This window comes from Rosa chinensis, chromosome 5 (genome assembly GCF_002994745.2).
Source record: "Rosa chinensis cultivar Old Blush chromosome 5, RchiOBHm-V2, whole genome shotgun sequence".
Classification (NCBI taxonomy): domain Eukaryota; kingdom Viridiplantae; phylum Streptophyta; class Magnoliopsida; order Rosales; family Rosaceae; genus Rosa; species Rosa chinensis.
This window is the reverse complement of record NC_037092.1, coordinates 21,961,185-22,033,273: the sequence shown is the minus strand read 5'-3', so window position 1 is coordinate 22,033,273 and position 72,089 is coordinate 21,961,185. Positions and strand designations below refer to the sequence as shown.

Here is a 72,089-nt window from a genome sequence, read left to right as displayed (position 1 = left end):
ATATATATATATATTTGTGTGTGTGTTTATATAGATATATATATATATATATATATATCAATATATCATTTATGTGTGTGTGTTTATGTGTGTTTATATATATATATATATATATATAGAGATATATATATATGTGTGTGTGTGTGTGTTTATATATATATATATATATATATATGTATATGTGTGTGTGTGTGTTTATATATATATATATATATAGAGAGAGAGAGAGAGATATATAGATATATATAGATATATATATATATATATATATATATCAATATATCATATATGTGTGTGTGTGTTTATATATATATATGTGTGTGTGTGTGTGTGTGTGTTTATATATATATATATATATTAATATATATGTGTGTGTATATATAGAGAGAGAGATATATATATATATATCTATATATATCTATATATATATATAGAGAGAGAGATATATATATATATGTGTGTGTGTGTGTGTGTGTGTGGAAGTTCTTATACTATTATACTTCTATATAAAATATGTGCATATATATATTCTACATATCGGTTGACCAATCCGATCGGATTCGAAAATATGGTGAAATTGGCTAAATTTTTTACCACACTCATAATTTATTGTAATAAACTCATCCAACGATCGGTTTTTCCATTTTCTTTGAATTGATAGGGGTTGCTCTTTGGAGTGTATGAAATATAAATATAGGTTTATAAGAGTAACTACGTTTGACCTAGTTGATCGAATTCGAAACGAGAACCAAATTGGCTGGATTTTCTACAACCACCATAAAACATTACAATCTCTCCATCGAGCGGTTGGTTTCTCCGAATTCATTTTCTACTTCATGGTTGCTTTAGAATGAACCTAAACAATTTAAATGCAATGTATAAGTCATACAACTATAGGAATAAAATTGGTATAGACCAATGTGTTTGTAATTAAAATTAATTTTTTTTTATCTTATGTCCACGCACATGCATTGATGGAATATATACAAACGTGATGTGAAAAAATAAGCACGTTTCGCAGTTGTCACGGCATCGGTCAACCAATAAAACATATAAGTGACTACGGTTGTCCAATCCGATCGGATTCGAAAATATGGTGAAATTGGCTAAATTTTTTACCACACTCAGAATTTATTGTAATAAACTCATCCAACGGTCGGTTTTTCCATTTTCTTTGAATTGATAGGGGTTGCTCTTTGGAGTGTATGATATATAAATATAGATTTATATGAGTAACTACGTTTGATCTAGTTGATCGAATTCGAAACGATAACCAAATTGGCTGGATTTTCTACAATCACCATAAAACATTACAATCTCTCCATCGAGCGGTTGGTTTCTCCGAATTCATTTTCTACTTCATGGTTGCTTTAGAATGAACCTAAACAATTTAAATGCAATGTATAAGTCATACAACTTTAGGAATAAAATTGGTACAGACCAATGAGTTTGTAATTAAAATTAATTTTTTTATCTTATGTCCACGCACATCCATTAATGGAATATATACAAACGTGATGTGAAAAAATAAGCACGTTTCGCGGTTGTCACGACATCGGTCAACCAATAAAACATATAAGTAACTACGGTTGACCAATCCGATCGGATTCAAAAATATGGTGAAATTGGCTAAATTTTTTACCACACTCATAATTTATTGTAATAAATTCATCCAACGGTCGGTTTTTCCATTTTCTTTGAATTGATAGGGGTTGCTCTTTAGAGTGTATGATATATAAATATAGGTTTATAAGAGTAACTACGTTTGACCTAGTTGATCGAATTCGAAACGTGAACCAAATTGGCTGGATTTTCTACAACCACCATAAAACATTACAATCTCTCCATCGAGCGGCTGGTTTCTCCGAATTCATTTTCTACTTCATGGTTGCTTTAGAATGAACCTAAACAATTTAAATGCAATGTATAAGTCATACAACTTTAGGAATAAAATTGGTACAGACCAATGTGTTTGTAATTAAAATTAATTTTTTTTATCTTATGTCCACGCACATCCATTAATGGAATATATACAAACGTGATGTGAAAAAATAAGCACGTTTCGCGGTTGTCACGACATCGGTCTACCAATAAAACATATAAGTAACTACGGTTGACCAATCCGATCGGATTCAAAAATATGGTGAAATTGGCTAAATTTTTTACCACACTCATAATTTATTGTAATAAATTCATCCAACGGTCGGTTTTTCCATTTTCTTTGAATTGATAGGGGTTGCTCTTTAGAGTGTATGATATATAAATATAGGTTTATAAGAGTAACTACGTTTGACCTAGTTGATCGAATTCGAAACGTGAACCAAATTGGCTGGATTTTCTACAACCACCATAAAACATTACAATCTCTCCATCAAGCGGTTGGTTTCTCCGAATTCATTTTCCACTTTATGGTTGCTTTAGAATGAACCTAAACAATTTAAATGCAATGTATAAGTCATATAACTTTAGAAATAAAATTGGTATAGTCCAGTGTGTTTGTAATTAAAATTAATTTTTTTTTATCTTATGTCCACGCACATCCATCGATGGAATATATACAAACGTGATGTGAAAAAATAAGCACGTTTCGCGGTTGCCACGTCATCGGTCAACCAATAAAACATATAAGTGACTACAGTTGACCAATCCGATCGGATTCAAAAATATGGTGAAATTGGCTAAATTTTTTACCACACTCATAATTTATTGTAATAAACTCATCCAACGGTCGGTTTCTCATTTTCTTTGAATTGCTATATGTAGCTCTTTGGAGTGTATGATGTATAAATATAGATTTATAAAAAATTAGTGTCTTTAAAAATTTATTTATCAACAAATTAGTATCTATATATAAATATAGATTTTTTTGGGTAGAATATAGTTATATAGATTGTTATCTTTGGTTGTATTTAATCATTATCTATTGAATTTCCAAAGCTTGATTAAAAAAAAAAAATACTTGTGTCTTTAAATATTTATTTATAAATAAAGCCCGCAAGGCCCGGCCCAAAAAAGCCCTCAAGGCCAAGTCCGGCCCGGCCCGCAATTATTTAAAAATATAGCAAGTCCCGGCCCGGCCCGTTGACGACCCCTACTCTCATCTCTCTGATCACACTCCATCTCTCTTCTCTCTCTCTTACAATCTCAGCCACAGCCTCATCGGTGTGGTTGTTGGTCATTGAAAACTGTAACGTAATCCTTCCAGATTATTCAAGAAGCTCAAGGCATTGAAGGAGCCTTAGATGAGCATTGGCAATTGCACGCCTCCTGCCAACTGTCCTCGGTGGGCTAGGGGGAAAATACGGTGACGATGCTGTCTTCGTCATCAAGTTTCGGCCAGTCCGACTCGGAGGGGGAGGAAGATTCCCCTCAGCAGCATGCTGCATGAGTCCTACGTGGAGAAATTGAGGGCTTTGTTTGGAAGATTTAGAGAAATTGAGACCGGGCCGATGGGTTTCGATTCGCAGACCGAAATCGCGAGGGTTTACTTTGTTCTTGTACAAGATTGTGGAAGGTGCGAAAACTGGTGAATGTGTTTGAAGGGCACTAATTGAACTGCCAGAAGGCCATTGAGGGTTCAAAGAACAAGAATGCAGTGGCGCCTAAATCATTTTTTGGGTGCCCAAATCAGTTTTGTTTTTTTGTTTTTTTGTAAACTGTGGACAAAAAGAAAGAAAAAAAAAGGTTTTATTATCTCGTAATAAAGAGCTATTGGGAGGAAATAGAAGTCTATTAAAGGTCTATTGAGGGGCAATAGACGTCTATTGGGAGGCAATAAATATTTTGAATTGATGTAATTGATCTCCTCGTTTTTTTCCTTAATCAAAGTTTTATTTGTCTAACTTTAGGGAGCTTAATTTCCATTCCGGCAACTGAAATGTCTATTGTGGGACAATAAAGGTTTGTTAGAGGGTAATAAACCTCTCCATCCCCATATGAGATCTCTGACAGCCACTTTGAGGACTTCCGATGAGGTTTCATAAACCTCTATTGCCCTCCAATAAAGGTTTATGAAACCTCACCGGCAATAAAGGTTTATCTCTATTGGGGGCTAATAAAGATTTATTGGGGGGGGCGGGGGGGGGCAATAAAGGACCTTTCCGGCAACCTATAAGATCTCCGACGACCTCTTTGTGGACCTTCAGAGAACGGATTTCGGTGACCGGTAACCGAAATTCGGAGATCGTTGGCCAGAGTCCCGCAACCGATGATCGGACTTCGGCTTCTCTCTCTTCCACTCTCTCTCTCTCTCTCTCTCTCTCTCTATATATATATATATATATATATATAAGAAAGGAGTGAGGGTAAAATAGTTAAAAATAAACAAAAAAGAAAAAGAAAAAAAACTTAGTTGGATATTAGGGGAGACCTTATTAGAGTCTTTATGGACAAGAGAGAATTAAAAAAACTTAATGGGGTATATGGGATAAATGACCCTAGAATTAAGGTAAATGGACAAATACCCTATTATTAATATTAACAAAGAGTTGAGGAAGAGTTAAGGTATGACTTATGAGGCATGAATGCATGCTCACCATTTGCAATTACATTTCTTTGTTGTTTTTATCTTTCTTTAATTTTAGCAAGTTATGATTTTAAATGGAGCATCTGTTACCTAAGCTAGGTAATAACTATTTACATAAGTAAATAAACTTTTCATGCAGAATTGTCATCTTCTCGTCTTTAAATCTTTAATAATTTGAAGATTGAAGCTGGTTACTGATGGTTGGCTGTGCTATTACTGGGAATTTCTAGAAGTACGTGTTGCTCAAGAAAACACCAAATCTAGAAGATCTTGTCAAAGTAGATGTAAGGAAGTCTATTTATTTGTGTTATTTGATAAGAACTGTGTACTCATATATACAGGTTTAAAGGGAAGGCATCTCTTTCATTTTTTTGAATTTTCTTCAGAATAATTTAAATAAAAAACAACCTTCAAAGCAATAATGAAACTCATCGGAACTGGGGGAAATTCTACAATATGTTAACGTATGACATGCATACAATTGCCTTAAAGTGGTAAAATGAGTCCTCAAAAATAGTAATCTTAGTCTTCAAAGTGGTAAATCTTCTTAATTATCACATGAGTCTTCAAATAGTAAAATGAGTCCTTAAAGTGGTAAAATGAGTCTTTAAAGTGATCAAAATAGTTGATGTATGAGAAATATTAACATATCATAGCCTTATCCTCCGAACTGGTGCCTATATGTTTGGTGTTGCATCTCAAGACAATCTCCCTGAGAGGATTCAAGGGATGGCCAATTGAAAAGCAAGTTGCAAAGTATTCGTTAAAGAATGGTAAAGTTCTGGAAAAAATGATTATTTCTACTGAGATGACTATTTCGACAGGTCTAGAGGAGTTGTACAATGAGTTTTTAATGTGTCCAAGAGGCTCAGCAACATGTCAAGTTCAATTTATCAAGAAGTAACTTTAAGTTAAAGGATTTGAATTTTGAACTTTCATTCTGCTGTAGTCCGTTTGTGTTCTATTTATTTATTAAATCTCGAAATACTTTGGCAAATTTTATTATTGTAATATTTCCAATGAGAACTTGAGAATTATTGCATTGGTTATTATTGGAAAAGACTTGTAAAGGCCTTGGGATTAAATATTAACTATAAAAATAATCCAATCCAAATATATATATACATGAAATTGGGGGAGCAATGCCAATATTTAGCTCAGTCATACATGATTGAATCATATGCAGTTTCCTGCCATATTGAGTTGTATCCATTATCTTCTAAGCCAGCTCCATAGCAAATATGAGAATAATCACCAACCCATATTCCAGAGTCATTGAGACAATCCATCTTATATTCACAAGAATCCATATACCAATTCATGTCACCACTTGGTGAGCAAGGGACCTGCTCCATATCAAACCACCCCAACTCACTATCAACTAATGAATCAGAGTAGTCGTTGCCTTCTTCGAAATCTCTGATGGTCAATTCCGAGTCGATATAACCCGAACCATTGTTGTCCATCGCTGAACTTGGACTGGTTATTTCTGCTTCCAGAGATTGGATTAGGCTATTTACTCTTTCCTCATCGTCACTTTCTTCTTCTTGAAATTCTTCCAGTAAAGACATGAGAATGGCACCGTTGGTTTGGAAGGCTTCAAATCCCAACTCATCATCATCGCCCATCATGCTTAACTGTGCGGTGCTAGAACCCATTGTAGTACAGAAATATGAATCTTATTGGAAAGGAGAAGAAACAATGAGAATACCAAACTCAAGAAATGATAGTCCTTGAACTTTGAGGATTGTACACGACTCTTCAAAGTGAGCTGGGGCCTTTATATAGGCACATCTCGAGGGTGATCTCCCATTATGGACCAGTCAATCATGTGCACATGAGCATCAAATTAACAAGTATATATAGATGTGGCATTTGGTACGTGTTAGGGCTATTGATGACCACATTTCTTCTTGTCGGTGTGTAGTTCAATTTGATAATTCGGTAATTTGCATATCTACTGTTTTAATTTTATGGACATTTGGTTGAACTTAAAAAATGTATAGAGTAAGACTCTTTTTTTATAATGCAATTCAAGTTTCGGAATAATTTTCTCTTTTAAGTCCTTAAGCAAGAATCATTCTTGAAATATTAAAAATCCATCAAAACGGTTTGGTGCATAGACTATATCGCCAAGTAGAGTTGGATTTGGTAAACATTTTGCAAGAATCATCTTTACAAATAAACCTAAAATTATTAGGCTTCCTTTCGTTTTTGCAGAGCGACCTCGACGGACGAAACCTAAGTTTCGTGGAGTGGAGACGGCACTCTTTCCTCAGGCAAGGCGACGACTGTGGGAATGACGAGGTACGGCGGCAGTGCGGGGCTGGTTCTCAACAATGATTGTGGAGTGCGGTGAGAGTTTTTTCGATCGGAGGCTTCTCTGATCGTTTTCTGGAATCGATCCACCATTCGGCTACAATTGATTGTTGCTTTGATCTGAGCAGCATCCGGGTGTTGAGGATCAGAATCTGAGGGAGGCGGCGCCTGATTGCGGAGGCCTTCTGGGTGATTTGAGGCGGTGAGCTTGTAGTTGAGGGGTTCAGGTTGCATCGGAAAAGGGAGGCGGCGTCTGCTTGCTAAGGCAGGTCGGGGTCGGGGGCTTCTTTTTCGAATGGCGATGGTGGAGGAGCGAGGCTGGCCGCGGAGTGATAGGTGGACGGCTGTTTCTCGATGGCTGGTGCTAAGCTGATCTGCGGGTTGGAGAGGAGTGGGTGGGTTTGGGCTTTGGGTGTTGGGCCTTGGGCCTTGGGCCTCAACCTGCCTAGGTTGCAGCAGTGCAACCTAGCTGGGCTAGCCCACCTACTTTTCCTCCTCCTTTTGGATTGGGATTGGGATTGGGATGGGTTATTGAGGAGTGGCTTTGTCCTACACTATCTTAGCTTGAAGCGGGTTCTGTGTTGGTTGCTGCGATGTACACCATGGAGGTCTTAGGCGTCAAAAGTTTCCAAGACAGAGCTTTGATCTAAGGTTGTGTAGGCGTAGGTTTTTTGTTTTCTTTTTCGAATAAGCGAGCTGTGCTCACCTGTTTTTTTTTTCCTTACAGTTCCTTTAGGTTTTGTAGTTTGTTGGTTAGGAGTTCTTTGGCTGCTTTGACAGTCTGTATTGTGCTTGAACTTGTATTATGAGTGGTTTCTTGAAACCCTCAAGCTTGACGCAGTGACGTTGTTATTTAATGGAACCTGATTCTGTTCTCTTTTTTAAAAATAAAAAAAAAACCTAAAATTATTGAATAAATGGTTGGAATAATAAAAAGAGATTATTGTTTTTCAGACCTTCTCTTCCATCCCTTCGCTATCCTAATCCACTGCTATTGAGGAAACGACTAGCATCGTCATATAAGAAGATTCGACGATATATTTTTTTTTTAGGGCAACGGAAGACTAATCCATTGATGAAAATCATAACGACCTCACTCGGTCAAGCATGAGGGGTACAAGCACCCTTCATATTACAATGCAAGCTCATCAAGAACTCAAAAACCAAAAGGAAATCCAGAAAACAAAAGTTCAAAACCAAAGAAAAAACTACCAGCAAAAGCAGAAGAAACTAAAAAGCAATAACCCTACAACTATCGAAGTGTGACACCTCCTTGATTCAGTTGACGCCTAAGACCCTTCTGGTGTACGTCGCCCAAAACAAACAAGCAATATCACACCTAGTAGGCATGGGGGATCCTCTCCTAAACAGCCCGGGAATCTGGCGGAGTTGTCGCTCCCTCAAGTCCAGGCACATTACCAACGCCATCCTTAGTAGAGACCATGGACCCCGAACCCTCACTCATAGACATCGCCATCTTGACCTTATTTCTATGTCCTCGAGGCCTGCCCTTCTTCTTGTACACTTTGGGAGGCGACGTTACCTTCACCTTCACCTCCACCAAACCCTCAGATGAAAATTCCAGCCTGAGGTTCTCCGTTGCAGAATGCCCGGAACCAATGCTAAGCTATGTTTAGCTCGTTTTCCACCCTCCTCATCCTCCTCTTCCCAAGGGCGATGCATCCCAACCACAGGGTCAAGAGCAGAGGTATCTTCAGACCCAGGCGAAGATTCTACCTCCGGGAGAGGACGAATCTGCACTGGTTTCTTCTTCAACAGATTTGAGACCTTGAAATTCAAAGGCAAGTGAAGAGATGGCTGTGAATTAGCCCTAAACACGAGCCTGGAAGAGCCAGCCTCGGAACCTGCTACGAACCATCGTCCACCATAGTGCCAGTCGCCTCCACCTCCTCCCTTGAACACCTCTGTCCTCCGTGGTTCAAGAAGGTACACAGTCTGCACCTCCCCAATAGCCACTCATACTGAAACCTCAAAGTGAGAACATCAGTGGGCGAAACCCTAACACGACGATCCAAACGCACCGGATCATTGATGGCCAAAGTAATCCGAACCCGAGCATCACCACGCCGGATAGCCGGTTGATCAACCTCCAAAACCTCACCGATTGTTCCTCCCACCAGCCGGACAGTGAGTTCCGTCAAGATACCCGGTGGAAGACTATGGATCCCAACCCAGATCCAAACAAAGTCAAGCTTCACTGCATCAATCATTGAAAAGCCATCGTAGTCATTGAACAAAATTATAGCCCGCTGAAAACTCCAACGGCCTCCCTTCTTCACCCGGGCGACATCACGTTCAAGAGTGAACGTAAACAGAAAACGATCCCCGCGTGGTTGAACCTCCACAGTCCCCGTCAATCTCCACATTGAACGCACCGCGCTCCTAAAAGAATCCAAAACCACCGCCCTACAAGTGTTGAGTTTCCCCACCAATTAGAAACGGCGAGCGAGAAATTCCTTCCCCGGAACCCTAAGGTTTCCAAGGTCAACCGGTTCCTCACCCTCTCTGAGCGACAACTTGGTCGCTAGTCTGGCTGTCATGGAAGCAATAGCTGCTGCCATAAAGTGGGATGCCGTACAACTTTCAAAAACTCCAAACCCTAACCCTAGTAGAGCAAGAGAGAGAGGGGAGAGAAAGTCGGGATTTTATGCTGCTCTTTCTTGAAGAATCGACGATATTGTTTTGCCGAATATTGAATATACGGAGGGTCATTAAATTCACCATCAACTGTAAATCAATTCAACCAAAAACTCAATGCTGGAGTTAATTATTGAAAATGATACTAGCTAGACCAGCTTCAAATTTGTACCATTAAAGAAATGTCCCATTGTCGAGCCCCATAGCCTTTCCACCTTTCAAAACAAGGAAGATCGGTGGTGCTAATGCATGCACGAAGATTAATTGGTGCGTCTACGGCAGAAGAACCGAAAGACACAACACACGTTGACACGTATCTCTCAATAGTTTTTGATCCAATACCAAATAACAACAATATTAAAGTAGGGGTGGTCAGCTCTATATGAGTTGCACCATCCTTGATGCTTACATGAGGGGATACATTCTTTGACAATATTATTAGATAAGTACTGATATTTTTTATATCTTGCTTTGGTGTTTTAAAGATCGAGTGGCTCATGTAAGTTCAAATTGCTCATAAAATAATTGATGACACTACGATATACAATTGATGCTAGATAAGTACCAATAAGATGATGAATCTTTTAGGTGGGGTGTTGATATCTCTATGATATTGAACATATAACATCTTTATCACACATGTTGATGTTGGGTTAGCTTTTGACATAAACAAAAACAATGAATAGGGTTTGATTGATCGATACCCATAGCTAGCTAGTTCTCCTTCCATCCAACTCTTGCTTTGATGCACATGGTGCCACCACAACATGTTTGGTGGTATTTAGATTGAGATCTCAAGTTAGTGTCTAATCCTTAAAGCAATTAATGGAGGGTGAATGATCCCACACCATGTGGGTTATGTCCACCAAGAAAATTGATGGACCAACTTTTAACAACTCTATGGATTCCATCTACTTGGTACATGTGACAAGTTGGAATTCATTCTAAGCAAAGCATGCACCGTGCTTTTATAAGTATATATAGACATTAGACAATATGCTAATGCATGAAGCTACTATATAATTGGGTGTTTTTCTTTATACTTAGACCAACCGACTAATATGCCCCCCATACTCGTACATACTTCTTAAAAATAATGCAAAGGATCTCTTTGGGGAGGTGATGACCAATAGTTCTATTTTTTGCCACCAATAATTTGATTAGCTAGTAATTATAATAGAATTCAATTAATTAATCTCCAAGATATAAAATTTCATTACATAATTTAGTCATTAAATTGTATGAAATAGACTAATAGAAAGTTAGGAGCATTTTTTTTAATGACCGGTATGGCTACTCTCACATCTTGACCAATAGAGACTATTTTTTGATTTTTTCTCTACTAGGTTTGCCAATGAGAGACATCAAAATAGAAGAATAATTCTATTCTAACAAGTACAATTTTTTTTTTTTTTTTAAAACAGCCGTTCAAATGTTAAGAAGCGATCCATTTGTAAATGGGGAGGAAAGTTTTTCTTCATAAAAAAATCCTAGCCGTGCTTAGCGAGATCAAAGAAACCCTAGTTTCAAAAATATTCCGATCTCCTTTCCTTGCAAGCAATGGAATTTGTGGTTGAGAAGGTAGTGCGGCTGGCGGCATTGTTGGTTTTTAGTTGAAGGAAAAAAGCTTGTTGATCTCGCTCCTTTAAGGATACAAGACTGTGGTAGACATAGTCGTACGTACCCGGTCGGGAAACTTCTTACTGTTAGAGCTTTCAACAAAAGCTTATTCTTAGTTATGTTCCGGCGAGCTTGGGTTTTGAATGGAATGTTCATAGTCCAGGAGCACGATGGCAAGTTTCTTTTCATGCTGACACAAGCACAATACCACAATCGTATCCTTCGTGGCAGTCCGTGGGGTTTCGACCATGTGACGATGGTTCTGGCTCCATACCAGGACCCCTCTTAGCAGTGAAAACACAAAAAGTAATGACACTGGCATGTCATAATCTAGAATGGGCTCTGGCTAGGGTTTCCACAACCCACAACCCTAGGCTTTCAATCATTTTCAAGCCAAGTGTCCCTACTTCAGTGGCTCCAACTTTGTCTACGGTTGGGTTTGGTGGTTTTCCTGTGACGGTGGAACCACATCTGGGCTTTGAAGCATCGATGGCTCTAGGCCGGGGTGCTTGAGTGGTGTTAGAAAAACTCATACATATTTTTCTTTCAATTTACATCCACTCTACATAAACAAACGTTCCATATAGAGTGTATCCACACTCTTTGTTCTTGAGAGAGCTGGCTGAGTTTAGCCAATAACCAAGCTGACAACTTGACAAGTCTCATACAACACTCCTTACAATTTTCATTGTTGAACACGTGTGGGTGTATTCCACCATTGATTTTGAAAAGACCCACCCTGAATTTCACCATAAAATCCAAGGCAGTCCTGTGGGGCCTACCTTAGGAATAACTCTGTCCAAAATTTGGCAAAGTCACCCCTAAAATGGACTGTCCAAAACCTGTAAAAACACATTCACATTTTTAATAAACCATCCATATTCCTCTGGAGCCGCCCTACTCCCCAATCACAACAACTCCACAATTTACAATTGAAATCCGAACAATACAATATAATCCAAATACACAAGTATAACTCCCAAACTTTACAACATTTGTCCCACATGTTATCAGAACAATCTAAAAGAGAAAAAGAATTCATAATACAAGTAGGTTCAGCGATTAACCTACAATATGAAAACAACAGCAGCAGATGCTATGCCTTGAATCCTACTATGCCGATCCAGGTAATCTGCAGACTGGCAAAAGAAACTGAAGAGCCCAAGGGGAAAGTACATAAAAACGTTAGCGTAAGTAGACAAAAATAAGTAATTGTAAAGGAAAAGGAGTTTATACTTTCCCACGTTTATTTCTTTAAAAACCCGATGCATGTAACAATTAAGGAAAACAAATTGATTGATGTTCAGCTCAAGAAAATAAGACCAGCCCCGCTGGTTAAACAAGATCGGACTAGTCCCACTAGTCAAGTAACAGAAGGATATGGGGAAGAAAATATCACCATACAATGAAGGGAGCCTCCCAAGCTCTATACTCAAACTCACCCACAAACACATAGTAAGTAGGGAGGAGTACTAATAATGCTCGACTACACTCACTTGAGGAGGAGAACTAAATAAATCGACCCATGGTGAAGAAAATCATTCAAAAACAGTAAATCTATAAATCCATAAAACTTCGCCAAATTCCTCAAATAACATCACTAGTACGATTCCCAACCGTACTTAGAAAATCTCAAGATAAACAAATAAATCACGACGTGTCCCACATGTCAAAAGAATAGTCATAAATCCGTCAACAAAACATAAGTCGAAAATAATAATTATAAATCAGAGATAAATCATCGGAACTCAAAATCACACAAAATAGTAATACAAAATTCACTTCCACAATTGTAACCGTAATGAATCATAATCAAACTCCAAAAATCATCATTGAAAGTGAAAATCACGAAATAACCCGCAGTCAATTTCCAAACTCAATATATGCTCAAGTTATAATATAATGGTAAATACTTAAATCAATAATTCGGGAAAATAACCGCATGCATCATTGTTTAAAACAAAAGTCCACTCACAGTATACGGCTAACGTGGTACCCAAGCGTAAGGATCCTCGTCGAGCGATAAGTCAGTACCTCATCCTGTACACAATTGTATTCCGTAAACAACAATTAGACAAATAAATACGATTCTAAAACGAAACCCGAAAACCCCTGATAAACCAACATCACTATTTCTTTCTGGATTGAAGCCAAACTTTACCACTAATATCAATCAGTCGATTAAAGTATTCCATGTCGGATACAAGGGAAATCCGAAGGTCGGATTCCCACAAATCGACATCCGAAACTCTAAACTTCAGAAATTCACAATCAATATCAAACTTCTGCAAAATTCACCAAAATCACATATTCAACCCCTACAACAAATATAGAATTTAACTAGCAAAAAAATTGAAATTAAAAAACTGCCCTACATGCCTCCGCGCATCACCAACAGTGGCGGCATGGGGTTCACGTGCCACCGGACACCACCTCCGATGGCCACCAAATTTTGGCAGCAAGCCCTACTCATCAAGCCCAACATTTATCTCAACTACAACAAATTCCAATTTTACCTTAAAATGCTCGAAATCAGCTGATGAAAAATTTCCAGAAATTTCAAAACCCTAGAATCGGGTTTTTGCTTGATTCTCCCCCTACACTGCAAATTGATGCATGAAACTTGAGGGGAATGACAAATGGCCTGAGGCGCTTCTATTGGACTTGGTTAGGTGGCCGGAGATGGCCAGAATTGGAGGAATTGGCTGGAAACACCAAACTGATACAGTGAGGATTTTTGCTTCGAATTGGGGTTTTCCGGCCAAATCACCGTAACCCACGGTCACTAGTGTATAGAGGAGTAAGAGGCGCTCCTACAATGGCCGGTTACACACCGGTTGGTGGCCGGACGGCCATGAATCGAAGGGAAGAAGAAGAAACCGACGGAAATGAGAGAGAGAGAGAGAGAGAGAGAGAGAGAGAGAGAGAGAGAGAGAGAGAGAGAGAGAGAGAGAGAGAGAGAGAGAGAGAGAGAGAGAGAGAGAGAGAGAGAGAGTGAGATCGGGAGAGAGAGAAAGAGATCGGGGGAGAGGAGAGAGAAAGAGTTATTATGGGTTTCCGGAAATGGAAACCTACTGTGGTAACTTTCCATATATATACCCAATTTACCATGAACAGTAACTTCCGTATTTCACCCATAACTTTCACATACGAACTCTGATTTTTAAGTACTACATATGCACGCGCTCGGTTTAACGTCCTCTACAACTTTCTTGAAGGAAATTTTCTCAAAAACTTACCCGAACAAAAAATCAACTTTTAGGGCCATTAAAAGTATCGAAACAAAGTAAAAAGTGAAAGTAATTGTCGTTTACCGTCCAAATGACTAGTAAATGGGTAAATTGAGATACGGGACATTACAAATTTAGTAGAACTAGAATAAGGAGGACGATGAACCCCGTACGGCTACCTTATTACGACTTCACTCCAATCACTAGCCCTGCCTTTGGCATCCCTTACTTCTGAAAGAATTTGAACTAATTGTGCCACAGTTGAGCGTTTCTGTCCAACTGCTACATAGACAAAATACAATGTCTCACTCTTAGAGTTCTTGAATCCAATACTCCTTTCCAGGCTGCGGTACAAGAATCCTTTTCTTAGCATCAAAAAAGTTCTCCTCCCTCAAGTATTTATGCCGCTTGTAATGTGCATTTTTTGTTTTGCTTTAATGGATCCTCGAACTTGAGTGAAAGCCAATGCATTTTCCAAAAGGGGGTCTTGAAGGATGGTACTCGTGTACATGAATGGAAGTGATTAGAAGACAACAGAGCTTTCCAGCGAGGAATGAAGAAGCAAGGAACATCTATACTTGCTTTATATTAACTTTATGTGGCTGGCTCTCGAACTGGTACGTTAATAGGATTCTACTACTCCTGCTTTTTACTCTGTTGCTCGTGCCTAAGAACATTATTTGGGTGAAAGGCCACCCCAGGGCTCGAATTCTAGTCATGAAGTCACACTAAGGTGTCAACAAAAGCCAAATTACTATAAGGGCTAAATACTAGTTAGTACCCTGTGGTTTAGGTCCAAAATCAATTCAGTCCCTGAACTTCTAATTTCATCCAAAACACCCCTACACTTTCAATTTTGATCTAATAGGTCTAATTCGTTAATATTCTGTTATGCGTTCAAGTTATAGTTTGATTATTTGTTGAAAAACTATTTATTTTTATTAGTAGGACTCACTCCTAAATTGACTATGCAGACCACCTCGACACCACATCATAAAACATAGGCTATATATGAGCCACATTAACAAGTTAAATAACTCAATTGTCAGAAAACTAACAAATTGGACCTATTAGATCAAAATTGAAAGTGCAGGGGTGTTTTTGATGAAATTAGAAGTTCAGGGACTGAATTGATTTTGGCCCTAAACCACAGGGTAGTAATTTGTATTTAGCCCTTACTATAACTATAGATATATTGTAGAAAGGAGAGTTTGTCCTTCAATAAAAAAGAAGGGCTTCCGTTTATAGTTGAGATCAATTACCGTTGGAGGTGACTTTAGTGACGAATTGATCTTCAGAAATGTATATATATATATATATATATATATATATATATATATATATAAAGGCTTGGTTGCGGGAACCGACGATGATGAAGGTTACCGGGCCGATGTGGCCGGTTACCACATCATTTTGTTGTGGAAAGTGGGGAGAAGAGGTATGATGGATGCTGCCATGGGTTTTAAATAAAGTGACAAGTCTATGGTTGACATACTTCCCGAACATGTTCTATCACCTTCGGTGTCTCGATCTATCATTAGTAATCTAAATCTGCTTTTCCTGTTCACTAGCACGAGTTATAGGAAACCCTTCCATAGGATTTTTCATGCGAGAAGACCTACGTACCACAAGAGTGGATGTCATCTCTTTTGGTTTTTCGGTCATCTAGAGGTGTATATTCTCATCCTGCCTGGATTCGGTATCATAAGTCATATCATTTCTACTTTTTCAGGAAAACCGGTTCACACCCAAAAAGAAGCGAGCTACATTTGAGTTAAACTTGGAGGTGGAAGTCTTCTTTTGTTTCTCGATGGTGAAGTAAGACTAAGAATTCTGTAAGACTGATAGGGAGGAAATAAACTGCGCTAAGGATATTTTTTCCATCTATGCGGGTCAACTTGTGAATTTTAGGACTTTAAAACCTGCAATGGACTTCATTGCAATGGCATCAATCTCTGAACTCATATTATCCCTCTCCCTTGTTCTCAGTTCATATCTTTAAGTTCGATCATTGACAAGGTTCAAAGAAAGGGTGGGCCTCGAAAAATGTTTATATCAAGGCCGTGGTGTTAGTGCAAAGTGGGCAGCAACTCTTGCGTGCACTGTACACGGTAGGCTAGCGTAGTAAGGTTAGAGGTGCAACTAGAAGACAATTGCCTTGCCTATATTCCCCCCCCTCAGGACAAGATTCGAACTTGTAGTCTTCATCAGGTCATGAGCCTGATGAGTTGACCAATTCCTCTACCCCGCTTCTTCCACTTCTCCAAGGATCAAACAATGTCTTAAAGCTAGCCTCTTTGCTCTATTTTGCCACTTTGAATAAACTAGAGTACATATAGGATACACCGGTACTAAATTCTCAAAATCTCTTCCAAACTGTAGAAAATAGTCAGATCAATCATAGTTAAAGGAGCAGTTTCACAGGAGAGAGTGGTTGTCAAAGGATACTAGGCATGTCCCCCCCCTTCTGGGTCCATCAAAAAGGAAAACAAAAACCAAGATTTGCTTTATCTGGTATCAAATGCTAACTACGAGCAAATAGAACGCCTATCATCCCTCGACTCAACGGAAAGAGTTACTAGTGGAAGCTGATCCATATACATCTTTATGAGTCAAAGTGGACTGGTTACTAGTAGTTCTATGACCACTTGTTCTTGCAGGAAACATTTTTTTCTGTCTCAGATGTGTACACCCGGTGGGCCTTTAGAAGGCCATAAGTGACTTAGCTTGCTTTCTTGGACCGAAAGACTTCCCCTTTGATGATTACTACTTTAATAAATACCCTCTCATCGGGAAGAAACAAACTCTTTACTCATCTGAAGGTCGGATTATCCCTAAACTGGGTTATAATCGTGGTAGGTAATCAGGTTCGTGATACACACACACACACACACACACACACACACACACACAGTCTCTATCCAGAGTGAGGCCTCACTTTGAAATTAAAGTACGAGATTGGAGTTTAGAGTCACATTTTCGGTCGCATATCCACATCTCGACCGTTTAGTTTTTAGGTACTAATATATATATCATCTCTGCAAAATTTCAGCCAAATTGATGATCTTTAAGGTATCTAACTCGCTTAAACCAATGGACAAATTGAATCTGTCAAACCTGAACCGTACTAGTTTTAAGGCAGTTATCAATTCCTTAACAACTATCATTTTAGCTGAAATTTTGTAAAGATGATCTATACATTAATACCTAAAAACTGAACGGTCGAGATGTGGATATGCGACCGAAAAGTGACTATAAACTCTAACCTCGCACTTTAATTTTAGAGCGAGGCCTCGTTCTGGATAAGATCTGTATATAATATATATATATATAAACACACACACACACACACTTTTTACTTCAGCTTTTGTACTCTTGTACTCTATAGTTCTAAAAGAAAGGGCCTCACTCTCACGAACCTCCCGTACTCGCATGAGGGCCACCGCACAACATTTAAAATAAAGTGCTATGGATAACCACCCAGCTTTCCGAAGTCATGTGCAGTAGCAATACCAAAACTAGTTCTTGATCCAAAAGATCAAAAGTCAGATATGAACCTTCCAGTTGCTGAGTCAATTTAAGTACCATTCCCCAGATCTATGAAAGGTGAAACATTGAAGGTCCACAACAGGTAACATAAATGAACAAGTTTCTTTTTGGGCGTATAGATACATTACTTCATTGTTCTATAAGGCGTTGCACTAAGCACATCCTCTTTTCTCTTCACTGCTCCACTTCACTATGCTCAGTGCCTCAAGGGCTCTAAGTGCAATTCTGGACTCAAACTAAACATTAGGATGTCATCAAAGTACGGAGTTAGCGGGATTAAAGGTTGAAGAAAACCGGTGCTTTTAACTTAAACGGATTTTCATAGGATTGGGGCCTATTTCCCTAAATCAAGACAAAAGGGATTCCACGGCTCAAGGGACCCACACTCGATTAGAAAAGAAAAGTGAATTTTAAATCAACTGATGAATGCTATCAATCCTTAACGCCCGGAATTTCTGACCGGGGTGGTGGCGGAGAGAGGGGCTTGGAAACCTCGGCCTTTGCAGTAGCTTAGCAAGGAAATTTTTGAGGCATGAGTACAGGATCCTTTACATGTAAGACCTATTGCTCATGCAATTTGGGATCATCATTGGTGAAATTTTTTTCCTTTTCCATTTTGTTAGCAGTGTCCAATAGGAAGGGGCATCTTTCTCCCTTTTTTTTTTTGTGGGGGGGGGGGGGGGGGAGAGGGAGGGAATAAGATGTAGCAGCACATCATGAACTTCTTACTGGGGCAACAGAAAGGGTTGACCGCCTAAGCTTTGAAATAGAGCTTCTCGCACATGCCTCGACATCGTCCTCTTTTGTCTTTTTTTAAGTTCTCCAAACGATTACTTGGTCTCATTTGTTCTTTCCTAGACCTTAATGTCAATATTTCTTAGTCTAGGTTGTATGAGTCCCAGAGCGAGATCCCCGGCCATGTTGAACAACTTCCACAGTAAATCAAGATTAACCAAACCAATAAAGGATCATTTAATGCTAAAATCATATTCAAGTGTATTCGGGGACCCTTCATTTCGCCAACAAAGAAGTCATCCTTGATGATATCCCATTCCTTCCCTGCCAAGCCGGCTCTCTTTGCCATCAGTAAATCGTGCATAATTGAATACGAAATTGGTTTGCGCTTTCTTTGCGTTGTACTTCTTGGTCTTTGTCAGAATTCCAAGCCCCGGTATATTAATTATATGTTTTAATATTTTTTTTTTTTACTAAATACCTATAAAAAAATGTGTAATTAAAAAATATATGTTCAGTACCATTTGGTCTAGTGGCATATTCTCCCCTTCATAAGTGGGAGGCTATGAGTTCGACTCACAAAAGACTGGTTATAGCATCTGAGTTATTTATCTGATAATATATATATATATATATATGTGTGTGTGTGTGTGTGTGTGTGTGTGTAAATAAATGGGCTGGCGTTAGAGCATTGAGAGGACCTGGAAGGCCGCACCTTTGGTGTACTAATAGAGTTCCCATCTCCTCGTTTTACCTTCAAATTACGGTTGATCAAGGGGAGAGCTCGTCTCGTTACCTTTAAAGACAAAGTATTCCTTCTCTTATCCTCTATATGGCTCATCATTGGTCCTTCACAAGTGCGCTCCTCGAGAACTGTACATCTTTCTTAGATGAGAACAGCAAGACCGAGCTACAAAGCTTGAGGCAGAGCTCGAAAAATCTTCTTTTGAGGTCAAACGTTGATAAGGCATTGCCCGGCGCGTCTCACTTTCTCTCCTTTGATGGTCAGATCGATCCCTTATTAAATTTAAGGTAATTCTTCTCAGAGTTGGGGTTAGCTCCATTAAATTGTCAAGATGCCCCAAAAAATTAGGAGCATAAAAAATCCAAATGGAAGAAAAGGTCAACATCCGCACCTTAATCTGTTGATCTAGAAAGCCCAATGATAGAAGCTACTGCTCTCTTTAAACATCAATATGAAATTACACAATGGATGAGTTTATCCCTCTCCCTAATGGTCGAGTAAGTAAAGCCCCCATCTCCAACAAATTCGTAAGAATGTTATATACATAAGAGTCCCATGGTTTCTATCTTGGTGAGATGAGTAGTAATAGATCTCGGAGGCAACTTCCCGATTTGCAAGGGGAAGTGGGTTATCTTTCTTTCATAACCTCAAGGTCCATTGACTCTTTGAGCCCTATTTCCTTTAGGTTGTCGAAACTCTTAGGCAGTAGTAATAACAACATGAGGCAAGATTAAAAGGGTCAATTAAGCAACTCGTGGCTATGTCATAATAGATCCCTTTGGATCGACTTCCATATCATAATTGCTCGTGTCATGTGCAATGTCCATTAATGATGGTTCATTAATGTCCATTGATTTAGACTCCTTCCCCTTTCCCAACTACGAATAAGATCGAGAGGAGCCTGAGAGCCCCTTGAGGATCACAACGAACTATACACTTATCTGGTGGATGCTCGTCTTGGGCTCTTTTACCTCTAACTAGAAATATCTTAAGTATTATCATCAGTGACAGGCGAATCTCTTTTGCAGTTTTGGTCTTTTTAACGGGGCAGAGTGAAAGCATGCCCTTATCGCGGGTAAAGTAAGCTTTGTCAATAGGGGAAAGTTTACTATTGAATGCAGGCTATTCAGGAAGAATCGCAGCAATTCCCCAATCCTAACGAAGTAGTTCCTCTGGAATCCAATGAACAAGTTCCTAACTCCACCCTAGGTAGTTCTCAATGTTTGGCACTTTCCATACTTCGTGGGTGCAACAACAACAAATTCGCTCATGATCAAGTTACAAGGACGAGATTACCACAGGCTTTTATGTCCCAAATGTTATCTTTAATAAGGTCACCTTGACCGCCATATAATCTTTACCCTCTCTATGGGTCCATGGTACATAGGTCGCAAAGCGTAAAAAAGACACTGCTTTCTTTACGATCTTGTACTAAGGTACAATGAACACCAACCCAATCTTGATGAAAAAAAGAGAATACCTCTCTTTTCGTACCACTTGGGATGCTTAACGCCGCTTCGCCAATTGGCGTTACCTGCGCTTACATGTCTCTTAGTGTGGTGTGTTTCAAAGTCTGAAAGACCTCTTGTTAGAGCATCTACTGACCCCAAAGGGAAAGGATTCCCCTTATACCTACTTTTTCTGTAGCAAGAGGGCACTTATGCCCCTATGGTAGGGCCTGATGGGGAAGGGCCTAGCTCAATAAGCTAGGGGGTGTAGTTCCCTTTGATGAAAATATCAATTTTCACAAGATAAGATAACCGATTCCAAATAAAGCGGTTCCCTCATTCAATCAGGACTGCGAAATAATATCATGGTAGATTTTTTCATGCCGTAAGGGTTAGCTAACTTTATCAATCAAGTTCTTTCGAGCTCTTGTTTTAGTCCATGCTCTGAGTGGACTAACTAGATGTTCAGAAACAAAGTCTTTCTCTTTCCATCCCGGGTCATGTTCTGGTACACCCACAGAAGAGGAAATTGCTAGAAGGTTCTATTTTTTTTTCTTTTTTAGGCAAAAAAATGGAGAAAGAGTAGGAGTGCTATGCTCAAAAACCGTCTTCTAATTCCACAAGGGTGGACGTACAACATGAACCCAACTAACTGAGTCAGGAAGGTCATGCTCGGGGAGCAAGGAAGAGGGGGTTCTTGGTGGGAATCATCAACTTTATAATGTTTTAATAACGGCACATACTTTTTTAATGATCTTTTTTATGGTTATACTGGCGAAATCAATTCTTTTTTAGATATTTCTATAAAAATAGGTGGGCAAATAGGTAAGCATTAACTTGGTAAATATCTAATGTGTTCTCCAACTGGGGAAGTTATTTTTGGAGGAGAAACGCATAGTTTCTGGGATCTGCATACTCCCCCGTTTGCCATAAGTACCTCCATATTCCGCTAAGTGGGGTTCGACAATGGGTTTGAGTCGGTGATTGGAAAACTTCCTTTTCTCGGTAGGAACAACGGGCAAGTGCTTCGTAGGCCAACACGAAATGAAATTCATAGGATATATATGAGCAATTCAGAGGAAAAAATAGAAATATTTGGATTGTGTAGGTATTCCTAACAACTCATCTTCTTCCTGACCATTTCCGATGTATTCAACATTTCGAATCCCGGTGGTTCCCAATCTAGTGCCCAACTACCGACTCATCCTGGAATTGGGATATTGGAGTCGAGCCAGGAATGGCCGTTAGTAGACACCCACCACTTTTCACCGGTTACTGACAATTATATGTTTGCTAATCTGATGCCCACCGCTCCTCATATTATGCCAGAATGGTATTTCCTAGACTTTCATGTTGTTGGGGGAATGTAGCGAACTTGTGTATATTCTCTTCCCGCGGGCTTTACACAATCAATTGGATCGGTCATCCACTTTTATGAGCCTGTTGCACATAGATCTAGTAGGTCCAATGCAAACAGAAAGCATTGGTGGCAAGAAGTCCAAACCAAGGTTCATCTTGTGTAGTGATTATGGACTCATATAAGGATATTGAGTAGACGGTTGATGTATCAGACTCGACTTTATCTTTAGTAGCATGCATTCACATCTAAAGCAAATTCATGATCAGGGCAGTGGGTGGGGTAGGAAGGTCGATGATAATATAAAATTCTTTATCCTATTCTGTTAATTCTCTTTTTGTTGCACCATGTCCATGGATTGACAGAGCTCTTGGCATTGCTTTGTTTTTCTATCCTTTCCTATCAACGAGTCTTATTAAAAGGAGAAGTTTCATGTAGTGATGCCATGAAGTGAGGAACTCCCTAACCGAGCTCGAAACGCAATGGAATAGGTTTTGTTGTTCATATGTCAAGGGCTGGTAAGGTTTTGCGCGTTGTATCTCGCAAACGATAGGAACAATAGTCAATCAAGATGAGGAATTTGTTTTCAAAACGTGAACGAAACTCTCGCTATCCATTTCGGTTGTAGGTGTAACCAACCCGCTAAAGAAAAGAACCTTCCGTTTGGCTATACCTATTTTTTTATGTAGTGATTTCGTCTCTATCATTAATCATTCGATAGGAACAATGTCCTTGTGATATAGCTACACCTAATTCCGGATAGGTTAACGGAAGAACTATAAATAAAGGACCAGGATCTCCTTTAAAAAATTGTTGTCCACTAATCGCGGCCTAAACGTGCCGCAAATTGAGAAAGGGCTTGCCTAAACCCCTTTTAATTTATTAAGTCTAGTGCCTCTGTTCCTTGGGCCCTATCATCAATAGTAAGCTAATCCAGTTATGTCTTTTCCCCTCAATAGGGTGCTCTCCCCCCTTGATGAGGTGAGTGGCTTGGTCTCCTTGCTTGTCAGTGTACCATCAGGGATACTTTAGCCACATCTTAACCCATGCATGGTTGAAGAATGAGGCGATCAAGAAAGCACGCCCTGATAAAATGTCCGAAGACCTTGGGAAACCTTAGAGTTAATGCTACCATAGTGTTTGGAATTAAAGATCCTCAATTCACGACAGGTAAGCCAAAGCCGGATGTGAAGAATATTTGAAACCGCTCTCAAACCATCACACGGATTCTGATCCAACAGCCCATGATATGCCGCCAATGAACCATGTAGGCAGATTAGTAGGTACGGCACGTACCATAGTCTGGGGTACGGATTGATTTACTATTCGACCTCCTTCCTTTTATGGAAATGGTACCCTTGGATAGGGTAGATGGGGGGAAAGACGAGGTCGAGCTATCCTTCTCTTTCACTTTCGCCAATATGAGTTCACCTGGTACTAGCAATTTTATCCTCTTGTCTCTTCTTTGACCAATGACAATTGACTTATTTTATTAAACCCGTTGAGAATTTCCTTGACCTCTCTCCTTCCTCTTCCCTTCTTTCTAAAGAAAAGGAGGATCCGGACAAAATCGTGATTAAAATAATGCACAAAAGGAAGACTTGGATAAAGCTGCTCAAGAGCCAAATCGAAGTCCTTCAATAAGAAATCGATTAAAAGCTTTTTTATCTGGCATTAACTTGGAACCACATGCATCTAAAGCACCTTTTACATTGAAGGATAGCGAGGTGGTAGTGAAGTGCTCGACCATAGATAGCATATTAGGCACTGAACATATTGAGGTGGGAAGCAAAGGCTCTAAAAGAGTGAAATTTTTCACAAGTTCTACCACAACCCCCTCACCAAATTCTGGACGTTTATTCGAGGTAGGCCTCTTCCATAAGAATGAAATGAGTAAAAACTTTTAAACTCCCTTTTTCTGCATTGACAGCGCTACCTACACGCCTGAGATCTAGCAGTCTCAATTTCACTACAGGATTTGCAAATGGCTGGGCCACCTCAAATGGCGTGAGCCTCATGAGGGGACCTAGTTCACTCGTTGAGTCTCTTTGCATCCTAGTTCACTCGCTAAAAAAATATTGAACATGTGGAGAGCAAGTGACTGGATGATCGTATCTCAGGAATGGGTGGTTTAAATTCTTTTCAACTTCAACGGTTGGCTTGCCTCAGTGGTTGACTTGCCAAAGTTTTATTAGTAGGAAAAAAAATTCCTAATGAGCCGGTCATTTGACCTATTAAGGACAAGTCATATTGATGACCAAGAAAACTCTGGTAGCCTGCCCCAAAAAACCCTGATTTCTTTCTCTGTCTTTAGTACCAACATGTCGATAATTGCTTTGGCTTTTGCGGGTTGACTTCAATTTCTCTTTTGCAGACAAGGTGCATATTATCATATAGAAACAAGCGAAGTGTAGCGATTCGTACTACTGGAAAAGTTTAATCTTAGCATCTATTTGAATTTGAAATATTAAGTTAAACATCAGTTCATTTAAACTTTATCATAGTCAATTACATCCTTGTTTTTTCCTTGCTTTATATTGTTATTACTGACTTTAGTATATATTATATATGCTCATTACAAAAGTATTCCATTTGTAACACAAACGGTTAGTTCTTGTTTTCCTTATATGTAGGTTTTTTTTTTTTTCCAAATTTCAAATATCTTTTCCGATGGGATTAATTATTTTTTCAAACGATGGAAAGAGACTATGCTTTGAACACTAAGAGAGAAGGCCTTTATTGCTTCAAAAAAAGAGAGTGTGGCACATGCATGGTGTTTCTCACCTACGTCTCCGATGAACAATTGAAGAAATGTTTTGAAAGAATAGAAATGTGTTAGAGATCGTGTCAGGACATAAGGAAAAGAGTTTTGCTTTATGGAAAGAAATGCATTTTCACTCTTAGGCTCACATTCAGCGACTCTCTAGATACTCGAAAAAAATCTAATTGTAAGGTACACGTATCTTATTCTTTGATTACTTTTTTCTTCTTTTTTGGTATATGTATCCTATTCTCATGATAACTTTTCGCTCTCAACTATTACATTTGCAATGTACCTACTAAATAGGTATTTGTAAGTAGGGCTTGAATAACATAACCTTTAAGTTAAAAAAAAAAAAAAAAAAAAAGGTCGACTCACAATGATATTTATCTTCCAAAATCATAGGTATAAATGTATAATATAGTAAAAAACCTAACAAAGAGGGATGATACTAAAAAAAAAAAAAAAATCCTATATATCAGATACATGCTCAAAATTAAGTTAACTATAAAAAGTATTCTAATAATCAAATGCCTTAGTAATACAAAAATTTTAAGTTATAGCCGAAAAAAACATATATACCTTATTTATAGAATTATACCTTCTATATACAACATTCTTTTTCTCTTTCACCTAATTTTTTCAAAAAAATATAACAACACTTCATGATTCTCGAAATAATAATGAAATTAATTCAGACAGAAAAATATTTAGTATACAATAAAAATCTGTAATCAAGGTATTTAAAAGCATAGCGTTAATTATGCTAAGTTATTATGTTGATGTTATAGTTGAATGAGAAATTCTTACATAGGACAAATGTACCACGTGGCGATGGGGCAGCTTAATCAAAACTCAAAAAATTTTAAGTGTATTTTAGAACTATCCTTACTTATTAAAATGAAATACCCAAAACATCCCCTTGCATAATCGTTGATTGGGCAACCCTACCAGCCACGTGGTATGTTTTCCCTACTTACGAATCTCTCTGGTTGAATTGTGGCAATTGAGTAAATTTTTTTAAAAAATAAGAGATAGTATTTATCCTAATTGGCACATTTTGGGTGTATATTGGAAAAAAAAAAATGTTTGTTGTGTTTAATCCATTACATCTAACAAAATTTGGGCGTATATTAAAATAGTAATTTAGATTGTATATAGAGGCAAAGTGCTTTTGTATAGGTATAGCTATTCAGTGTTCATATATTTTTACATGGAGTAGTCTTTTGTACTATTTTAACTTTGGTTAGAGTCATATTAACACAATGAATCCTTCGTTTCAACAAAAAAAAAAAATACACACACACACACATTTTTATGAGAAGAATATGCCTTAAATTTATATTATATCTTTTTTCTTATATATATACAGGCTCTACTAAGGATATCCTTACCTTAGCTAAGAAACGGATTTCCATATTTTGACCACTTTTTGATCACATATTCACATCTTAACTGTTCAGTTTTTAGGTCCTAATGTATAGATCACCTCTGCAAATTTTCAGCCAAATTGATGATCGTTAAGGCATTCAAAACTGCAATTTATAATTATGAACACGAACGGTTCCGGTTGAACAGATTCGGTTCGTTCATTGATTTAATCGAGTTCGATACCTTAACGATCATCAATTTGGCTGAAAATTTACAGAAGTGACCTATACATTATGACCTAAAAACTGAACGGTTAAGATGTAAATATGTGATCGAAAAGTGGTCAAAATATGGAAATCCATTCCTTAGCTAAGGTAAAAATATCCTTAGCAGAGAATGACATATATATATATATATATAGTCTCTCTCTCTCTCTCTCTCTCTCTCTCTCTCTCTCTCTCTCTCTCTCTCTCTCTCTCTCTCTCTCTCTCTCTCTCTCTCTCTCTCTCTCTCTCTCTCTCTCTCTCTCTACATATATACATATATATATATATATACACACACACACACACACACAGAGATCTTATCCAGAGCGAAGCTTCGCTTTGAAATTAAAGTGCGCATTTAGAGTTTAGAGTCATGTTTCGATCGCATATCCATACTCGACCGTTCAGTTTTTAGGTACTAATGTATAGATCATCTCTGCAAATTTTCAGCCAAATTGATGATCTTTAAGGTATCTAACTCGCTTAAACCAATGAACGAATTGAATCTGTCCAACCTAAACCGTACTTGCTTTAAGTTAGTTATCAATGCCTTAACGATCATCAATTTGGATGAAAATTTACAAAGATGATCTATACATTAGTACCTAAAAACTGAACGGTCGAGATGTGGATATGCGACCAAAAAGTGACTTCAAACACTAAATTTGCACTTTAATTTCAAAGCGAAACTCCGCTCTAGATAAGATGTGTGTGTGTGTATTTGGTTAATGTAATAGTGGAAATTTAAAACCTACTGTATAACAATAGGATAATTTCCTTCTATAATAGCTAACGATGTATCACATCACTATCAATCTATTGCTTTGTTCATCCTTTATGTCCGTGAGTAGTGAACCACCCACATATTGAAAAGTTGATGTCGATTGCGTATTGATGTTAAATATCTTAAAAGCATGAAAGGCATGTACCAATCTTGTGAAAAAATTCAAGTACATACATGATCATGATGAAATTTATCCTTATAATTCTAGCTTCGATGTGGCTTCTCTGGACTTTGACAAGAAGCCATGTATCTTGATTGTATATAACTTATTCTTATTTTAGAATTTCCCTTTATTAACATTGACGTCTTGTGCTTCATAAAGATAAATGAAAAATATATACATGCTTAATTTCTTAATTAATTAATGACACAAGCAAACCACTTTTTGAAGTAGCTTAATTTTCTTGTTAATTAGATCAATTGGTGCTGTGGAGCAAATAATAGAAAATTCTGATTTTCTGTCACTTGCTACTGGCTTCTCACCTTCACAAACTTAATTATGGTATGAACAACATCATTTTGTAGAGTTTTCAAGTAAACAAATATCATTGCTGCGTAATAAGACTCAATTATACAAGCATCCTTGTATTACAAGTTTCCTGCCACACATTTTGATGCCCATGTTCCTCAAAGGGATCAGTCTGAGGCCCTCCAAAATTCGACGACATGCAGTCGATCTCATCAAAATCACAAGAATTCAGGTACCAGTTATCAATGGGTTCATCGCCCTGTGAAGAAGACCCCATTTCCATATCAACGCAACCGAATCCAGATGCCGAGCAGTCACCTCCGTTCGCATATCCCACATCCAACGGATGAAAATTGTCAGCGCTGTTGCTGCTGCCGAACTGAGGATTATTAGTGTCCATGAACATTTCATGATGTCCGTCAGTTGTACTAGTAGGATCGAGCTCCACTTCTAGAGCTCGGATTAGGCTGCTCAGCCGCTCCTCGTCGTGCTCTTGATCGGCTTGTGTTTCTTCCCACAAGGACATGATTAGGTCATTGCTCATGTTAGACTCGTTCACATCCATGTTGATGCATGGCCAGCTTTCAGGTAGTGAAGAAGCCATTTTGGTTGTTCAGAAAAGAGGCTAAGGAGCTGAAAGAAGGCAAATTGACTAGGAACTTGTTGGAAGCTCTATTACGACCAAAATGACTTTGATGAGAGGTGTAAAGGGTTTAGGCCCTTTATATAAGTAGGCAGATCATGATATGTATGGCATATTTCCACGTGGACACCCACCACTTGTGGTGTACATCAATAAAAAAGTGAAGAAATACATCATACTCCATTTAAAAACCCTAAAGTCTAAAGATTATGTTTTGGTTGAAGAAAACCAAAAACACCTTTCCAAAGTAATTTGTTGGATTGGATAGCAATTTTTATTTGTTTAAGAAGACTTTGAAGTGAAAACTTACACAGTACCACTTGGTTGCTGCCTTTTATAGTTTTGGATTAAGAATGATATAGTTGTTGATTGTGTTTGACGAAGGTAGTTATTAAAATTATGCTCTTATTAGGGAATTTTTTTTTTCTATTATTTATTTATTTATTATGTGCTGCTTCCAAAAAGTTTTGAGAAAAAAAAATTGTGATGCAATTTAAGGGCAGATTTAGGTGGGATAACTAGAATTTACTCTAAGTGTAACATGAAATTACATGTATATTGCAAGAAACGCAAACGTGTTTGCACTTGTGCTTCACTTTCCACCAAGCCATAGTCTTCTTCTTCTGTTTTTTTTTTTTAGTCTTTTTCTATATGAGTCACTTCATGGGACATCGCCCAAAACGCCTCACCTTATGAAGTCTACTTTTGAAAATTTGGCTCCCAAGTAATGCGATTGTGATGCGGATTTAAGCGCAAATTTAAGTGGGACAGCTGGAATTTACTCTTAAGTGTAACATGAAATGACATATTGCAAGAAACGCAAGCGTGTTTGCACTCGTCCATCACTTTCCACCAAGGCATAACTTTGTTCTAGATGAGGCACTTCACTTGTCCAAAATGCCTCACCTGAAGAAGTCCAATTTTTTGAAAATTTGGCTCCCAAGTACTGTTAGAACCGCTTTTTAAAGAAGCACACTAGCTCGCTACCAATTAGTTCCTAAAATTACATCGTATGGAAGCTAACACTTTCAAATATGTTGGCAGTGCATGTCAATTCCCACTTATCACCCAATCATCCCCCTAAATTTAAATTCATACTGTTTTTTCCACTTACTCCTCTATGGATAAAAGAAACAATGTCTAGGCAATCGTGGGGTTTATCATAGTCAAAGATTTGGTTGGAGAAAGATGCTGCGGATCAAAGTCACAGATTAATTGCGCAACAAAACTAGTAAAATATGTGTGACATCCAATACAATATGGTGCATGTGGTGCCAGCACATAATATTTGGGTGGGTTTTGGATCCCAAAATCCTGTACTCCTCTATTAGTGGGTTGTGAATATGAAACCCCACCCAGATTTGATCGATATATATGCTTCCCGACAGTGCACCAACACTAGTACCATTAATTAAAGCATAATTATTTTTATGTAAACAAAACATTGTTTAGGACGTAGTTCTATTAATAATTGGATGCTTAATTATTTGTCAGCCAGCTATTCCCTTTATATAGAAAGGCGTTTTGTGGTTGAAGGATTCTGTAGCATATTGCAGCAAACATATCTGTGCATTTTTACTATTGCCAAAACTGTAGGGCAAATTGCTACCATTGAAACCGGACAGAGGAGATTTTTTTATATATATATTTTGGATGGCAATGCAACTCCCCACTCCACTCCTGATGACAGTGAGATTTGAACTCATGACTTTTACAGTGTTAGTTAGACTAGCTAGCCAATAGACCACGGCTCACCGACAGACATATGAGAATTTGAAGCAAGAAGAAAATAAACGTGTAAGACCAAGACTTCATTTCAAAAGTACTTTGATATTTGATTTCAGATTTATTTTGATTCTCAACTTTAAGTAACACATAAATAATCGAGAAATGCTCTCTATTTTGAGTAAGCAAATATATTGACCGGCTAATACTGTTTATGAAAATAACTAAATAAAGAAATTAAGAACAAGTTGAGAAAGAGCACGTAGTGTGCTAGTAAATATTCTCTTTTTCCTTTGTTGCTAATAGTAAGTATATGGCCTTAATTCTTTTTTTTTAGTTAAATAATAGATTAGAAGATATTAATACGTTCCTCATAAGTGGACGATGTAAGGAGCAAATCTCACCCTCAATCCCCAAGAAGAAAGGTCTGCCACACTGACAACTCACTGAGTCACCGCCCGTTCCCTATATGATGTTAATTAGAATATATATGATACTAATAATTAACTAGTTTGATAGATAAGTGATAACTTAACCAAAGTTCCCGATCGATGCAGATGTTCAGTATGTGCATGCATGAGGCACAAAGATTTCTCTATATGAGAGAACGGAGACAAAGAGTGAAAGTTGGGATGGCTGCGTGAGAAGATAAAGAATCGAAGATGGCTTGATGGGATGTATCTGAATTCAAAAGTAAAATGAAATTATCGTTATCTTCATGAATGTTTAAGTAAAGTAAAAAGAAGATTCAGAACAAAAACATAGAATCATTTCTTACGTACGCATATGTATGGGTTTGATTTCAGTTATGGTGTTTGTAAAGGTATGGTATGACTTGGGATGAAGTATATAGATATCTTAAGGTATAAATGTGATTCTCGAGCATAGTGTGCAATACTATTGAGATATAGAGCATCCTTTATACAGTTCCAGTTATAAGGAGCTTGTCAATCGAGCGCTTTCCCTTGATCGTAACATCAAAATTGAAACAAACTTGACTTCTATTTTACTCAGTTGAAATTTGAAGTCTGAAACTCTGAATTGTATCACTAAAATCACTACCATCATTTAAAAATTACAAAGAAATCAATATTGTCATAAAAATAGTGGACTTTTTTGCTCTGCTAGGGTTCTTTTGCCCTAGCTGTCAAAATTGGTCGAGACTGTGTGATGACGACAGAGGAGATGATGGCTCCTCCTGTACTTTCTGAGGAGGCCGTGGTGAGCCTTGCTGGAGGAGAGGATGCGATCCACGACTCGTTTTTCTATTTATATGGCCGGCTCTTGTCCAAAAAGACGGTGGTGATTTCGTCGTTCTCGGCGGCGATCTCCAACGTTTGGGGATTAAGAGAGAGAGTTTTGATTCGACAAGAGGAGGAGGACATCTTCGTCTTCCAATTCAAGGATAGAGAGGTGCGGAATCGGGTTCTTTCAGGAGGTCCATGGTTCTACAACAATTCCATGCTGCTGCTGGCTGAGTATGACGGAGTTTCGGCTCTCGATCCGGCACCGCTACAATTTCTTGAGGTTTGGGTGGCCATGAAGGGGCTGCGTATAGCTATGCGCAATGAGAAGGCACGGACGCTGATTGGACGTGCTCTGGGGCCTTTCATCCGAGTCGACCAGGGGGCAGTGCAGGGGAAGGACACGGTCCAGAGGATTCATGTGATCCAAGATGTTCGCTGACAAATATGGGCTCGGCGGAAGTTTGAATTTTCGCCGACTATTTTAGTCTGGGTGGAGCTCTAATACGAGAAATGCCATGGCCTTTTGCACATCATGTGGATTCTTCGATTATGGAAGGGGGATCTGTGATCGGAGACTGGAGAGGGAGGTGTGGCGGTTGGTGGTGTCGGGTAGTGCTCTGGAGATGGAATCCCTAGCTTCTGTGGCGGCGGCTGGTGGGCCAGGGTTAACTCGTCTGGCGTCAGCAGGGGTGTTGGAGATGGAATCGCCTGTGGAGCCGGTGGTTGGAGCAGCAGCTATGGCTACAAGTGGAGCGGTGGTCGTTCCGGAAAATTCGGTGGGAAACCCTGACTTTGAGTTAGGGTTGACCGCTGAGTTGACTGGGACGGGTCTGCATGGTCTTGGGCCGGGTCTGCATGGTTTTGGGCCTAGTCTGCATGGGACGGGACAGGGACTGCATGGACTTGTTTCTGATGGTGGGGCTGATACAGTAGGCTTTGTTGCTACTGGACTAACCGGAATTTAGCTTGATGAGTTGGTGGAGGTTCCGATTTCACTGGGGACAGCTCTAAAGAAGAAAGGTCGTCCTGTTGGTCGAAGGAGTAGGAGTACTTTGAGCAATGAGAAAGTTGAAGGTAACAATGCTGGTGCAAATATCAGTTCCAACTCGCAAGGGAAGGAGCTAGCTATTGTTTAGTTGATTTGCTTGGGGTCTTAAGCCTGTTTGAGTGTGATTAAGTTTCTAGGAGTCTTCTATGACGTTTCTAGTTTCTTTCTTGTACCACAATTGCGTGACTGGCAAGTGAGGGCTAGTTGAATGATTTCTTTCCGTAGGAGGCTAAACTTTCTCTTATGCTTGGGCAGACTTGCTTAAATGTGAGCTTCTCAGTGTTTTTTAATTAGTTTACTTTAGCTTGGATAGGTTTTACCGGATTTTCTTGTCGAATTACTTATGTAGGCTTTGTAAGCTATGACCAATTGGCTGTTGATTTATTAAATAACAATAAACTTCTATTCAAAAAAAAAAAAAAATATATATATATATATATAGTCATAAAAATTATAATAGTTGAGATTTAACAGAAATACCATATTTAACCCTAATAATAATTCTCTCGAGTTAATTAGGATAAAACAAAAGTTACCAAGTCTACCCCATCATCATCCATCATCATCTATCAACAACTAGCTGTCCCGGTCTCTTCGAGAAAAGGAAAGGAGAATATGTAATATGGGTGGTACTCGTAACGTCTAATATCATAGTTGCATGCATCGGTGGGTATCATTTGTTGCTCTTTTAAGTTGTATAGTAGTTTGGAACATGGTTTTTATTTTGTTTTATTTCTTATGTTTTCACTTATTAGTTTTCCCACATTAGCCGAATATGGTAGTGTGTTATTTTGGGGTTTTAAGATGAGTTATTTACTACTAGTAAGGTAAATTGTCTCACCCCAATTCCCAAGCACAAAGGAAACAAATGTAGAGACCATGTGGTCTTCCGCGATTCACGTAAAGCTGAGGTTTTCCAACAAAAGCTATTAATATTGAAAAATTTTACAAAAATGCCACTGAATAACATTGAAGTGGCAGAAAAGACAATTCACATGTCGATTATCAAAAACTGGTTGACACACATTGCCAATCATCTCGAAACATCAACTAATTTTAACTTGCAATTATTAAGAACAACTCTTGGAAAGTTATTGATTCTCAATAAATAACATTTCAAAAAGTGTGAAAATTATTCTATGCACCAACGGTTAATAAGACTAAAGAAACACTAATATCATTACTACAAAACATGAGATTTCAAAGTTGTAGGTTCAATCTTCTTATTTCTACACTGATATCATTCTCATTAACGTGCAGAGATCAAGATTTTTCATATTTTGTCATCAATTCCGATGACTGAAATCCTTTACCAAAACTAACAATTAGAAATAATAGCAAATTACCAGGATAAGTAGTAAATACATATTGTTATTTACCCTTAGTAACAAATAGATATCATTACTGACCCTCAGTAGCAAATAGATATTTCATTGATAGTCAATTAGCACATAAATATTTGTAGTATCATCACTACCATAATAGGAACATCTTTTCGTGCAAAAAAATGACTTGTATTCGACAGTTTCATTAATCAAGGCTTAAGGGCTGCCGCACCAGCCCTTTATTCAAAAAAAAAAAAAAAAAAAACTACTATTGACTCTCAGTAACATACTGATCCTCAATATAAAAAAATAGATATTGTTGCTGAATCTTAGTAGAAAATTGATATTTCATTGATAGTCAATTAGCACATAGATATTTCCATCATCACTAGCATAAGATGAACATATTTCCTGCAAAAGAAGATTGCTATTGACTCTCAGTAACGTATTGACCCTAGGAAACAAATATTATCGCTACTAAATCTTGGTAGGAAATAAATATTTCATTGATAGTTGCTAGCACATAGATATTTGCATCACCACTAACATAAGAGTAACATATTAAAAGAAGATTGCAATTGACCCTAAGTACCATAATGACCCTAAATAGCTATCGCTACTGAATCTTGACAGGAAATAGATATTTCATTCATAGTTACTAGCAAGTAGATATTTGCATTATCACCAAAATAATAGGAACATCAAGATTGCTATTGATATTTTAGCAAATTACCATTAGGTACAACTTCAGCACATATATTACCATTAGCAGACCTGTTTTTTTTCATATCTCTTGCGGTACTTTAGTTGCTCCATGCGCAAGCCTTAAGCCCATGCGGCCTTTTCCTTCCACTTCTAAATTGGTTTCTGTTAACATATAAATTACCAAACTGACCTTTGCAGAGTTGGTGTGATTTAACATTACTGACCTTCAATATCATTCTGAAGGATACTTCATTCTTATCTTTGTTCTTTTATTTGATTGTATTATTTCTCTCTAGAATTCAATTTGTTAGCTAATAAGTCATTATACATCTACATATACTGAATAGTTGAATGTGTTAATGAGCTTAGTTTTCTCTACCCATAAATCAATCTCTTCCCATCCATTATTACATGAAATAGATAATTGATCAGTAACCAAGTGTTTCAAGCTTGAGCTGAGAAAACTGATATTAGATATAAATAGAAAAATAGGATATAGAAGCTCAAAATTTGATCATGATCAGCAACGGTCAACCTAAATTCATATAACTTTAAACACAGATCTAATAGATCTGAACATATAATCCCCAAAATTTCTTCAGCCTTCCCTAATCTTCTTTTTATTATTGTTCTGTAGGTGTCTAAGGTTGTCCAGAATGCATGCGAATTGCATTTATATTGTATGTAATTGGGTCTCTGTGCTCTTATCTTCTTTCTTTCAGTTGTTGTATCATCTTCTCTAATTGCAACAGCCTTTCTTTATTGTCTTTCTTTTGAGTACTTGTTGCTCCTTCCACAAGTCTTTCCTCTTCCTCTTTGCTGTTGCGATTAATCTATATATATGATATGCTAAAATATGAGTATTGACCCTCAGTAGAACATCTTCATGAAAAAATACTGACCCTCAATAACTTACTCATTAAATACTGACCCTCAGTAGCTTACTCATTATCCATGTATCTAATCCTATCTATGTTGTGAAGCTACATGAAAGATAAATTTTAAACAAAAAGAAATGAAGCATTCTTAAGCATAGCAATCACAAACTAGTCACACATGTTGCACCAAACATAGAGGACTAAGAAGGAACACAAGCCCACTACTCAAAAATCAAATCTTTAGTATAGATGTTCAAATTTCAATCAAGATGAGCTATTTTTATTAGAATACAAACATAACAGAGTAATAATCAAGCAAAGCTGCACACAAATTTCACCCAAAGCAGGCAAAGCTAAGAAGGCTTGAACACAAAGCAAAGGAAAGTATCAAAAACTATAGCTATTGACCCTCAGTAACTTATAAATTTCTTAGAATGTATATAAAATGGCATCAAATTTAAAGTTACTGAGCCTCAATAGGCTTCTTACCCTCTTGAATGCACAATCATGAGATACAAAGATAAGAAATATAAAGAAATCATATCATGTATCCCACATTATCAAACCAATGAAACATACATATGCTAGAAATCAGCAGCTTTAATGAAATTCTGAAGCTATTGAAACAGATTCAAAGAATTGATAAGATGACTATATTAGGCTGAGCTATCTAAATTCATAAACAGAGGCATGCCTTTGGATCAATGCAGATTTCAAATAGGAAACCCAACTTGCCTTACACAAAATTACTAATAAAATTGCATAAAACACAGTGAATGCAGCATGCACTCAGTTACATTACATCATTCCACTCAAGCATATACCACTCACTATTTCAAACTAATTCTATAGAGAATTGGGCTTTGTGATTGGCGCTACTAATCCTCAATAGGCTATTGTTCCTCAATAGACTACTAACCCTCAATAGGTTACTGATCCTCATCAATATGATTGATAAGCTGGCTTGTCCCAGAAATAGATGTACTAAAGTTTATAAAGATATTCTTCCACAACTCAACATACATATATAGCCTATAAGAATGCAAACAACCTAATCACAAACAAAAGAGCAGAACAAAATATATCCAAAACCAGAAGTTGTTCTATACATTAGAATGAAAATCAGTAGCAACAAGAATGAAATAGAAAAGCAGAATAAAGCTTGATAATTCATCAACAAAGATGATATGCTTGTCAAAATGTCATTGTTACAAAGCATTGTCAAAATATCAACAAAAAAATAAAAAATTACTCTCAATAGGATTAGTTCCATATATGCATCTCTAAGGCAAAAAAACACTCGGTGCTTCACTTTTCACTAGATAAATAGATAAATGCAATCCAAGATTCTAATATGATAGCAAATCACAAGGATTAGTATACGAGCTAAAATAATCAATCGAGATCTGAAACCATAACTTTCTATGGATCGCATGAGCACAAGAGATAAAGAGATCTACAAAATTCAACAAAAAGAGCACAAAAATCAAAGACCATAGCTACCGACCCTCAGTAACTAGAAATTTCTTAGACTACTGACCTTTAAGGCATCAATCTAAGCTACTTATTCTCAATAGGCAACTGACCTTCAAGCCCTAGCCTCTTTGTGCCTAGCATCGCAGCCCAGCCTCGCCGTGCCTAGCTTCGTTGCGTCGAGCTTCACCGCCTTGCCTCGCTGCTCCTAGCTTTGTTGCCTCGCCACCTAGCTTCATTGTTGACCCTCACTGCTGAGCTTCGAGAGGCCTAGTTTCACCGTCTTTCTTTGCCGGAGTGGAAGAGAGGTTTTGATTTTGGGAGAAATTGATTTGACGGGTTTGGTTTTGGGAGAAAACAGATTTGAAGGTTATGGCAATTGTTGTAATTAATCAGAAGTTGATGTGCTCTTTTATTTTTGGGTAGACGGCTCATTATTGTGTAATCACCGCATGGGTCACAGATTTTGAATCTTGCTTGTGGTAATAAACTATAGCCCATTGTAGTTATTGGTAAAAAGCTCTTGATATTTAATAACAAAGAAGTATTGTTAAAATAGATATTTGCATCTTCAACAACACAATACGAACATTTTTAATTTGCCCAGAAAAGATTGCTAGTGATAATTAGTAGCAAATAGATATTGCCATTGACATGCTAAGACATATTTTCTCAAAATACTATTGTACCTCAATAGTTGATAACTAATAATAGATATAGCCTACTGACTCTCGGTAGCAAAAAGATTCTTGGTTAGTAGATAACACACATTTTCATCTTCAATAACACAACAAGAAATGTTTCATTGTTAAAAGGGCTACATTCAATTCCGTTGTTCTAAAGGAGAAACCCACCATAAAGTGAAGCGAGAAGAAGAAGACGCAGAAGAAGAAGAAAGAAAGAAACGAAAAAAAAAAAGAAAAAAAAACTATTATTAATGACTTTCAATAACAAACAGTCTGCAAAATTATTCTCCATAAAACGTTGAGTTCATAATGAACGATAAATAATAATTTACAAACTCAATTTCTATCAATATATAATCATATCATCAAACTCAATTTCTATCAATATATATCAAATACAATATATAATCAAAACATAATTTACCCTAAACTTTGTGCCAATTCCTCCATGAGTCGATGACCAAGACCCAGAGAACAGCCACTCTAATTGGCAATAATAATGAAGGATGCAAGAGCCTAAGATGTGCAATTGGAAGGATTCAACTTCTAAATTTCTCAACGATTGAGAGATTTATCTCTTTAACTGAAATGAACATTCAAAAGAAATCGATTCTAATCAAATAATTGCTTAAATTTTTTTTATAATTTCACAATAATCTCTTTTTTTTTTTTTTTGAGGAAGGGGCAGTGTTGGAAAGAGCTGTGAATATTCTGTATTTAATTAGGATCTTGTTTCCTATTGTAATCAGATATCTTATAGGAGTCCAATATCTTGTTTATTACTTACCTTAATGTATAGGGATGTATTAGTATATATTCCTCCTTAGGGAGAAGAATAAGATCATCACCGTATTCTAAGCCATCAGTTCTGATATGGTATCAGAACATGTTCAATCCTAACTCTTAGGACAACACTCTCCTACCTTTGAATCCCAAATTCCGAATATGAATTTGTCCCGAATTTCGAAGTGCTCATCTGCAAGTACAGATCCTGAAACCCGAAAACAAATCCTCATTCTGAATCATGGCCATTGACGAAACCACCAAAGTCCTTCCATCCTCATCTGATTCTCCCTCACCAGTTCCACCAGTTGGTCATGTTCAATACCACAATGATTCTTCACCATTCCCTACAGGAGTCATCCTCGATGAGACCAACTATTCTCTCTGGTCGCAGGTTATGGAGATGCGTATTGGTGCTCGCAATAAAGCGGGCTATCTTACTGGAGCAGCAACCAAGCCACCACTTGGAGATCCCAACTATGATACGTGGGTCACCGACAACCACAAAGTCAAGAGTTGGCTTATTGATTCAATGATTCCAACACTTATGCAAAGGTTCATTCGACTTGGTACCGCTCGGGAAATCTGGGATGCCGTTTCCAAAACTTTCTATGATGGGTTTGATGAAACTCGGATTTTCGAATTGAATCGGAAGTCCTTCACTACTATGCAAAATGGGAGACCTCTCTCTACATATTACAATGAATTGATCGCCATTTTTCAAGAGATTGATCACAGGAGCACAACTCAAGAAGACACGGTCGCGGGAGTGACCCAACTCAGCTCCGCAATGGCCCGACTCCGGGTCCATATTTTCTTGAGTGGTCTGGACTCTGATTTTGATCAGGTTCGTGGAGAATTTTGCGCAAAGAGCCCAAATTAGATCTTGAGAGCAGCTATGCTTATGTCCACATGGTGGGTCAGCAAAAGAAGACTATGGGTAGCTCTCCTGCAGTTTCTGAAGGCTCAGCATTAGCAGTTACTCGTCCTAGACAAGGCCTACCTTCAGGATCATCTTCCCAGTGCTTCCCTACAAAATCCTCAGCCTTGGTACAATTCTTCCCTATCTTAGCCTGGAGGGTTAGTTTGTCAGCATTGTGGGGAATCAGGTCATTCTAAATGGAAGTGCTATGGGATTATTGGTTATCCAGAATGGTGGGATTTCACCAAGAAGCCTCGGAAGAATCTTGGAGGCAAAGCTGCAATAGATACTTCAGAACCATCTCCCGATCAAGGAAAGGCACAAGCAACCGCTAATGTGACTCAGACAGGTAATCTTGGTAAGACTTTGAATGTTACTGCTGTTTCTAGTAATACTACTTGGATAATTGATACAGGTGCATCAGATCATATGACGAATGACCCAACTATACTTCATTCAATCAAACCTTCATCTCAGGCCATCATCTTTACTGCTGATGGTAGTCCTTCTCTAGTTTCTGGGGAAGGTTCTGTCACTCTTTCACCCTCTCTTACTTTAGATACTGTTCTTATTGTCCTATCATTAGCATATAGTCTCTTATCTGTTGGCCAAATCACTATGGCCCTATCCTGTCTAGTAATTTTTTGGCCTTCCTTTTGTATATTTCAGGATATCCTAACTCGGAAGATTCTTGGCTATGGTGTTAGAAGGGGAAACTTGTACTACCTGGACTTGACAGATAAAGGCAATCATAAATTGGGACAAGCACACAAGACAAGGGGAGTAGAAGAAGCAAGAGCAGCAGTTTGGTTATGGCATCGACGTTTAGGCCAGCTTTCTTTTGGATATCTTAGGAAACTACAACCACATTTGTTTTCAGTGGTTAGTGATTCTGATTTTAAGTGTGAAGTTTGTGAACTGGCTAAAAGCCACTGGATTTCTTATGCTCCAAGTTTTAAGAAAAGTTCAATCCCCTTTATGACTATTCACTCTGATGTTTGGGGCCCCGCGAAGTATTCTACTTTCTCGGGTGCTACTTATTTTGTTACATTTATTGATGAGTGTACTCGAATGACTTGGGTTGTGTTACTGAAGCATAAGGGAGAAGTCTTTAAAGCCTTTCAGGAATTCCATACGATGGTCTCTTCTCAATATCAAAAGAATATCCAAGTTTTTCAAACTGATAATGGTGGCGAATACATGAGTAATGCAATGGCTGATTTTTGCCGCAGTCAAGGAATTCGTCACCAAACCTCATGTTCCTATACACCACAGCAAAATGGGCTAGTGGAATGAAAGAATCGTCAGTTGTTGGAAGTCCTTCATGCCTCTATCTTTGGTATGAACGTAGCCCGTGAATATTGGGGTGAAGCATTGAAGTCTGCAGCTTATCTCATTAATCGCACTCCGTCTAGTGTGATTGATTTCGAAACTCCTCAGCAGAAGTTGGGTAGATTGGTCTCTGCCCCGGTACTACCTAATCTGGAACCCCGAATTTTTGGGTGTGTGGCCTATGTACACATACCCAAACATCAAAGGAGCAAACTTGATCCATGCGCTAAGAAGTGTATCTTTGTTGGTTATGCCGAATTCCAGAAGGGGTACCGTTGTTATGATCCTCAGACGAAGACCCTTCATGTTTCTTTGGATGTCTGTTTTCATGAAGATGAAGCATATTTTAAAAAGAAAGGCTCTGATTCTTCTCTTCAGGGGGAGAATGGGTGTATGGAAGAGAATCCTCAGAAGATCTTCTCTGAACTTGAAGACATTGAAGAGCAATTGACGCAGCAAACGCGGCAACAGTTTTTTGAAGAGTGGAACGAGGGGTTCGACCAGTCGAGTACCCCTCCAGAAATGCAGTTTTTCGACCAGTTGAATGATGAGCTAGACCAGTCGAACCAGCTTCACGAAGACGTTGACCAGTCGAAGTCCAGTACTAATTTTTCCCCTTCTGTCTCTCCTTCGACACCATTGCATGAGGATACTTCTCGGGAGTCCCTTCCACAGGTAAATCCTTTCCAAGAAATTGTTCTTTATAATCCTAGTGAGTCCATTTAGTCATCTGTTCCTACAAAATCTGTTGAACCTAGATATTCCCAGAGGCCTAATAAGGGAATCCCAAGAAAACAATATGATCCGGACCCTAGAGCAAAAGCCAAATATCCAATAGCTAATTATGTGTCTACCTATAGGTTGTCCGAGTCATATGCACTAACTATAAATCAATTATCCACTGTGGTTATTCCTAGAAATATGCAGGAAGCATTGGATGATCCAAAGTAGCGAAAAGCAATGAGTGAAGAGATGGAGGCATTACAAAAGAATGCTACTTGGGAGATTGTGCCCTTGCCTCAAGGGAAGAAGACTGTCGGGTGTAGATGGATATTTACAGTGAAGCTAAAAGTAGATGGGAGCATAGATCGGTATAAGGCACGGCTCATGGCAAAGGGATATACACAGAAGTATGGAGTGGACTATCAAGAGACATTTGCCCCTGTGGCCAAGATCAATACCATTCGAGTGCTCATGTCCTTGGCTGCCACTTTTGATTGACCATTACAACAGTTTGATGTTAAGAATGCGTTTCTATATGGAGACCTAGAAGAGGAAGTCTACATGGATGTGCCACCAGGGAGCCAGTGCAAACCTACTAATGTAGGTAAGGTGTGTAAGTTGAAGAAGTCATTGTATGGTCTAAAGCAGTCACCAAGGGCATGGTTCGGAAGGTTCACAAAAGCTATGAAGTCATTTGGGTATCGACAGAGTAACTTAGATCATACCTTTTTCATCAAACGCAAATCAGGGAAGTTAACAGCACTCATAGTATATGTAGATGATATGATAGTCACCGGGGATGATCCAGTAGAAAGAAAAGCATTACAAGAACATTTAGCTATAGAATTTGAGATGAAAGATCTCGGGCAGCTGAAGTATTTTTTGGGAATTGAGGTAGCAAGGTCAAAGGAGGGGATCTCATTGTCACAGCGAAAGTATGTCCTTGATTTATTAACAGAGACTGGAATGCTTGGTTGTCAACCGATTGAAACACCTATGGAGATGAATCATAAACTTGCTGAGTACAAAGATCAAGTCCCCACAAATAAATCCAGGTATCAGCGTCTTGTTGGTCGATTAATATATTTATCACATACTAGGCCAGATATTGCCTATGCAGTAAGTGTGGTGAGTCAGTTTATGCATGCACCTAGTGAAGAACACATGAATGCAGTTTATCGAATTCTAAGGTATTTAAAGGCTGCCCCAAGGAAGGGGTTGTTGTTTTCCAAGAAAGGAGAACTGACAATTGAAGGTTATACAGACGCTGATTGGGCAGGTTCAAAGGTAGATAGAAGGTCTACTTCAGGATATTTCACTTTTGTTGGAGGAAATCTTGTGACATGGTGGAGTAAGAAACAAAAGGTCGTTGCTAGGTCCAGTGCTGAGGCTGAATTTAGAGGCATGGCTCATGGTGTTTGTGAGTTGTTATGGATTAGACATCTATTAAAAGATTTGGGCCTCAAGAGTAAGAGTTCAATGAGTTTGCACTGTGACAACCAAGCAGCAATTGAGATTGCGCACAATCCTGTTCAACATGATCGTACAAAGCATGTAGAGGTAGATCGACATTTCATCAAGGAGAATTTGGACAGGAAGATAATTCAGTTTCCTTTCGTTCGATCAGAGGACCAGTTGGCGGATGTCCTTACCAAGGTAGTATCCGGAAAAGTATTTAACAGCTCACTTGCCAAGTTGGGCATGATTGACATCTATGCATCAACTTGAGGGGGAGTGTTGGAATGAGCTGTGAATATTCTGTATTTAATTAGGATCCTGTTTCCTATTGTAATCAGATATCTTATAGGAGTCCAATATCTTGTTTATTACTTACCTTAATGTATAGGGATGTATCAGTATATATTCCTCCTTATGGAGAAGAATAAGATCATCACCGTATTCTAAGCCATCAGTTCTGATAGGCAGAAATGGCTACCCGTAGGCCATGATCATTAATGAAACCATAGAATACATGGGGGGGACATAGTACCTAAACCCCAAATAACGATAAGCATCAAAAGAATCACCCGAGATAATACCATGCGTCTCAAGTAAGAATATGTATTCGAAATTGCACCAATTAGCGGAGAGTGCACTTCTAGCTACTATATTCGCTTTACAAGAATGGTGACATACCAGAAAGTAAAAGTTTACTTGAAGCCATATTTTAATAATAAAATCAGTTTTCCCACTATGTTACCACTGGAAAATAAATCCGGGGACACTTAGTTTCATCCTGCCACTAGGAGGTTGCGACCACTTAACAAAGCGAAGAACTCGCTGCATCCCTAGGGCAGACAAGGCACGCAAGATGCGCAGATTTGGACAAAGCCCACCTCATCCTACCATGTGGTAGTGACTTATTAATGACTTAAAAGAGTAAGTAAACAAAACAAAATAAAATAAAACTCTAAACCAGCCCACAAAAAGGGGTCAGGCACAATAATCTCAATCGAACTAGATTTGGAATTCCTAATCGATCACTCACTTTGTCTTTCTTGCCTTTTGGTCTGATCAGATAATAGATCTAATATCGTAAATGATAAAAGGGGTGTTTCTGTCAGAAAAATAAACAAAGAGAAAGAAAATGCTTGCACGAGCTTAGGAATTGCGCATGGATCAGAAACAGTACCACAAGAAGAATAAAAAAGGATTAAATTATGCTTAGTCCCTGTACTCTGCCTCTAACATCGTTTCAGTCCCTGACATTTTAATTTCATCCAAAAAGTCTCTGAGGTCACAATTTCCGTCCAATAGGTCCTCACCGTTAAGATTCCGTCAAATTGCGTCGTTAAGTTACTGACGTGGCAATCCAAACCACGCCAAGTAAGCTCGATAATGGTGAAATGTCCAATATAACCTTATAATCTTTCTCCCTTCCTTTCTTCTTTTTAATTTATTTTATTCCAGTTCTTTTTCTTTTCTTCCTACTTCTTCTTCACACCCAAACCACCACAACCACCTCCACCGAGCTCTCTCTCGAGCTCAACCACCAATCCCATTGCCATATATATCATATATCAGCAAATTCCAAGAACTAGACCTGCACAATAAATCAAACTAACATATCCAACATCTAGGTATTTCCAAAGTTCATCAAAAACCAAATTCCACCAACTACAAATTTAACTCTACAAAAACCAATTTGAACGGAATACCATGGATGAACTAGCAAATACATAAACAAAAGCTGCATAAAAAACAATTCCAAACACTTCTATTTTGTATCGAAAGAACTAAATTTCAAACCTCTAACATAAACCTAGCTAGATAGAAACACTTTCTCATCAAGCGGTGAAATGAAAAGCAGCCACCTTGTTAATCACAATGGTGAGACTCAACAAACAACATCCATTGGTTAAAAGTTAAAACACACAGATAGTAATCACTAACCCACATCGAAAAATCGCAAATTCGCAATCCCCAAATTGAAACAATTTGCAGCTCTAGTTTCTACCCAAGTCTTTATCATCTTCCAAATTCAACAATTAACAGAACCCAGAAATTATCAGATGATCAAGTCTCCAACTTTAAAATTACCAGATAACAAAGTAACATCAAAATAGAAACCCAGTTGACTACTTCAGAAATCAGATAAGCACAACAATCACAGTCCCAGAAGTTAAACCCTAAATTGAAATTTTCGATTCAACACCTACTTTGAGACACTTCATAGATCTGAGCGTGAAGAAGGTCGTCGGAGATAGGCCCGTGTAGACCACGATTGCCTCCTTCAGAAAAACGAAGCTCCATCAACTTCAGAGCAGTCCCTGTACCCACGAGATGGAGCTAAACGATGAGAGCTCCATCTTCTTCTTCTTCTTCCTCACCTTCAATCCAATCCCAAAAACCCCAAAATATCAACAAAATCTAACTACCCAAAAAGAAAAATAAAAAACCCAAGCATTGAAAGCACCAAATTTGAAAACCCAGATTCCAGAAATGAAAATTAAGCAAAGAAATCCACTCTTTTAACACCCCAGATTTCAATGTCTTCTATGTTAACAAAGTTTCTGCCATTTCAAGCAATACCCATTTCAATTCACCACAATACAAACCAAACGCCCAACAAAAACAATACCTCTTTATTCATATCAACCCTCCTCGCCATCACCGATGCATAGAGCAGCCGATCAAAACTTCGTCGCCTCAATCCTCGGCGGCCAAATATGCGGAATCTTGTAGCAAAGAAACACATGAATCTGATAAAACTCCACCGTCCCGGCGAGTTGATGACTCTTCTAGAACTCGCTCCTTGTAAATCTAAACTCAGCATCGCTATTGCTACTTCCGCTGGTGTCCACCAACAAACCCTCGTTCTAAGTTGGAGAACGAGTCGAGAGATATATGGTGCCGGCGATTTTGTTGAAGGTGGATAGTGGGTGCGACTGGTTCATACTTAATCTTGGAAATGGATTCATTCATTTAAGGTGAGCTGGGTTTCGAGTAAAGAACAAGAGGAGAGGATGAAGAAAAAGAGAAGAATAAAAAAAAATATTTAAGGGGAGGTCAGGGTTTTCTCGACATTTTACCATCCACTATTGCTGAGTTGGCGTCTACTTATCTGCCACGTCAGCCAATTAACGGAGTATTTCGACGGTGAGGACCTATTAGACTGAAATTGTGACCTCATGGACTTTTTGGATGGAATTAAAATGTCAGGTACTAAAACGATATTTGAGGCATTGTACAGGGACTAAACATAATTTAATCCAATTAAAAAAAATGATCATTTACCCAATTTTAGCTTAAAAATTGCCCACTTACCCAAACACTCTAAGAGATTGCCCATTTACCCAAACACTCTAAGAGATTATTTCCCTAATACCCAATTAAGTATTTTTTTTATTCTTTTTTATTATTTTTGGGACAATTTTGCCTTCTCCTTCTTTGTCACTTAGTGAGAGAAGTCATCAGAGACCTTGCCGGACTCCTGTGCCCAGTAGCCTGCCGGGGACTCCGGTGACCGGAATCCCTAATCCGGTCGCCGGACTAGTGACCGGATTCCTGCTTATGAATTTATTGCCCCCTAAATAATACCTAGTAACCATATTATTTCCCCCCCCCCCCCCAATAATCATATTATTGCCTTCCAATACTCTTTTTATTGCCTCTTAATAATCACATTATTGTCCCCAAGAATCATATTATTGCCCTCCAGTAATCATATTATTGCCCTTAAGTGAATTGCATAAACTCCAAAAACCAAAATGAATACACTATAGACACAATTGATCAATTTATATGTTCAATTGCACATATAATTTTGTTTTCCTTCCTCATTCTTGGAGCTCACAGTATACCAAAAAAAAAAGTGCTCTGGGCACCCACCGGAGTGTGAGGTCGGCTGGTTTTTTCATCGGTGCTTCCCCGGTGGCAGTTTGGGGGTCGTGACTGGATTTGGCGGGGGAAGATGTGACCGATTGGGTTGGAGGACTAGCCGATGGGCAGTGGAGAAACCAGAGTGGTGGCTGTGCAAAATTCGAGTTTTGGATTGACCCGGCGGCGAGATTCGCTTTGTTTTGGGTTTTCACTGAGGCGGTGGCTTCCTTGATCTGCTGCCTATGTTCACTAGGTTCTTGCCTCCGGATCGGAGTCCTATTCGAAGCAACATGGTGATCGAGGCGTCTAGTTCTGCAGGATCCGATTCAGATCTTCTCGGTTCGAATCTAATCACTGCCGAAGGTTGAACTTCTCCGAAAGTCACCAAACAACTGTGGCCTCACCACTTCGTCATCACTGCCAACCCCACTGTGATGTCGTTGGCTCAGGCGGAAGTCGAAATCAGAGTGAAATTTGGGAGAGAGAGTCTGAGATGAGTTGAGAGAAAGAGAGAGAGAAATCGGTGAGGGGGAGGAGAGAGAGAATAGATCGAAGAGGGGGGGAGGGAGAGAGAGTGAGATGAGTGTAATTTATTAATTAAAATGAGGGCAATATTGTCAATAGATGTTAGATTGGGTAAATGAGAGTAAAAAACTCTTAGTGGAGTAAGTGAGTAATTTTTAGGTTAAAATTGAGTAAGTGGTCACGGCCCCTAAAAAAAAACAGCCCTGCTAATGGTAAAATTTTGAGTTGAAAGTGTAGCTAGTATCAAATTAATTTTAAGATTCGAACTTCTTAAGTATGATTTTTTTTTAGGTGACTCAATTCAGACATCCGAATATATAAATAAAAAATAATAAAAAAAAAATCCTATCCAGCTTTGTTATGGGTTGGGTCAGAATTGTCAGCCCGGCCCAATCTCATGAACCTGAATGTGCTTCCATGGCCTATTATCAAATTTCATCAGATCTTCTAACACAAGTCTTGAGAGATGAGAAGTCTCTAGTCTAAGATGCCAACAAAACTCCAAACTACAACCAACCTTTTCCATAAACACATCCTCAACTATAGCTTCCCACGTTATAAGGCTCGCTGCTCATATTTGTCTACTCAAGCATACTATGACTTTCAAAGCAGAAAAGCTAGCAGCTTTCTTGTTTACTGCAACTCCCAAATCACTAAAAGTGGAAGAAATGGTGATCTCAAACAAGCAGAGTCGATTTTCAATCGTATGCCAACTAAGGACACTATCACCTGGACTGCCATGCTGACTGCATATGCAGAGAATGGCCAAACTAGCTTGGCACGCAAGGTGTTCGATGAAATGCCCCAACGAAACGTAGCATCATATAATGCGATGATCACGGGTTATATTCGGAGCAAAGGTAATGTAGATGAAGCTTTTGGGTTGTTTTGTACGATGCCTGAGCGTAATGTGGTGTCTTATAGTGTGATGATCACTGGTTTCGCAAAGGCGTGGATGTTCGACGAGGCTGAGAGGCTTTACTGTGAGATGCCAGTTCAGTGGCGGGAACCGGTTTGTTCAAATGCGTTGATAAATGGGTATTTGAAGGCGGGAAGAATCGAAGAGGCGGTTAGAGTTTTCGAGGGAATGTCAGAGAGAAATGTGGTTTCTGAGAGTTGCATGGTTGATGGGTATTGCAAACTGGGAAGGATTGATGATGCTAGAAATTTGTTTGATGTGATGCTGGGGAGGACTGTGGTTACTTGGACGGCAATGATTGATGGGTACATGAAGAAGGGAATGTTCGAAAGGGGTTTTGAATTGTTTTCGGATATGAGAAGGGAGGGGATAGTGGAGGTCAATTCCACTACCATGAGCATAATGTTTGACGCTTGTGGTGCTTTTGGTAGATGTGGAGAAGGGATTCAGATGCACGGGTTAGTTTCCCGAATGGGATTTGATTATGATGTCTTTTTAGGAAATTCTATTATCATTATGTATTGTAGGTTTGGTTTTGTAGATGAAGCTACTAAGATAATACGTATGATGAGGAAGACAAATATAGTTTCCTGGAATTCCTTAATTGCAGGTTATGTTCAATGTGCCGAAGTTGAAGTAGCTTTTAAACTGTTTGAGATGATGCCTGAAAAGGATGTAGTTTCATGGACGACCATGATATCAGGATTCTCAAGCAAGGGCATGACTAGGAAAGCCATCCAATTGTTTTTGTTGATGCCTAAGAAGGATGATGTTGCTTGGACTGCTCTAGTTTCAGGTTTTGTAAATAATGAGGAATATGAGGAAGCTCTCCATTGGTTTATCAAGATGCTTCGGAAAACAACCAGGCCTAATCCACTTACTTTGAGCAGTGTGCTCAGTGCTTCAGCCAGTTTGGCCGCTCTAAATGAGGGGATGCAGATCCATTCTTTTTCACTGAAGGTGAATATGGAAAATAATTTATCTGTTCGAAATGCTCTGGTCTCAATGTATTCAAAGTGTGGGAATGTCATTGATGCCAATCGGATCTTCACAAGTATCTTTTCACCCAATACTGTTTCATTCAACTCCATGATTACTGGGTTTGCCCAAAATGGTTTTGGGGAAGAAGCCCTGAACTTGTTTTGGAGCATGCAGAATGAAGGTTGCGAGCCAAACCAAATCACATTTCTGGGTGTTCTTTCAGCTTGTGTCCATGTGGGACTAGTAAAAGAAGGACGGCAGTTTTTTAATTCGATGCAATCATTGCACCACATAGAACCAGGACCGGATCACTATGCTTGCATGGTTGATCTCCTTGGACGATCTGGCTTGCTAGATGAAGCTGTCGAGTTGATTCATTCAATGCCATTTGAGCCCCATGCTGGGGTTTGGGGAGCTCTTCTTGGTGCTAGCAGGGCTCATTTACGTCTTGATCTTGCAGAGCTTGCAACTCAGCACCTGATCAAATTGGAGCCTGATAATGCAACCCCTTATGTGGTTTTATCCAATATATATTCTACTTTAGGGAAAGTGAAGGATGGAGACCAAGTGAGGATGACCAAGAATTCAAAAGGGATAAGGAAGAGTCCAGGCTGCAGCTGGGTTACATTGAAGGACAAGGTTCATTTATTTCTTGCAGGAGATCAATCCCATCAGGACTTCCAAGATATTGAAGTGATACTCTGGATCATAACAATGGAAATAGGACAGCTAGCTGGATCGTCCAAAGGTGATCATTCTTTGAATTGTTTTCTGCATCAGTAAATTGCAGAGGTCTTTGCCATCGATCAATATTTTAACGATCAGGGGCGTCAGATCAAGCTCTGCCTTTGCTTATTTTAGTGGAGCATTAAGGCAATTGAAAGATGAAAATCGCATTTGGAAAGGGTTACCATTTTTTTTTTCTTTTGGTACAAAGGAAAGGGTTACCATTGCAAGTTCTGTATGGAATGATTTCATGTAAACAAGAAAACAAATAAATAGAAGAGACAATTGTTTTATTCCTTTGACAATTGTTTTTATCCATCTTTCTAAGAATACAAAGAACATATCTCTTCTCCTTCACTTGATCTTTGCTGTGCAGTAAAGATTCATCGAGCTCCAACTCGTTCATGAGCCAGCAGTGACCATCTTGAACCGACCCATGCTTCGTGTATACAAATCTTGTTCTCGACCCAATAACACTACCAGAACCAGAAGCATGCGCTTTCTTCCCAGTCTTTCCGCCTCTCTAGGTGCGGGTGCCAACTCTTCCGACTGTAAGCAATCCCTTTGGAGAACTCTTCCTGGGTTGATCAGTAAAGAAATAGAGGTCTTTTGTTTCTTGATCTGATGGATCTTTGTATGGTTCCCATATATGCCATGGTTCTTTCTCACCATATACATTGCAGTTATGAACAACAACTTCTGGCAACCCTTCTTCTTTGATCTTGCGACGAAGATAATAACAAAGTAGCTCTTCTTCGGTAGGACCTGAAGCTGACTGGAACATGGTAACCTCCTTGCATCAGAACTGCCATGGAAATGCGCAGGTATGTAGAGCTAGCTAAGAGCAACTTTCTTTTTTTGATACTGAATGAAAATATATATTTTGGCTGGTTGTAGTCTTAGGTATTTTTGCCTACAAGCATATTTGTTATCCATGTGGGAAAAGGGAACGAACCAAACCCTAGCTATCTCCTTAATGAAGTCGCATTTGATTGAGATTGATCGATATAATAGCACTAATTTGCATATACCTAAAACGAGAGTTGGAGCCCAGGGTTCCCAGCGACCTATAGTGTTCGTAGATTGTTAGAATTTTTGGATAGTAATGTATTTCAAAATATTGTTTGCCATATTCTTGTGACTGCTGTGTGGTTAGATTTGACAAAGTTACTAACTACATAATAAAGTAATCTGAACCTTATATCGATATACCTTGTAAATTCTCGTGAAAAACTTCATTTTCTAATGTAGGAAAACATTCCCCATTTTTTTAACAAAACATAGTGAAAGCATATGAAACCTAAGAGTTATTGGACGTAGTAATTATATTGCAAATGAATTGCACGGGGTAGATGTAATCGTATATCATCAAAGTAGTATGATGTAATATCACCTTTCAACAGTCACCATAACCACAACAGAACCAGAACCATAACTTCAATCTCCACCAGAACCCCCACAACCACCTCCACAACCCCCACAGCCACCACCGTCACCCCCAGAGCCACCGCTGCCACCACTAAAATCACTAGTACTAGCTCCACTGCCTGCTACAGCTGCAGTGGCCACAGCAGCGCCAGCTCCCGCCAAAATCACCATCCCACCATCCTTGGTTCCACTACTACCTCTTTCAACATCTAATGGTTTGGGCAATTTGCTTCTGTAAGCAGCTTGTTCGGCCACAAGTCTGGCTTCATATCGCTGATTCTTCTTGTGGTTCCCAATCCTAACGCCATGGTTTCTGTACATACAAATAAACAATATTATAAAAGCAACACAAATCACAGAGGCAGTACCATAGGCTATGAGATTTGTAAATAAATCTTTCATTACTGAAACTTTGCATATCGAGCAAGAAGGTATAGCGCACTCTTTATATTATATGCATTTTGATCAAGCTTAGGAGTGGTTGTGGTTGGACCTTATTAAACAATTTGATTTTTTCGCTGCAATCTTTACGGTTTTATCAATTCCAGGATGAAGATAGAAAGCATGAAGCGCATATGATATAATGTGGATAACATTTCTTTCGAGCCTAGCTTGTTCATAAGTTGACTCTTTGGTGCATCGGAATTTTATATATGCAAAAGAATATTGCCAAAGACTTGTTCATTAGTTTTGTTGTCATTGTACAGGCATTCTATAATTGACTTGATTATCTTTTGCAGCCTGTAGTTGATTTAGCCCACTAGTACTTCTTTCTTTTTTTGTCATTGTCCCCAATATATAGGCATCAAATATTGAGACTAAGATCTAGTTCGTAGTAAATAATTTTGTGTATGCAAGGAATATTGCAAAATACTTGTTGATATGTTTGATTTAGTCATGCATTCTATAATTGACTTGATTATCTTTTGCAGCCTGTTGAAGCTAGGTGCATGAATCCCTCGATGGAATTCAACCAGATATTGAGCGTGCTCTAGCGTGGAAAAGTCGAGAAAACCAAGAGAGGAGGTTGCTTCTGCTACCACGACAAAGCAATCAAAATAGCACAGAAAACTAAAATTGACTGTAGACGAACAGAGCAAGGCCAGAGCACTTGCACTTCGAACACTAATTATTGTGTTGCTTTACCTTTTGAGAAACCGAGGGAAAAAGTTGAATTAGTTCATTTTTGGAAATAATTCAAAAAAAAAAAAAAAACTAGCTGTTACATGATAATGAGTTGATGACAGGAGCTAAAAACATAGCAATTTCTAAATCGGAAAAACCAAGGCCAAAACTGGAACAAGAGATAGCATATCATAGTAGAAGTCAAACGGACTTATCTCACCGACTTTGCAATAGTCATCTCATAGTACTAACATTGAAGCTTTACTCTTTTCCTTGCGAGTAGTCATAAGTCCCCATGGAGGGTCTTGATAGCTATATCACCAACGTACAATCAAAGTGGATCACAGATGATAAAGTTGACGTTAAAATGAACGAGCAGAGGTAAAAGCTTTATAAACTCTTATTATGAGGACCATCAATGGCATAATAAATCAATATGGTATTTGATCTTTGTTTTGCATCCCTTTTACAAGTTACAACAATTGTTCATAAGAATCCATGATTTAGTCCGGTAGTAGCAACCTTTCCTCTGCTGCTTTCCGTTCAGTATGCAATAAACTACTGCTATACCAACACGAAAGCATGAAATTTAGCAGGCAGGCAAGAATTTATACAGGATGAAAGTGAAACTACAACATTTTCCGAAGACAGAAAATAGGATTAGACTAGATATATATCTCAAGTATTGCCTTGCCACTAAGATCTATAATGCAACCTGAATTTTGAAAACTTTTCTCTCTTGATTGATGTTATTTTACTACAGTCAGAACAAAATTTTGTTCCAAACTCATATCAAAATCATACATTGTAGGATCCAAACTTCAGTTGTTTGTCAGTGAAGTATTCAACCAGATAAATGAAACAATACGTAAACAAAAGGCAACATGCATGAAACACAATAAAAGATACTGTGTATGCATTCCTTTTTTCTGAAATAGAAAATCATACCAGATATGAATTAACCACAGAGATTTATTATGGTTAGTGAAAGACCTTATAAGGATGCTTATTGCTTTGACTCTGGCTGGTGATTATTCCACCCTGCACCCTGGCATGACTGAAGGACAGGAGACTAAAACCGCCATAACAGAACGGATGACAAACAAGTAGAATGAAATTGTCCAATTAGCTGTAAAAACGTTTAGTTAATGTTAGTTGCCTATGAACTGTTGAGGTTTAAATTAGTCTATTTATATACAGTAGACCTTCTAAGGGTTTGAGTCATAGCCATAAAATATCACTATATTAATTTTTCTCTCATATTTCTTTCTTCTTGGTTTGCATTTAGTTTCACTTGATCAGGAACCAAGTGATCAAGTTGGCACCTGTTTTGATGTATAGCAATCCATTACCAGAAAGAAAGAATACAAAACTAAAAGGTCATAACTCATAACAGAATCCAAACCTGAAAAAAAATCATCAGACACATGCATGAAACACAAAAAGCGGTAATTCTTGGAACAAAGTATCAGATTTTCAAGTGAACTGTTTGATTAAATTACAGATGAAAACATATACAATAAGCTGCTGTTATACCAACATGAAAGCGGGAAATTTAGCAGGCAAGAAGAATACTGGATGAAAGTGAAAACTGCAACCTTTTCTAAAGACAGGAAATGGGATTTGACTTGCTATATATCCCTAGTTGCCTTTGAAAGATTAACCACACAGACCAGTTATGGTTAGTTAAATTAAGACTTTCCAATAAGGATTCTACTTGCTTTGACTCTGGCTGTTGATTCCACCATGAACCCTGGTATGACTGAAGGACAGGAGCCTAAAACCGCCATAACAGAACCGCTGACAAACAGGTATAATGAAATTTTCCAAATAGCTGTAAAAAGGTTAAGCTAATGTTAGTTGCCTATGAACTTTGTATAGATGGTAGGCCTCCAAAGGGTTAGAGTGGAAAAGGGCAAGTTTGTGTAGCCATAATATATCACTACATTTTTCTCTCATATTTCATTCCTCTTGGTTTTCTTTTAGTTCCACTTGATCAATAACCAAATGATCAAGTTGGCACCTATTTAAAGTATAGCAATCCATCAACGGAAAAGAGAATACAAAACCATAAGAAACATAACAGAATCAAGAACTGACGAGATAGATGAATCACAACAACTAGTAATTCATGGAAGGAAGTTTTAATATTTTCATTTGAACAGTTTGGGTAAATTACAGATGGAAACATATACAATTCAAGTCATGCCAAGTAAAACCTATAGCAACTCTAGATATCAGGCCACACCCACTCATCGTTAATAGGTAAAAGCATCACTTCTAATAGCTAGTAACGCAGATGGCGGCTTCGACTCCTCATGTTTGAGTCCCGACCTGAAGCAGAACGATCACTCTGATAACATCTTCTCCCCCCAGCAGAAGGACGAGGAGGGGGCCGAGGAGGCCTACTCTCATAGCGGTGGCGAGACCATGCAGCAACTGGTGACTGAGAACGATAGCTGGGCCGGTAAGGTTGCTCTCGGGCTTCTGCTTGTCCAGATTGCTGATGACTGGGTGTTGGAATGCCGCGGGGATGTTGCTGTTTGTACTGCACCGGTTTCTGACGCTTTGCAGCATTTTCCTCATCTTGCAATGGCTGCTGCTTACGCTTTTGTATATCAAGCTCATGTGATGACTCATATTTGGGTAGACTTTTCGGATCACAAGGTAATGGATCAGTCCAAAAGTAGTCAGCATCTAGAGCATCCTTGGCAGATATTCGCTTAGAAGGATCAAGAGTAAGCAATTTCTCCAACAACTCCAAAGCATGGCTGTCACAGTGTCTGAAAGTCTCACTAAGAGGCCTAAGAGGCCTCTGCTGAGGTTTCATTGCCTTCAAGAATGTGTTATACAAAGGAAGCTCTGAAACTCCAGGCCAGTTGACCTCATCTGGAACTCCACACACCTCGACAATCTTTTTCATAACATCAGCCTCTGTTTTACCATCGAAAATTGGCCGGCCGTGGCATAGAAGCTCAGCAAAGATACATCCAGCAGACCACATATCAACAGCGGGACCATACTTGGTAGCCCCAAGAAGCAACTCTGGAGGTCTATACCAATGCGTGACAACTTGGTTGGTAAGCTTGGCATTTTGATAATCTTTCCGGGCAAGCCCAAAATCTCCAAGCTTCAAACTGCCTTCATTGTTTATAAGAAGATTCGAGCTTTTGATATCTCGATGAAGCACTCCATTGGCATGGCAGTAGTGAAGCCCCTTCAAGAGTTGGCTCATGTAGCACTTAACCTGTGGGACTGAAAATCTCACCCGATTAACTAGGCCTGTCAAGTCATGGTCCATGTATTCAAACACCATACAGATGTCACCGGCATCATGACCCGGAATTCGCACCGGAGATGTCACAATCTCCTTCAACTTGATCACATTTTCGTGACGAAGCTTACTCAGGATCTTGATTTCTCTTATTGCAGTAATGGGGAAGCCTTCCTTCTCATAATTCTCCTTTCCCAGCTTCAGTTTCTTTAAAGCCACAATTTCTCCGGTCCTTTTTTCTTTAGCCAGAGAAACTTCGCCATAAGTGCCCTGGCCAAGAAGTCGCAGTTTCTCGAAGGTATCGAAGTCTCTGCATCCGCCGGGGACTTCATCGAAATTGAGCTGCCCAAGCGCCGCTACTGCCATTTTTCCCTAAATCGATCTACTTCAGCAATCGGAATCGCTGATGTCTAGAGTATCAAATTTCAATTTGGGGAAATCGGGAATTGAAGGATACCCTAATGAAGAACAGGGAAAAGCAGACAACCCACTTGATTAATTTCTCAGGGGAGAGCCGAGAAGGCCGATGGATCGAGGTCTGTGTGCTCGGAGAGAAAACCCTAGGTAGTTTCAGTGTTTGAGAGAGGGATAAGCGAATTGAAGAATGATCAGTCTTGTGTGCTCTCTTATAGGCTGGGAATGTTATTCCCATTAGGAATCCCCTTCCTATTTGGAAAGGGAAACATTCGAATTAATTCCTGGGAGAAATAGGACGGTGGAAAATCAGGAAACATTTCTTTTCTGGCCTGAAGAAGGAAACTAATAAATGGTTCACGTTTTTATTAAATGCTTTGGCTTTTTTTTTTTTTTTTTTTTTTTGAGTGAAAGAAAAATTTTATGACAAGGAAATCGATTACAAGGACTATAGAAAAGTTTTAGTCCTTGTTTTATCATTTCTTTCAATTTATTTGAAATGATGTCTCACGGGGTTTGAGCAAAACAATCTAGTCCTGCCATATGCAAAGCATTCGATTCATTTTAAAGATAAAGACTATAGAAACATATTTTGAGAAGAGCTTTTTACCAATAACTACAAAATAACACTACTATTTACCAATAGCAGAGTCTAAAACTAATATCTCATGCGGCTAATTATTGAAACAGGCTGTCAGCCCATCTTAAAGAAAAACACTCAAATATTACAAAAATTACCAAACATGCCACTCTCTCAAAATCAGAAAGATTCCAAAATTGAAACAATCCCAAAATTCAGATCCCCAAATCGGAATGGTTCCAAAATCGAAACCGTCCCAAAATCCATATCCTCCCTAAATTGAAGCAGCCGGCGAAGCGAGGGCACGAGCCAGCAGCGAACCAAGCGCACGACCCCGACGGCGAACTAAGCGGGCGACCTTGACGGCTAACCAAGCGCGAGACCTAGGCGGAGAAGTAAAGCCTTCGACTGCCGAGGAATTGGAGCAGTACGAGTCAGTTTCGGAGTCCTCTGACTCTGACTCCGACAACTACCTCGAAGACGAGGAAGAGGACGGCGACGAAAACGAGGATGACAACGATGATGAGGACAATGAGGATGAAGATGACGACGACGATGTCCAGGAGGTCGTACAGTCCTCTGGTGGCCCTCCGGTTCAGTCAATAGACGATGAGGACGACGAATAAAACGCTGAAGGAGGCGATGACGACGACTACTGCGAGGGCGAGGATGAGGTAATTAGCTAAATCTTTTCCTTTATTTTCCTTATTTGTTAAAGTAGCTTTCAGTACTTTCCGGTTGAAAATTTTCAGATCTGGTACTATTTGTTGTTTTGTTTTCTATTTTGTAGTTATTCAACAGAACTACTTGATTTGGTTTCACTGCTTTTTGATCTGAAAGTATGACCAAATAATTGGTGCTGAATAAAATTGAATTTCAATTTTTTTTCCCTGTATTTGGTGGATTCTCAGTTTTGTATTGAGGGTCAGTAGCTTTAGTTTTGTGTTCATGGTACTTTCTTATTGGATTGGTGGTGTTGTGTAATGCTTTAGTTTTGTGTTTATGGTACTTTCTTATTGGATAATTAGGATGAAGCTAATGAAAGCAATGCTGAAGTGAGCAAACGCGAGAAGGCCAGGCTAGTATACTACTAGGGGCCAGTACACTACTGCGGATCAATACACTACTGCGGATCAGTACACTACTGAAGGTCAGTATACTACTGGGGCTAGTATACTGCTGGGAGTGACATACTACTAATCCTCCGTACACTACTTCTTGCATGCGGAAGCAGCAAAGCCAAAGATAAATGATAGTGTCCAAGTTTGATATTGTAATATGTACAAATAGTTTTTGGAATTATTAAATAAATGAGTTGTTTCTAAGAAAAACAAAGATGGAATGTAGAGATATTCTTTTTTCATAATGCTACTGACATTCAGCAGTGTTAATTCACATTATCCAAATCACAAGGGCAGTTTCATAATTTACTTGTCAGTAGAAATAATTAAAAAATGGAAGGAATCTGACCGCAAGGGATAATACCTTGCACACTAGCACATGGGAATTAAAAAAAATAGGTTTGCTGATGGTAATTTATGGGCTAAAAGTATAGGTAGTGGTAATTTGCTATTTTGAGAAATAGTTAAATTGAGAAAAATTTAAATTTTTCTATTTATTTGATAGATAGCTAAATAGTACATATTAATATGAAAACTAAACTAAATAGAAAAAAATTCAATGCAATTATGAATAGATGGATAGGCAATAATTAGACCATAGTTGAAAGTTGCACTTCATTAGTACGATTGTCATAAAGGTCTTCATCTTTTGATGTAGTTATGTATTACATTGCATAGACTATCAATTGAATTGCTCCAGCAATTGTACCAAGACCATTGCTAACCAAAATAAAGTAGTCCACTTTTCCAATTAGAGCATAAGAAGTCCAGCAACAACCATTCAGAAAGTTGGCAACTGAGAGCGGTAATGACATATATTGCACACTCTTTGTTTTGATGACCTCACTCACGATGAACAAAGTAAAGTTGTACATGAGGACATTGAAAAAATCACAAATAAAACCAACTACGACAGCCCTCAAATGTCGATTCATCTTCATCTTATGCTCGGGTATTGCCAACATAGTTCCAACCACAATAGCTCCAAAGAAAACAAGTTCACATACGTACAAAGTATGTAGCAACCCTCTTTTATCCTTTTTCTGCAGCATAATATAAGAACATGCTAAGATATATGAGCTCTATAATTAGCCCAATTCCATTAATGGTGACAACTAAAATGTTGTTTGGATTAACAAATGGCAATCCTTAGTAACACTATAATAAACAGTTCAACACTGTTGTAAGGTAAGGTTTTGGATCAAAAGCTTCCACATTTTTTTTTCTCCATATTAGTATGAACGCAGGAATTGGAGAGAGGAAAAGCCCACCAGAGATGACATTCCCAACCACACCGACCACGGACCTTGCCTCTTTGTGCACCATCTTTGATAGGAAAATGAAAAGAAAATATATGTGACTGAAAATAAGAGAAAAATATCGAGTATTGAATGAATGAGATTTTGAAGAAGTAAAGGTTCATATTTATAATAGAATTATTAGTCTCTGAATGAAACTCTATATTTGTTCTAGTAGTAAACCCTAATGGGATTCTCGTTCTAATGGCATTGAGATTCTCATTCTAGTAGTAATGGGATTCTTACTCTAGTAGTAATGGGATTCTCATGTATTTCATGTGCATGAGTTTATTGAAAATACTTGGTCAACTACTTACTCTCATTTTTAATTGGAGGCAACGTAAAAAATAAAAAATAGCTATTCTTGTTGACTCGGATTAATGTACCATTGAGCTGATGGTGTGCCAGCAAGCTTGACTTGCAAATGTTGGGCTGTTTGGCATTTTAGAATTGAGGTCTGGAATATTCGAAAACTATTTTTTTTATCGAAGTTTTTAAATTTTTAAATTTTGGACAAAATAATATGATTTTCTTTCGGCAACTACCGAAATAATTAATATGATTTGGGTGGACGCTACTTTAGCATATAAATTAAGGGTTAGGCTAGGGTTCGCAGCCGACGCTTAACGATCTGAGATTTGTGAGCATATAAGATGGCCACGAAATCGCAGATTTTTATAGGAATGTCCACGGCATCAATGCCCACCTCTTCTTCTTCATCCTCTACCACTCTCTCTATGATCAGGAGACCTCTCACGACGTCGTTCTATAACGGCGGAGTGGGAGCTATAAAACTTGAAACGATTAAGGTTGCTCCTTCCAATAAGCAAAATCAATTTAGACAACGGGGAACTGCTTTTGTTGCTCGTATGAACCTTATCGACCGGTTTGCTATGGTCATCAAGTCATATGCAAATGCAATCATGTCTTCATTTGAAGATCCTGAGAAGATCTTGGAGCAAGCAGTTTTTGAAATGAACGATGACTTGATGAAGATGCGACAGGCCACAGCACACGTATTGGCATCTCAAAAAAGGCTGGAAAACAAGTATGAAGCTGCGCAACAGGCTTCGGAGAACTGGTACCGAAAAGCACAACAAGCTGTTAAGCAAGGAGAGGAAGATTTAGCACGCGAAGCTCTCAAGAGGCGTAAATCTCTGGCGGATAATGCTAGTGCTTTGAGAACTCAACTTGATCAACAAAGAGGTGTTGTTGATAGTCTTTTGTCCAATACAAAGCTTTTAGAGAGCAAGATACAAGAGGCAATGTCGAAAAAGGATAACCTAAAAGCGCGGGCTCGGTCTGCAAAGATTGCTAGTGAAGTGAGCGAGATGGTGGGGAATGTTGATACGAGTGGTGCCCTTTCGGCCTTTGGAATGATGGAAGAGAAAGTTTTGGCAATGGAAGCTCTAGGCCAATTAACTACGGATGATCTGGAAGGAAAGTTCGCGGTGCTAGAGAGCTCTTCTTCTGTTGAAGATGACCTTGCAAACTTGAAGAAACAACTGTCTGCAGGTAGTTCGAAGAAAGGAGAGCTTCCGCCTGGAAGAACTATTGCCGCTTCAAACAAGACATTTCTATTAAAGGATTCTGAGATTGAGATGGAGCTTAATGAATTGAGACGGAAAGCAAATTAAGGACTGCTTCTAAGTTTTGCTTTGCAGGCATACCAGTTTGAATTATTTAGACGCAAAGTCATTTGGTTTCATTTAACGAGCTAATTTGTCAAAGAGAACAGTGTGGGTATATCATTGAATGGGTACCTCGATTTAATATTTGTACGCTCCTTGAAATTAATAGGACGATTTAGCTAGGTTCTCCTCCATGTGTTTCTTTTCCCTATGTTGCATGTTTTTGTTTTTGCATATGAAAGCTACAAATGTGCCACAGGGGTCGTTTTTACTGTATGATACACTTGCCGGCAAGCCTCTCCCATCGGCAGCAACCAGGTTTTCAGAAGTCGCACTCATATGTTCGCAATGATGGTGGTCATGATGAAGTATTGTGCAATTTTGAGCATGAGCTTTTGACTCGATCAGTAGTATAAGACATCTACAACCGCTTTGGACGGGAATTCAGTAATGAGATACAATATATTTTTTTATCAACAAACACTAAAAATCACTCTCTCAGATAAAGCTGCAGTTAAATATGTCGTACTTTAAGCATTAATTGACGTGAATTTTTATTTGAGATTGTGAATAAAAATTTGGAGACATTTTCAATTACTGGTCTCAAAAATCTGTAATCAAAGTATCGATAGAAATCAAGATTGAACTAGATGCAGGAGAACCGCAGCCAAAGAGGAATATGTGTTCATTTTCAAGGTTGTTTACTGGTTCACATCAGGAATGTTGAAAAGATTGGAGTCATAAGTGTTCATATTAAAACCTTCGGGTGCCTCTATGAGCTACTAAATCACTTCTAGGCAAGCGGGGCTCTCCTCGATCTACATCTACTACTAAATTCGTATTTGGCTATAAATTCTTTATTTGATCCGAATCTATTTTCCAACACCTGGTCTCTTATTGTCTCAGTTCTGTCAGATAATTTCTTCGGTTGCTTGAGACAATAGGATAAAAGACCCAATGGTCTTTCTAAGTGTACCCAGCAAATTTCTATGTAGACCGACCAAATCAATTTACACCCAATAAAAAAATAAAATTTATAATTACACCCACCACCTTTTCCAACAATACCCGTATTTTTATTAACCCAGCAAAACTCATACCCAGCAAATCTCACCCGCCGACTTTATCGAAAGTAAACCTACACACACACCCATGCAGTGTATCCCAGCATAGCCAGACTAATCACTGCACCGCAGACGCACAAACCATTGGGTGTTTTAACTAACCCAGGTCCCTCAAATCTGCTGGCCACGGGATGAAGCTGGGATTCGAACTCTAGACCTGGGAGTTCCAAACTAAGCAGCTCGACCAACACACCACACCACATGGTTTCTAACCTCCCACCTTGGACGTATATCAATTGTAACACACAAATTTAATGAATACAAACCATTTATGTCCTTTTTCTGGTAAAGAGGAGGTTTTTTTAAAAAAAAAAAAAAAAAAAAATTTTATTGTTGTTTGTTACAGCTTGCAAACTTCTAGAGCCATCCACACTCCACATGCCTTTGTTTATTTGTTTAGCCACCAACTGATTTAGAGAAAGTCTGAGAAAATCTTTTAAGGATTATGTCGTACTTGGTTGCAGCTTATCTAATTAGAGCATTGGCTTATTCAATTCTCTACTGTCTGCTTACATGCGCTAGCTTGCTTGGCATGTGGGCTATTTTAAACCCTTGAAACAATTATAAAGGAAGGTGAAATTTTGGTTTAAGGTTTTGCAAGAAGAAACAACGTAAACACAGTGAACTACTGGGTACAACTAAACTGCTTGGTACAAATAGAAAAAAGTGTTTTAAACTTTATGGTTTTTTTGTTATTATTTTTATTTATTATGACTATTATTGTCATTTCATACGAGGATATAAATGTCCTTTCATGCAAAATTGATTTGCTGGGTCTACCTAGAAATTTGCTAGGTACATTTAGAAATACCCAAGACCCAAATAAGATAACACGAAAAAGACTTAAAACAGAAAAGACTAGACAACTTTAAAAAATATAAATACACACACACACACACACACACACATACATGACCGATCAAAAGCAGACGTCCGCAACCTAGAAAAAGTGCGGACATTGCTCCTCCGGCCTCGCTCAGGCGTCAATGACGGCATTTTTGTTGCCGGACGAAGGCTCTGGACATCCCGTACTGCATAGCCATCAACGCGAAGGCGAAGGTGATCAGATTCTCAGGGATGCGTCGCAAGCTCACCTGAAACCATGGAAGCACCATCAAGGTTGACTTCGAGCCCTTCATCGACGAGTCTAGCAGCAAGAAGAGAGTCGACATGGTGGCTTGGTTCCGTCCGGCACGAGCAGCACTGCCCGTTGGCGCCTAATGCAGCCCGAAGGAGTGACATCCGCATTTTTTTTGGGTTGCGGACGTCCGCTTCTGAACAGCTCCACACACACACAGAGTCTAAAAGCAAACTAAGAGCAAAGTGTTCACACGCACACACAACTAAGAGTCTAAGAGCAAAGTGTTGCGGCGCAAGTGGTAGTTTTCAAAATTGCAAGGATACAAGTGAAAAACCATCGGAGTCAAAAACTTCCAAAGAGGGTCCAAAACAAAACTCAACTTCCAAATAGTGGTAAAATGCAATTCACCGCAAAAACTGGTGGGAAGCTTTGCAATTTTGAACATTACTCTAATACTGTTTCTTCCCATACTATAAATCAAGTGCAATTTCCTTATAGGGTTTTTCAGACACAAATTCCATCATTTCCGTAGGGTTTGCGCCGTTGCCTTAATTTCACTCTCCCTCTCACTCCACAGAAGAGACTCTTTCACAATGTGGGAGGATTCATGTGAAGAAGGTAAGACCCTCTTGACCCCTGCCTCCATCTCTAAGCTTTCTTTGGCTATCACTGATTTGTTCAAAGATTTTCCTGAGGAACTCATTCCTAATCAGACTACCCATCAATTCTGTGGTCAAATGTATCTCAGTCTGCAAGTCATGGAGTTCCATGATTAAAGACCCAACCTTTATTCGCACTTACCTCACCCACACACTTAAATTCAATACCCAGAATTCCACTCACCTCCTACTGCTCCACTCTGTGTTTAGTGATGATGATTGCTGGTTTTTAAGAGAAACCCCCATCCAAGGATTTAAAGAGGACCTTTACTCTTTGCATTATGAAAACCCTGCTTTTGGGGAGTATAGTATTGCAAGATTGAATTTCCAACTGGGCTCAAGGAAATATTGGAGAATCCGTGTTTTCGTGTTGTGGGTACTTGTAATGGGTTGGTTTGTCTTGCTGATGATCCGGTGTGTTATGCTTATAACCTTGTTATATGGAACCCTTCTGTGAGAAAGTATGTGACCCTTCCTAAGCCCCTGATTAATCTCTCTACTCATGGTGATTATGATGCTATTGGTCTTGGTTATGATGCTGTGACCAATGACTATAAGCTAGTAAGGCTTGTCACTTGATAAAAAAGACAGCTTCTGTGGATGCCCAACTATAGCTCAGGTGTATTCACTGGCCAAGAAGTGTTGGGGTGGGCTTAATTCTGATCTTCCTCCATGTGAAATGCATGGCTGCTCGTCCGAGGCTTTTGTTAATGGAGCACTTCACTAGTTGGCTTTCCGTCTCACCGGCGGTGATTATATCTACTTCGTTTTGACATTTGATGTGGGCACTGAGTCATTTCGAGAGATAATGTTGCCGAAGAATTTCATATTGGATCTGTCATTGGTCTTGCGATTGTCTGTTTCCGGAGACCAAAAATCCATTGCTCTGTTTGCAAGGTGCAAGAGTGATACAGATTGTTTCCTTGATATATGGGTAATGAAAGAGTATTGCGTGGACCAAATTGATGATTCTCACTCCACAAGGTCCGGAAAGGAGTTTACCCATCGCATTGTGCTTTAGAAAGAGTGGAGAAGTGGTGTTGGTCCTTGAAGATAGCTGTGAATTAGTTTCAGCAAACCTGGTGAGCAAACAGTTTAAAAGTCTTGGGAGTTCTCAAGGTCAGCTGTGGTCTGTTGACCCTTATGAAGAGAGCCTTGTCTTGATTGACAGGAAGGATGCAACTTCTTACTGAGGGAAAGAATACATAAGGTGATTATTTACTACATTGACTCTATGATATTTATTATCTTCTTGTTTGAATACATATGCTGCTAATTTTATGTGACCTAAGATTGTTGCATTGTAGTACAGCCACAAAGTTTGATATTCTGTATGATGATTGATTTATTACCTTTGCCAACTGTTTTATCTTTTTTTTGCAATCCAGTTGGTTCTGTTCTTAGCTTTTTGGCTGTTTTTGTCATCAAGTTTCCGTTGATATCGTTTCATCCATTTTGATTATATGATTTCTCAGCATTAGATGTAAAACAAAATGGTAGTAAAGATGGTTACACTGCTCCTATTATCAGTGATTTTAGTTTCTTGTTTCATGGAACATCAGCTTGGAATTACTTAAAATTATGGACTGTGGAATTGTTGATGTTACTATAGTGTTATTGCTATAGCATGGTTTTTATTTACTGTTTCAGTAGATGTATCAATCTGTACAATAGCTCCTGCAATGGATTTGTTTGTTTGTTTTTTTTTTTTTTAATTTAGCTGTACAATAGTTCATTTTCCAACTAAGCCTCCTGCATGTTTCTTGTACAATAGTTCATTTTTCATGTGGAGGGAAGTTTGATTCCCACTTCCGAGAAGTAAAAGGAGAAGTTTTCTTGACTAATGATGTCAAATATAAACTTTACATGGGGTTTTGTTACATCCTTGGCTTGTAATTTTTTTTTTTTTGGGGACTTGTGGCCTCTAGAGTTTGACACTGTATACTGAAATTCTGATTTAGTTTCATAGGCAAGTGCTCTAAATTCAGGATTAGGCCATGTGGCACTGCAAATGAAAAATGGCGATTAGGATATAATATTTGCTAACCACCTTGTGGTTGTACTTAAACTATTATGGCTGCTTGTTCGCTTATTTCCCACTAGACCACAGAGGATAAGTTCATACTTCAAACGCAATGTGGGAAACTGAATCTGTAATATAGCTATATAGCTTATTTGCTCATTTCCTATTAGACCACAAAGGATAAGTTCAGTTTTGCATTATATACTTTTACTTGTCATATAGCTTGCTAAACCCTAATTGAAGACTACATTCAATCAATTATGTGCAGGTCGGAAATAGGGGAAATGATTCTCAAGACTCTGCTGAGTTTTCTGTAGCTACAAAGCGATAAGGTTGCTGCATGGTTTTTGCTATTTTAGTTACTCTACCAACCATCTGAATATTTAAAGGCACTTTATCTATCTAATACTATTGCTTTGTTCATTCCAAGGGTATTCCTATGTAATATGTATCCGCCTTATGATGAGTATTATGTGGCTAAATTGACAATGTTTTTTGTATTATTGCTACTGGTTACTCGGTTAGAGAGAAAGATTTTAGGATTAATGTGCTTGAAGCTAGCTCTATATATGTGTGTGTGTCTGTGTGTGTGTTTTGATGTTTGAGACAGAAGTTGCTCTAATTCACAGGAGAAGCGTATCTTTGGTGAAATTTGATGTTCTGATGTATTGCAGTAAGGATCCTTATTAATGCTAAGGAAGCGTGTTGGTTTTCTTTGAAATGGACTAGGATGTGCGTAATGTTCGGCCCATTTATACTTGGGCCGGGAATCTTTTTTTATTTATTTTTTAATAGTTTAATTTATATGATTATCGGTGGAGCGCTACTTTAGCCTATAAAAAAAGAGCATCCTATAGTTTATCATTAGGGTTTTGCGCCGGCGCCCTAGTTATACAGAAGAGGAATTCACCGAGGTAATCTTGCTCGTTCTACGCCTTGCACATGATTTCAAAGCTTAGTGTTGTTAGATTTTTACTAATTTGAGATCAAGTTTTTAAAACCTCGAGGAAGGAACACTGTGAATTACAATGAAAGATGCAATCTGTAAATATTGAATAGCTTGTATCTATAGTCATTTGGGCCTCGCTTTCAATTTGAATGGCACAGCAGATGTCAATTACAGATACGAATATAATTAGATCGGTTTGTCATGGACAAACTTCACGAGGAAATTGAAATTTGTAGCAATGATACACTGTTCTATGATCTATGGAGAATCTCCATGGTAGCTGTTTTATTATAGTGCTCTTTGAAATAGGACGATTGAGGGTTTACCTCCATGTTACTTTGCCCTGTTGGTGGTTTATTCGGGTTCTGTTTCTTATCTCGTTTGATTTCTTTCAAAGCATCTCGTTGATTTCTTTCAAAGCTGAATACCATTTTGCTGTATGAATATTAGTTGGTTTTGCTTTTTGAATCTGAATGGGTTGGAATTAAGATTCTCTCACTCTATCGAAATTGCAGATAAGGGTATTGAAATTTGAAGCAATGAGAGACTATTTCCCTTACAAAGCAGTGATAAACCTCCACCAGTCATAGTCATTGTGGAGATTCTAGTCATTGGTCATAGCATCATACCCGAACTGAAAGGAATCTTTAGTTTGGTTTAGATGCTATGACCAATGACTAAAAGATTGCTAGATCCATCGAGTTCTGTGTGAAGATTCTAGTCATTGGTAGTAGCATCATACCTGAGCTCAATGGAATCTTTGGTTCGGTTTTGATGCTATGACCAGTGACTAAAAGGTTGTTAGATCATCAGGGTCCATGAGGAGATTCTAGTCATTGGTCATAGCATCATATCCGAAGTTGAAGGAATCTTAAGTTTGGTTTTGATGCTATGACCAATGACTAAAAGCTTCAGATTCTTGAGAATGAAGATGTGAATCCAACACAAATGCATGGAAAAGGCCTTGGTTCTGTTGTGCCTCCATGCCAAATACATGAGGTATGGGGAAAGAATTGGCTTGATAGCCAAGTTACTCTTTCACTTTTGCAGCTGGATAATATACAATATTACATATGCCAGTATCCCTATGTAAAGCATAATTGTTCACTTCACATCGTTACAGTCAGGAGTAGGCAAATTACTCTAAAGACTATGGGTTTTCTGTAGCTGCAGTAAAGTTGCTTCATGGATTTTCCTGTTTTAGCTACTCTATCTAACATGCTGGATTTCAGAAGGCATTCCGTTTATCTGTCTCTCTGTCATCCAACGGTATTCGTTTTAATATCTTCGTTAAATGACTACCGGTTAGGAAGAACAATTTGAGGAGTTTTTGAGACCGACGTTGCCACTGTATTATTTTTTGCTTCAGTGGGATTAGTGAAAAAGAGCATCCATTTAATGGTGAGCCTAATTTGGCTCCTAGAATGCATTTCTTGTGATTATGATGTATTATTTTTTGCTTCAGTGGGATTAGTGAAAAAGAGCATCCATTTAATGGTGAGCCTAATTTGGCTCCTAGAGTGCATTTCTTGTGATTATGATGTAATCTCTAATTTCCCCGGATATTGTAAATTTGTAATGTAATGTTTTGTTTTTTCAAATTACAGATTCGTACATTAGCTAAAATCAGATCGAAATAGTAAAAAAGAAGCTTTACTAAACATTCTCCCTCAGGAAATTGTAAATGAGATTATAGCTATTTCTCTGCCTATCCATCCAACTCCTGATACTTTTGTTTGGGGACCTTCAAGATCTGATAATTTTACTATTAAAAGTTCATCTTGGATTCACACTCAACAAGTTCCTAATCACTCTAGAACTTCTTTATTAATTAAGATGCAGAAACTGAATATTCCTCCTGATGTTAAAATTGCTTGGACTTTAATCAGGAATCGTCTCAAAACAAGAGATAGAATTTCGCATTATAATTATAATATTTCTCCAATTTGTCATTTTTGTATTTTTGTTCTGATGCTACAGAAATTGTTGATCATCACTTTATGCGTTTCTACATACAAGTTTGATCTAAAGCTCTTTCTCCTAAGCCTTTTAATCGGGATAATTCGTGTGTTTTTTGGATTGATCATGTTAGTAATATAGCTTCTTCTAAAGATCATCTTGCTTCCATTCTCTTGATTGGTTGGTCTATTAGGAATTCTAGGAATAAGTTAGTATTTCATAATATAGTTACTACACCTCATAACACCTTATGTCAAACTGTTTTGTTTGGTTCAAGTTACATTCAAGCCAATTCTAAGCCTACCACTCCTAAAGTTTCAAAATATTTTCATATTAAATGGCAACCCCCTAACATTGATCAAGTTAAATTGAATTTTGATGGATCTGTTAAAAATGGAAATGCAACTATTGGTTATGTTATTCGAAATTCAGACAGTAACCCTTCATTTGCTGCTAATAAAAAGTTAGGCAATACTAATGTTCTTATTGCTTAAGCAACTGTTTTAAGGGATGGTTTACATACTGTTTTCCTTCATCATTATTCAAACATTTCTGTCAAAGGTGATTCCAAATTGCTCATCGGTTGCATTCATGGAAGATGTGAAATGCCTTGGCGAATTAAACTTCTAGTCCAGGATATCAGAAGTCTAGCTCAACAATTCAACTCCATCATCTTCAGGCATGTTTACCGAGAAGCGAATTTTGTAGCAGATCATCTGGCTTCTTTAGCGCATAATTCTCAAAATAGCTCTGTATGATTTTTCTGTTTACCACTTCCTATGTTCCAAGTGTTTCTGGTGGCTTCTCTTGGTGGCCAAGCAGAATGTTGTACCTGTTAGCCAAATAGCTACCTCAAGTATAAGGGGTACAAGTTATAGGGATTTAAGAAGGATTAAATACTGTTTACTCTCTATACTTATAGGGTTTCATCGTTTCAGTCCTTGACCTTCGAATTTCACCTAAAAAGTCCCTGAACTCTCAATTTCCTCCCAATTGGTCCCTGCCGTCAAAATTTTCTGTTAAAGTTGCTGAAAATGTCTATTATGCCCTCACTTACTTTTTTTTTTTAATTTATTTTTTCTCTGTTTTATTTCTTTTTTTCATTTCACCTCTTGAAGGTCTGTGGATTGGAACCATCTTGATGAGGAGATGAACAGAAGGAGGCGGAAGAGCCGGAAGAAGAAGAGGTAAAAACAAAAAAAAATAAAAAAAGAGAGGAAGAGAAATAATTTTTTTTTTAAAAGTAAATGAGGGTATAATAGACTTTTTAGGGGAAGATAAAAGAGTTTTTGGCGGATTCTTGACTGCAGGGACCAAGTGGGAGGAAATTGGGAGTTCATGGACTTTTTAGGTGAAATTCAAAGGTCAAGAACTGAAACGATGAAACCCTATAAGTATAGGGAGTAAGCAGTATTTAACCCTTTTAAGAAAGGTTGTCGAACCCACGAGGATTGGATTCCTTTCACTAGCTAGGGTGTTAACCTAAGGAGACTAGAATATGCAAATGTACAATTACAGAGCCTAGATCAAAACCTAGATTCACAAGGAAATCTAGGCTCATGGTGAGTATGTGCATTGTGGTGGTAGTGAAATTGTTTGTTGAATAGAGTGGTAAACCAAATTAAAATAAATGCATGCTCAAATGTAAACTAAACTACTAAACTAAACTAGTAATATAATGGATGAAGTTAGGAGTTAGATTGTCTACCATTAACCTACCTTGTAAGTATTGTAGTTCAAGTACAAGTGATGCTATTCTAATTTTTCAATTACCATCTTTGCATCCGGATAAGACTACAAAGGCTTAAACTTTTTTAATGTTATCAATTCCAACCAGATAAGTCTAGAATTAACTACCTAAGAACAAATCCTATTACCGATTAAGTCTTAATTCATTGTTCCTAGATGCATAAAGCTTTGAGTTTGGATAATCATGCAAGCAAACCAATCCTATATCTAGGTGATTTTAACTCACAACCTTCATATGCACATAGTGGATGCTATCATGCTATAGCTCAAGATTAACTACTCCCTAAATATTTTTTTCATGAGATGACAAACACAACACATTCAAAGTAGTTTTTGAATGAATGCATTCACTTCTTGAATTAGCATATGAAGATGAAAATCGCAAATAACTTCAATTGTAAATTAAAACATCAATTCATACAAGTTTGGCTAGGCTTTCAACCCTAGCCCCAATCAAGTAACTACTCACTCATAATCATACAAATTAGCATCAAATCTATAAAATTCATCAAGGTAAATTAAAGAGTTGAGAAAAGAATGAACTAGTTGAAGCTTGACAAATCATTGGGTAGTTTCTCCTTCGTTTTGCTCCTTCAATGCTCCTTGATGGTGGAATGGATGGATGATGCACTTCTTGTTGATGATGAATGAAATGGTGATGAAGATATGATGCTTCTTTGGCTAACTTTAAGTGGTAGTGATGGAGTAGTGGTGGTGAAAGATGGTAGTTGTGGTGGTGGTGATGGCGGTTGAGGAGTATGGATATTATGGGTTTGGATTTTGGGAGGTGGATATGGAGGTTTTATGAAGGAGATGAAGAGAGAAAGAAGATGTAATGGGGTGGAATGGGTAATGCATCTTCCTTGTGAGAAGAGATACTTATATAGAGAAGAGAGAAATGAATACAATAATGAATGGAAGCAAAAGGGAGCCGCTCAAGCATTATAAGAAGCATGGAGGTGGAGTATTAGAGTGGTAATAGATCCTAAAAACAAGGGAAAGAGGTATGGAAAAGATGGAGTAAAAAGAGGGAAGTAATGATGAGCTATGAGAGTGTAGAGTAGAAAAGATGACTTAAGAGAAGAGATGAGCAGCTGCTCTCTTTATTGTGCATGGAAAACATGAAAAATGAAGAGTGTTGGGGTGGTTTTGGGTCATCAAAGTCAATGTGACAACCAAAGGAAAGAAGGTGCATAGGAACACCTATTATCTATAAGATAATATGATGGACTAATCTTGCCATAATCTTGTAGGATTCTTCTAGGGCTCTCCTTGATAATTTCAGCATCATAGACCTTCCAAAAATACACAAGAAATCAGCCCAAAGAAGGTTCTAGGCCAAACTGCCATGTTTGACTAGGATACGTCTATGAAGTTTCCTTCAATTGAATCTCCACCGAGACTCGGAATTGGCCTTCGCCTTCTTCATACCAAATGTTTTTCGATAAGTTTGAGTCATCCTGATAAAATTTCAGACCTTAGTTCACCGTAGTTTGGCCGAAAATGCTGCAGGACGAAAATGTTCACCTGGTCAGTTATTGACCAAGAAAATAATGCTCAACCATCCTTGGATGTAAATCCAATGGCAGAGAGAATTATTATTAAGTTGAGGTGTTTTGTTTTCAACCCTGGGATGTAAATCTAAGGGTTATTGAGCATAAATTCTTTGGTCAGTAACTGACCAGGTGAACACCACTGTGTTGCAGGAATTCATACATGTCCTTTTCATCTTTTAGTCAGAAACTTGGACTGATCTTTTAAAGGCCTTAGACTCCGAAATTTGATAGGAGCATTTTAATGCGATGTTTTAATGGTTATTTCCTTAAATAAATCAATTTTAATTTAGTTTCTATTTTCTAGCTACATCGGAGAAA

The 72,089-nt window shown here is 38.4% G+C and overlaps 3 protein-coding genes and 1 long non-coding RNA gene across 7 annotated transcripts; 3 read left to right on the top strand and 1 right to left on the bottom strand.

Annotated features, from left to right (window-relative positions):
• Positions 1-47,632: 47,632 nt before the first annotated feature.
• Positions 47,633-52,352, top strand: LOC112202497 (pentatricopeptide repeat-containing protein At1g53600, mitochondrial). Of its 4 annotated transcripts, none has more exons than XM_040505377.1 (3): positions 47,633-49,822; positions 50,177-50,624; positions 52,161-52,351. In XM_040505377.1, the coding sequence occupies exons 1-2, from the start codon at positions 47,662-47,664 to the stop codon at positions 50,206-50,208; spliced, it is 2,193 nt and encodes a 730-aa protein (XP_040361311.1). In that variant the 5' UTR covers positions 47,633-47,661; the 3' UTR covers positions 50,209-50,624; positions 52,161-52,351. The 4 variants fall into 4 exon arrangements, with proteins under 4 accessions (XP_040361311.1, XP_024199275.1, XP_040361310.1 ...); XM_024343507.2 differs by having other exon boundaries at positions 47,633-50,327; positions 50,484-50,624; XM_040505376.1 differs by having other exon boundaries at positions 47,633-50,351; positions 50,484-50,624.
• Positions 52,353-54,508: 2,156 nt separating this feature from the next.
• Positions 54,509-56,188, bottom strand: LOC112201547 (cyclin-dependent kinase C-2). Its single transcript, XM_024342446.2, has one exon. The coding sequence runs from the start codon at positions 55,991-55,993 to the stop codon at positions 54,641-54,643; it is 1,353 nt and encodes a 450-aa protein (XP_024198214.1). The 5' UTR covers positions 55,994-56,188; the 3' UTR covers positions 54,509-54,640.
• Positions 56,189-59,693: 3,505 nt separating this feature from the next.
• On the top strand, positions 59,694-60,866 carry LOC112201860 (membrane-associated 30 kDa protein, chloroplastic). The gene has a single exon (XM_024342782.2). The coding sequence runs from the start codon at positions 59,694-59,696 to the stop codon at positions 60,675-60,677; it is 984 nt and encodes a 327-aa protein (XP_024198550.1). The 3' UTR covers positions 60,678-60,866.
• A 5,537-nt stretch (positions 60,867-66,403) lies between these two features.
• On the top strand, positions 66,404-68,111 carry LOC112166921. The gene is made up of 2 exons (XR_005799241.1): positions 66,404-66,783; positions 66,817-68,111. It is a non-coding gene; the product is annotated as an uncharacterized LOC112166921 (long non-coding RNA).
• Positions 68,112-72,089: the final 3,978 nt, after the last annotated feature.

What these genes read in the sequence shown, in the direction of transcription:
- LOC112202497 (XM_040505375.1), top strand. Translation starts at nt 47,662, where the DNA reads ATGCCAACAAAACTCCAAACTACAACCAACCTTTTCCATAAACACATC.
- LOC112201547 (XM_024342446.2), bottom strand. Translation starts at nt 55,993, where the DNA reads ATGGCAGTAGCGGCGCTTGGGCAGCTCAATTTCGATGAAGTCCCCGGC.
- LOC112201860 (XM_024342782.2), top strand. Translation starts at nt 59,694, where the DNA reads ATGGCCACGAAATCGCAGATTTTTATAGGAATGTCCACGGCATCAATG.